The sequence below is a fragment of the Oncorhynchus mykiss genome, chromosome 20 (assembly GCF_013265735.2).
Source record: "Oncorhynchus mykiss isolate Arlee chromosome 20, USDA_OmykA_1.1, whole genome shotgun sequence".
Taxonomy (NCBI): Eukaryota; Metazoa; Chordata; class Actinopteri; order Salmoniformes; family Salmonidae; genus Oncorhynchus; species Oncorhynchus mykiss.
In genome coordinates this window covers 25,435,871-25,507,959 of record NC_048584.1, presented here as the reverse complement: position 1 = coordinate 25,507,959, position 72,089 = coordinate 25,435,871, and the positions used below count along the sequence as shown (strand labels likewise).

Sequence of the window (72,089 nt, the reverse complement as noted above, 5' to 3'; positions counted from 1 at the left end):
GGATCTCAACTGGGTTGGGCAGCATCTCTCTAAACCGAGTGCTGTCACCGTTTCAAGATACCCTCAGATTTAAATGCATTTGGATGGAATTTCATGGATAACATTCTGGTTGTCGGGATTCATCTGAATACCAAATATTTTATGTGTCTAGTTTAATTCTTATAATCCCTGTACTGCATAAACTGGCTTTGAATCAAAGAGATAGAGAGAGACTATTTCTAATATGGTCCCCATGTGAATACAGTGTGTTGATGTTGAGCAAAACAATGTGGATTAATTTTTAATTTGAACTAATGTACTAATGACCTCATATGTTCCCACTGGAAGACCAGTAAAAAAAATGTAATCCTCTAAGTGATTGGGATAGTGAGTCTGTTTGCTCCCTCAGACATATAGTATGTAGTGGTTCAGAACAGACCCTTGTGATGTGGTGCACAGGGCTGGAGTAAATATAGGCCCCTATAACGTTCCACTCACGTTCTAGGCTGAGGCCTACTGGGAGTGCTCAGAGGGACGGCAAGGGAGCACTTTTCCAAAGGACGTTTAGAACAGAACTATTATCGGGAGGACTTTCATAAGGGGGCTGAAACCTGTTCGTGTTTTTCTGGGTTTGTATTTTTAGTGTGTGAGATCAGGGCGTCAGCGCAGGAGGCTGAACCATACGGATGGCCTTTTTAAACTTAGCTGCATGTTAAGTGATGCTGTTGAGGAAAGCAACCAGCACTCACAGTCTCACTGCACAATTAGACGTTTATCCACGTTTTCCCATCGTCAAATATCAAAGTTACTCCAAACGTTCAATTTAAAGTGGTTTTGACACCCTGGGTTGACTCCTGGCTCAGTATTGTTCTGTTTCTCCAAACATCAACTGTATAAGGTAAAGGTTTTGGATAGGGTTAAACATCAAGTTTGGGCACTCATTCCGAATAGTTAAGGCAAGGGTTAAGGTTTGGGATAGGGTTTAAACAAAACAAAAAAAACAAGTGTCCACCACTGGGCTCAAACATGCAACCTTCAGATCCAGAGTCATGGGATTATACTCATCTGCCACCCCAGTCTAGAGAGCGCTAGCAAAACCCAAGCTTACTTGATGGGAATAGCACTTACTATTGCCCTTAGTGGCCAGTTTTGAAGGCATTTCCCGACATCCTCAGGACGTGGATAGACATCCATTTTTAAAGACCCTCTTGAGCAATCTGCCTGGAAGGGAGGCCACCAATGGGTCAGCGGTGGGGGTGGAGCAATGAAATGACATTCCTTCCATTCTAAATCTAAACCTCCCTGGGACAATAGTAACCCTGGCTTGGTTGCACCAAATTGAATGCATCACTCACCAGTATGATAAGGCCGGGCAGCGTTCAGTCCCAGTATAACCAGGGCTGTGTTCAGTATGTTTTTACGTTATGGAATGTTCAATTGAATGGAAACGGTGCTGTAATGAACATGGACCGTGTGGACCATAAGGCCCCGCCTCCCTAGAACCACTGGAGTTAAACTACAGTAGATAGTGAGAAACAGAAGCCTGCAGCCCGTTGGACATCCTTCATTAATAGAGGACTGAAAGTGTAGTAAGTGTAGCCAAGAGCAGGTCAGGAAAGAGTATAAGAGACGCACAGTAGCAAACTACCTTGATCCTAGAAACGTATAGTATAATCTCTATAGTGCACACTCTGGACCCGGTATGTCTATGAGGTTAGCTTGTCTATTGCAAATGTCTAATGCAAATGCCTAGTATCTCTGATGCAAATTGTGAGATTCACAGGTAGGGCAGCATGATTTATCTGGTAATTCCAGTCACAACAGACCTGTGAAACACTGCCTCTTTAATAACGAACACCCAAACGTTCTTATTTGCTATACAGTTCAAGTCTCCAAATGAATGTTGTGCCAAACAATGATATAGGAACATACCTTTGTGGAAATACACTGCCAAAATCTCTGGCTTTAAAAGCCCTGTTAATTCAGCATTACTGGGGAGTGTGACTCAGTGGGAATAGCTTTTAACTTTCTGTTTGAGAGCAGCAGACCAGGGTTCAAATACTATTTGAAATCATAAAGAAAAAAAAAAATTCTGGGATTGATTTAGTTTGCCTGTTGCAAAATAACCAATAGACAGTGCCAAAAGTGCAAACCTTACCCACCGGACACTCCAGGTGGGCTAAAGCAAATGCTCAAAGTATTTGAATGATTTCAAATAGTGTTTGAATCCAGGTCTGGAGGGCATCAGTCTGTCCAGTCATCCTGTTAAATCAGGCTGGTGGAAAAGCAAAGCGGTAATGCAGTGTTATTGTAGTGAAAGCACAGGACCCCAGGGGAGACAATCACAGTAGAGTAATAGTGACAGGCTCATGCCATGGAAAACAAAACAATGAGGAGTCCTATCGCTAAGACAACAGTCCAGCATGAGGCACTGTCTATATTAGGCAGAGGAGGGGAGCCGTATTGGGCTGACTGTTGGGTGAGAATATTTAGGCTAGGCTACAATAGCTCAACTACGTGAGTGTATCTACTACGGAAGGACCTAAATCATTCACAACCACCGCCTTTCATTGTGTAAATACATTCAGAAAGGAAAGGAAATAGGAAGTGATCCTCAGTCATTTGCTGTCAGGATCATATTCATGTGATCATGCAGAGACAGTAGCACTTACAGTACATAGTTCCTGCTGTTGGGTACATATTCCTCCTTGTGACACCCATTCCGCAAACAATCCAAAAAACTCTGCTGAGTAACTGCAGCTGTGAGATGACACTGATGACAACCAGGGAAGGCGATACATCACAAGTTACTCTTACAAAATACCCTAAAGATAAATGTATCGCAATAAAATAGAAGATACTATTGCAAAGTATTGTAATGAATTAAAATACATATATTTTGTATTTAAAACACAAAAATAACTGTGCAAGTAGGTGGCCAAACAGCAACAACATTCTCAGTAAAGGTTACAGAAACGTCTTCCTTGCTATAACTGTGATATGTTGTTGTTTATCTACATTAGTTGAATGCACTGTCACTCTGGATTAGAGCATCTGCTAAATTACCAAGATATACATTTATTTGTGAAAATGAACAACTGCAAAGCATTGTCATCGGTCTTGTCTCGGAGCGGTGTTTTGGAGCGGGGTGTGTAATTGTTCATTTTTAAAAGACCGTGCCAGAAAGTCTACACCCCCTTAATCTTTTTTTTTCACATTTTGCTGCCTTATCATTTTAAATTACAAATCTCCACATTTTCAAAGTGAAAGAAAGTCACACAAATATTTTCAAATTAAAGGTGCAATATGGAGAAATCACTTCACAATTTCCTGGTTGCTGAAGTCTAAGTTTTGCCTAAGTTCAGTTGATTTGACAAAACAGCATCATGTTATGGGTGATTGTCATCGGCAGGACTGGGGAGTTTGTTATGATCAAAATAAATATGAAAGGAGCAAAGACCAGCTAAAACGTTAGAGGAAAACACACCCCAGTCTTCTGAAAACCTAACCCTAGGATAGAGTATAATTTTTCAGTGGGACAGTTACACACATTTTTATGCAAAGCACACTATATTGGCTATTCAGGAGGTATTGAGTGTTCCTGCGTGGTCTAGTCTCAGTCCTGACTTAAATCTGTTTAAAAAATCTGAGACAATGCTTGAATATTGCTGTCCATCCCAACCAAATGTAATGAGTTTATGCAATTTTGACCAAAAATATGGATGCCTTCAGAAAGTGTTATTTTCCACATTGTTTTGTGTTACAGCCTGAATTTAAAATTAATTAAATTGAGATTTGTTTTTTCACTGGCCTACACAAAATACCCCATGTCAAAGTAGAATTATGATTATTATTTTTTTCTTACAAATTAATTAAAAATTAAAATCTGAAATGTCTTGAGTCAATAGATATTCAACTCCTTTGTTATGGCAAGAGGAAAAATGTGCTTAACATGTCATATAATCAGTTGCATGGACTCACTCTGTGTACAATAATAGTGTTAAACATATTTTCTTTATGACTACCTCATCTCTGTAACCCACACAGTCGAGCAGTGAATTTCAAACACAGATTTAACCACAAAGAACAGGGAGGTTTTTCTAATGCTTTGCGTTTTTGTTTGTTTTTGCTTCCAAATGTAACCTTTATTTAACTAGGCAAGTCAGTTAAAACCTGTTTGGGATAGGCGTGCCGCTAGCGGGACATCTCAACAACATCCGGTGAAATTGCAGAGCGCCAAATGCGATTATCTGAGGACAGCGCCCCGCATACCAACACATAAAAAACATATTTCAACCAGGCAGGTGCTGGTCAGAAAGTCAGAAATAGCGATATAAAAAATGCCTTACCTTTGATGATCTTCTTCTGTTGGCACTCCAAAAGGTCCCAGTTACATCACAAATGGTCCTTTTGTTCGATAATGTCCTTCTTTATGTCCATAAAAACTCAGTTTAGCTGGCATGCTTCAGTCAATAATCCATCCAGTTTCCCTCCATCAAAATGCATACAAAATGAATCCCAAACGTTACTAATAAACTTTTCCAAACATAATCAAACCTTAGGTATCCTAATACACAAATAAATGATAAAAGTTGAGATGGAGAATAGTTTAGAATAGTTTGTTCATTACCACAGATAAATAAGAAAGAACACGCTTTCCTCCACGCGCTTGGAAACACTACAGCCAAAATGGGAGCCACCTAGAAAAACTACAATTTCTGGGTCATTTTTCCAAAAACCAGCCTGAAACTCTTTCCACATCTAGTGGAAGCACTAGGAACTACAATTTGGGAGGACTTGGACTTATAATTATAGTACTAGCCATTGAAAACAGTGGTAAGCTGAATTTGTTTTGGCGGAGGGATGGTTTGTCCTCTGGGTTTCGCCTGCCATATCAGTTCTGTTATACTCACAGACATGCGTTTAACTGTTTTAGAAATTTTAGAGTGTTTTCTATCTAAATCTACCAATTACATGCATATCCTAGCTTCTGGGCCTGAGAAACAGGCAGTTTACTTTGGGCACGCTTTTCATCCGGATGTGAAAATACTGCCCCCTATCCCAATGAAGTTTAAGAACAAATTCTAATTTAAAATGACGACCTACCCCGGCCAAACACGGAACACACTGGGCCAATTGTGCGCCGCCCTATGGGACTAATCACAGCCAGATGTGATACAGCCTGGATTCGAACCAGGTACTGTAGTGATGCCTCTTGCACTGAGATGCAGTGCCTTAGACCGCTGTGCCTCTCTGGAGCCCTAAAGAAGGAAAGAAGAGCAAATACTGGTGGTAAAGTTTTTTTTAAAAGCAGATATTCAATATCCCATTCAGCGTGATGATTTTATTAATTACACTTTGGATGGTGTATCAATACTCCCAGTCACAACAAAGATACAGGCATCCTTCCTAACTCGGGCTCATGACCAATTGTGCAATTTTTGTGCAGTTTTTCACTTTTCTGACTGAATAGAGCTTTTTTATGACTGAATAGAGCTTATGGACATCAGGACAGCAATTACTCAAATCGAACCGGACAAGGATTTTTTTCTTTAATGAGTCGGACGCGAAGGATATACTGCACTTCCCGAACCAGGCCCAAATCCCTGTCATTGGTAAAAAGAGGAGAGGCCACTACAGAGGACAACGAGCCGGATGCCTGGAGAGACTGCGTTGGGGAGTGTATAATCCGCCTTCACCTCCGTTCTACTGGCGAACATGCAAGGACATGGATGATAGACAGTTACAGTGACTTCGGAAAGTATTCACACCCCTTGACTTTTTCCACATTTTGTTACGTTACAGCCTTATTATAAAATGTATTAAATTAAAAAAAATACAACTCATCAATCTACACACAATACCCCATAAACAGGTTTCTAGAAATGTTTGCAAATGTTTATAGAAACAAAAAAAGAAAAACCAAATTTACATAAATATTCAGACCCTTTGCAATGAGACTCGAAATAGAACTCAAGTGCATCCTGTTTACATTGATCATCCTTGATGTTTCTACAACTTGATTGGAGTCCACCTCTGGTCAATTAAATTGATTGGACATTATTTGGAAAGGCACCTGTCTATATAAGGTCCCACAGTTGACAGCGCATGACAGAGCAAAAACCACGGCATGAGGTCGAAGGAATTGTCTGTAGAGCTCCGAGACAGGATTGTCAAAGCACAGAACTGGGGAAGGGTTCCAAAACATGCAAGAACACAGTGGCCTCTATCATTCTTAAACGGAATAAGTTTTGAACCACAAAGACTCTTCCTACAGATGGCCAGCCCAGCCAAACAGAGCAATCGGGGGAGAACGGCCTTGGTCTGGGAGGTGACTTGAACTCGATGGTCACTCTGACAGAGCTCCAGAGTTCTTCTCTGGAGATGGGAGAACCTCCCAGAAGGACAACCGTCTCTGCAGCACTCCACCAATAAGGCCTTTGTAGTAGTGGCCAGACGGAAGCCACTCATCAGTAAAATACACATGACAGCCTTCTTGGAGATTGCCAAAAGGCACTTAAAGACTCTCAGATTATGAGAAACAAGATTCTCTGGTCTGATGAAACCAAGATGGAACTATTTGGCCTGAATGCAAAGGGTCACGTCTGAAGGAAACCTGGCACCATCTCTACGGTGAAGCATGGTGGTGGCAACATCATGATGTGGGGATATTTGTCAGTGGCAGGGACTGGGAGACTAGTCAGGATTGAGGGAAAGATGAATGGAGCAAAGTACAGAGACATCAGGACCTCAGACTGGGGTGAAGGTTCACCTTCCAACAGGATAACAACCCTAAGCACACAGCCAAGACAACGCAGGAGTGGCTTATGGACAAGTCTCTGAATGTCCTTGAATAGCCCAGCCAGAGCTCAGACTTGAACCCAACCGAACATCTCTGGAGAGATCTGAAAATGGCTGTGCAGCAACACTCTCCATCCAACCTGACAGCTTGAAAGGATCTGCAGAGAAGAATGGGGGAAACTACCCAAATACTGGTGTGCCAAGCTTGTAGCGGCATAGCCAAGAAAACCTCAGGCTGTAATCGCTGCCAAAGGTGCTTCAGCAAAGGAATGTAAAGGGTCTGAATGGTTATGTAAATTTGATACTTCAGTGTTTTATTTGTAATACATTTTCAGAATTTTCTTTTTTTTTGTCATTAAGGGGTATTGTGTGTAGATTGGTGATGGGAAAAAAATATTTTAATCAATTTTATAATAAGGATGTAACAACAAGTCACGGGGTCTGAATACTTTCCGAATGTACTGTAGCTGGGTTTTACATGCATCGGCAAGACAGAACAGCAGCCTCCGGTAAGATCAAGGAGCGTGTGGTGTGTCTCTTTGTCAACAACAGCTGGTGCGCGATCTCTAATATTAAGCAATTCTCAAGGTTTTGCTCTCCTGAGTTAGAGTACTTCATGATAAGCTGTAGACCACACTATCTACCAAGATAGTTTTCATCTACTTTCTTTGTAGCTGTCTATTTACCACCACAAACCGATGCTGGCACTATGACCGCACTCAACGATCTGTATAAGGCCTTAAGCAAATAAGAAAATGCTCCTCCAGAGGCATCGCTCCTTGTGGCCGGGGACTTTAATACAGGAAAACCTTTACTCCACACACAGAGACTCATACAAAGCTGTACCTCGGCCTCCATTTGGAAAACCTGACCTCTATCCTCCTGATTCGTGCCTCAGAGCAAATACTCAAACAGGAAGTACCAGTGACGTGCTCAATAGGGAAGTGGTCCGATGAAGCGGATGCTAAGCAACAGGACTGTTTCGCTAGCACAGATTAGAATACGTTCCGGGATTTATCCGATAGCATTGAGGAGTATATCACATCAGTCACCAGCTTAATTAACAAGTGCATTGACAAGCCATCCCCACAATGGCCGTACGTACATATCCCATCTAGAAGCCATGGATTACAGGCAACATCCGCACTGAGCTAAAGGCTAGAGCTGCCGTTTTAACCTCTTTGATCTCTAGGGGCGCTATTTCATTTTTTGATAAAAAACGTTCCCGTTTTAAGCGCGATATTTTGTCACGAAAAGATGCTCGACTAGTTTTTGAAAGAAAACACTCTGAAGTTTCAGAATCTGCAAAGATATTGTCTGTAAGTGCCCCAGAACTCATTCTACAGGCGAAACCAAGATGATGCGTCAACCAGGAAATGAGCAGAATTTCTGAAGCTCTGTTTTCCATTGTCTCCTTATATGGCTGTGATTGCGCAAGGAACGAGCCTACACTTTCTGTCGTTCCCCCAAGGCGTTAGCAGCATTGTGACGTATTTGTAGGCATATCATTGGAAGATTGACCATAAGAGACTACATTTTCCAAGTGTCCGCCTGGTGTCCTGCGTGGAATTCGGTGCGCAATTGCCAGCTGCTTGTACTTTTCCATTTGATTGAGGGGAGAAACCATGCTTCCATGAACGATATATCATTGAAGAGATATGTGAAAAACACCTTGAGGATTGATTCTAAACAACGTTTGCCATGTTTTCAGTCGATATTATGGAGTTAATTTGGAAAAAAGTTCGCGTTTTGAGGACTGAATTTTCGTTTTTTTTTGGTAGCCAAATGTGATGTATAAAACGGAGCAATTTCTAATACACAAAGAATCTTTTTGGAAAAACTGAGCATCTGCTATCTAACTGAGAGTATCCTCATTGAAAACATCAGAAGTTCTTCAAAGGTAAATGATTTTATTTGAAGGCTTTTATGTTTTTGTTGAAATGTTGCGTGCTGGATGCTAACGCTAATGCTAACGCTAAATGCTACGCTAGCTAGCTACTTTTACACAAATTATTGTTTTCCTATGGTTGAGAAGCATATTTTGAAAATCTGAGATGACAGTGTTGTTTACAAAAGGCTAAGCTTGAGAGATGGCATATTTATTTCATTTCATTTGCGATTTTCATGAATAGTTAACGTTGCGTTATGGTAATGAGCTTGAGGCTGTAGTCACGATACCGGATCCGGGTTTGGGAGATCAGAGAGGTTAAGGGGTGGGACACTAATCCAGACGATTGTAAGAAATCCTGCTATGCCCTCCGATGAACCATCAAACAGGCAAAGTATCAATACAGGACAAAGACAGAATCCTACAAAACCAGCTCTGACGCTCATCAGATGTGGCAGGGCTATCAAATTATCATGGACAAATGGAAACCAAGTCGCGAGCTGCAAAGTGACGTGAGCCTACCAGACGAGCTAAATGCCTATTATGCCCGTTTTCTAGGCAAACAATACTGAACCAAGCATGAGAACACCAGCTGTTCTGGAAGACTGTGTGATCACATTCCCCATAGCCAATGTGAGTAAGACCTTTAAACAGGTTAACATTCACAAGGTCGCAAGGCCAGACGGATTGCCAGGACACATACTGACCAGCTGGCAAGTGTCTTCACTGGTCTTCACTGGTGAAAAAGTGCATTTTTCAACCTCTCCCTGACCCAGTATGTCATACCTAGCAGACCACCATAGTCCATGTGCCCAAGAATGCCAGGTTAACCTGCCTAAATGTTTTACCACACCGTAGCACTCACATCTGTAGCCATGAAATGCTTTGAAAGTGTCATGTCTACCTCCGCTTCTCCCCTACGGAGTTCGACGTCGCCGGTATGCTAACCATCATTACGCACACCTGGCATCAATCATTACACGCACTTGCATGAGGCATACCTGGACTCCAATACCACTCTTCTTACCTCCCCTATATCTGGCACTCTCTTAGGTTCCTTCCCCAGTCAGTATTAATCCTGTGTTAGGCTAAGATGCTACAGTTATGTTGTCTTGTTCCATGTTTGTTGTTTTATTAAACGTTTCACCTGCACCTGCTTCTTGACTCACAGCTTTTTCACTACAGAAAGGCTGGTAGTAGCTCACATTAACACCATCATCCTAGAAACTCTGGATCCACTCCAATTCCTAAACCTCCCCAACAGATCCACAGATTACGCAATCTGTATTGCACTCCACACTGCCCTTTCCCACCTGGACACTAAGCTAAGGATACTGGGACTGAACACGTCCATCTGCAACTGGATCCTGGACTTCCTGATGGGCTGCCCCAAGGTGGTGAGGGTAGGCAACAACACATCCACCACACTGACCCTCAACACTGGGGCCTCTCAGGGCCACGACTGCGTGTCCACGCATGACTCCAATACCATCATTAAGTTAGCCGACGACGCGTTGTGGTAGGCCTGATCACTAATGACGATGAGACAGCCTATAGGGAGGAGGTCGGAGACCTGGCAGTGTGATGCCAAGACAACAATCTCTCCCTCAACGTGAGGAAGACAAAGGAGCTGATTATGGACTACAGGAAAATGAGTGCCAAGCACGCCCCCATTCACATTGATGGGGCTCTAATGGAGCGGGTCGAGAGCTTCAAGTTCCTTTGTGTCCACATCACTTAGAAACTATCATGGTCCAATCGCACCAGCACAGTCGTGAAGAGGGCATGACAACACTAATTCCCCCTAAGAAAGCTGAAAAGATTTGGCATGGTTCCTCAGATCCTCAAAATGTTCTACAGCTGCACCATTGAGAGTATGGTATGGCAAGCAGTGGTATTGGCATCTAACCGCAAGGTGCTACAGAAGGAAGTGCGCTACAGAGGGTAGTGCGTACGGCCCAGTACATCACTGGAGCCAAGCTTCCTGCCATCCAGGACCTCTATTCCAGGCGGTGTCAGAGGAAGACCCTAAAAATTGGCAAAGACTCCAGCCACCCACGTTATTGACTGTTCTATCACACGGCAAGCGATACCGGAGTGCCAAGTCTGGGACCAAAGGATCCTTAACAGCTTCTACCCTCAAGTAATAAGACTGCTGAACAGTTAATCAAATATTTGCATTGACCCCTTATTGTATTCTATATTTTTTCTTATTTCTTGCACTGACTCTCCTGCATAGGCTTGATGTGCACTCACTGCAGTCTAACCACACACACACACACACACACACACACACACACACACACACGCACACACACACATATACATTCACATTCTTCACATGCGCTGCTGCTACTCTCTGTTTATTATCTATGCATATTCACTTTACCCCTGCTCACATGGACATTACCTTGACAACCCCGTACCCCTGCACATTGACTCGATACAGCTACCCTTTGTATATAGCCTCGTTATTGTTATTTTATTGTGTTAATATTTTTCCTCCTTACTTACTTTTTTTTACTCTGCATTGTTGGTTAAGGGTTTGTAAGTAAGAATTTCAAGGTAAGGTTGTATTCGGCACGTGACATATATAATTTGATTTGAAACCACTCAGGGATTTCACCATGATGGTGACTATAAAATAGTTTGAGTTTAAGGGCTGTGGATGAGGCTGGATCAACAACATTGTAGATACTACGCAATAGCACCTAATTGACAGAGTGAAAAGAAGGAAGCCTGTACAGAATACAAATATTCCTAAACCTGCATCCTATTTGCAACAAGGCTAAAATAAGACTGTAAATAATGTGGCAAAGCAATTAACTTTTGTCCTCGATACAAGGTGTTGTGTTTGGGGCAAATCCAGTAAAACACATTGCTGAGTACCACTCTCCATAATTTCAAGCATAGTAGTGGCTGCATCATGTTATGGGTATGCTTGTAATCATTAAGGGCTAGGGAGTTTTTCAGGATAAAAAATTAAAAGAATGGAGCTAAGCACAGGCAAACATTTTGAGGAAAACTTGGTTTAGTCTGCTTTCCAACAGTCACAGGGAGACAAATTCACTTTTTCAGCAGGACAATAACCTAAAACACAAAGCCAAATCTACACTGGAAATGCTTAACAAGAATGTGAATGTTCCTTAGTGGACAATTTACTACTTGAAAATCTATGGCGAGACCTGAAAATGGTTGTCTAGCATTTATCAAAAACCAATTTGACAGAGTTTGAAGAATATAGTGTATGTAGACACCCCTTCAAATGAGTGGATTTGGCTATTTCAGGTGTATAAAATCGAGCACACAGCCATGTAATCTCCATAAACAAACATTGGCAGTAGAACAGCCTTTCTGAAGAGCTCAGTGACTTTCAACGTGGCACCGTCATACAGTAGGATGCCTCCTTTCCAACAAGTCCGTTTGTCAAATTTCTGCCCTACTAGAGATGCCCCAGTCAACTGTATGCTTTATTATTTTGAAGTGGAAACGTCTGGGAGCAACAATGGCTCAGCTGCGAAGTGGTAGGCCACACAAGCTCACAGAACGGGACTGCCGAGTGCTGAAGCACGTAGAGCATAAAAATGTTCGTCATCAGTCTGAACAGTTCCAAAAGCAACATCAACACAAGCACTACTCATCGGGAGCTTCGAGAAATGGGTTTCCATGGCCGAGCAGTCGCACACAAGCCGTAGATCACCATGCGCAATGCCAAGCGTCGGCTGGAGTAATGTAAAGCTCGCCGCCATTGGACTCTGGAGCAGTGGAAACACATTCTCTGGAGTGATGAATCACGCTTCACCATCTGGCAGTCCGACGGACGAATCTGGGTTTGGTGGATGCCAGGAGAACGCTACCTGCCCCAATGCCTGGCCTGCACAGAGCCCAGACCTCAACTCCATCGAACACCTTTGGGATGAATTTGAAAGCCGACTGCGACGCAGGCGTAATAGCCCAACATCAGTGCCCGACCTCACTAATGCTCTTATGGCTGAATGGAAGCAAGTCCCTGCGGCAATGTTCAAACATCTAATGGAAACTCTTCCCAGAAGAGTGGAGGTTGTTATAGCATCAAAGGTGGGACCAACTCCATATTAATGCCCATGATTTTCAAATGAGATGTTCGGTGAGCAGGTGACAACATACTTTTGTTTATGTAGTGTATTTTCGTATTTCATTATCATTTGCTCAGAATTCTAAAAACATTTTTTCACTTTGTGATTATGGGGTATGGGTGAGATTTTTGGGGGAATTAATCCATTTTGAATCAGGCTGTAACACAACAAAATATGGAATAAGTCAAGGGGTATGAATATTTTCTGAAAGAACTGTATCTTGCCCAAAGATGTTATGCAGTTGGTAATATCTTATTCCAAATTATTCACAGCTTTCTTGTGTGAAAAATGTGTGAAAAATGTTAATAAATGTAAAGGGGGTATAGACCTTCTGTAGGCACTCTATGCATATACATTTAGCAGACACTCATCACATCATAGTGCCATCAGACTTTTGATACCATAATTTGTATATAATACAGTACATCTCATCACCTGTCTGTCACTGACGACAACTGGAGACAAGCCCTGGGAGTGGAGGGCTACGGTCATTGTCAGTCCAAACCCAAAATCCTGATTACCCAGATTAGTGTAAAAGATTCTGGTAACATGACACACATATTGTTATTGTGTGCTACATTAGCTTACTGTGTGGACTCCTACTGTGCTATGAATTATTAACCAGGAGACTGTAACCTATAGGCCCTAGGGTAGTTACCTCAGAGTGGGGTTAGGTTGTTTGTTGATGTGTTCAAAATGGCACCGTATTCCCTGTGCAGTGCGTTACTTATTGGGCTCTGGTAAAAAGCAGTGCACTATGAAGTGAATGGGGTGCCATTTGGGACACCGCTCTGATGCTGCTGGAAGTGAAGACGGACTGAACTCATCTGCTTCAAACACTACACATACAGAAAAAAATACATTTAAAATATACTTTTAGATAATTTTTTTAGGATACATGTGAAAAACTTCAAATTGGAGAAATAACCCCCCTCCGTTTGTTTTGTACACTGTTGCTACTCATTGTTTACTATCTGTGCATAGTTACTTCACCCCCACCTACATGTACAAATTACCTCGACTAACCTGTACCCCCGCACACTGACACGGTACTGTCACGCCCTGACCTTAGTTATCTTTGTTTTCTTTATTATTTTGGTTAGGTCAGGGTGTGACGAGGGTGGTATGTGTGTTTGGTCTTGTCTAGGGTTTTTTGTATATCTATGGGGTTTTGGTATTGTCTGGGTAAATGTAGGTCTATGGTGGCCTTAATTGGTTCCCAATCAGAGACAGCTGTTTAGCGTTGTCTCTGATTGGGGATCCTATTTAGGTTACATTTTGGTTTTGTGGGTTATTGTCTATGTGTAGTTGCCTCTCAGCACTTGTGTTATATAGCTTCACGTTCATTTTGTTAGTTTGTTTAGTGTTCTTCGTTTTAATAAAGAAGAATGTATTCATATCACGTTGCACCTTGGTCTCCTCATTACAACGAACGTGACAGGTACCCCCTGTATATAGCCTCATTATTGTTATTTTATTGTGTTACTTTGTATTGTATTTTTTATTTTTTTTTACTTTAGTTTATTTGGTAAATGTTTTCTTAACTCTTCTTGAACTGCACTGTTGGTTAAAGGCTTGTAAGTATGCATTTCACGGTAAGGTCTTGCATGTGATAAGGTAAGGTCTACACTTGCATGTGACAAAGTTTGATTTGATGTTCTTAATAACAAAATACTTTTGAGAACTGAAATTTGTATTTTCAAAACACAAAATACTTTTCGATACTTTTTCTTTTTTTTGTGATTCACAATTATATGGCCCCCTATCACCCTGCAGTGAAATTAGAAGTCTGATAGCACTTTGGTGTGATAAAACCAACTGCTAGTTGAACTAAATATACTTTGCCTTAAAGTTTTCATACCCCTTGACTTTTTCCACATTTTGTCATGTTCATCAACATAAAATACTCCATAATGACAAAGTGAAAACATGTTTGTAGAAACACATTTACACAAGTATTCACACCCCTGAGTAAATACATGTTAGCATCACCTTTGGAAATGATTACCGCTGTGAGTCTTTCTGGGTCCCTCAGGGGCTTTGTACACCTGGATTGTACTGTATTTGCACATTATTCTTTTTAAATTATTTAAGCCCTGTCAAGCTGGTTGTTGATCATTGCTAGACAACCAGTTTCAAGTCTTGCCATATATTTTCAAGCCAATTTAAGTCAAAACCGTAACTAGGTCACTCAAAAACATTCAATGTTGTCTTGGTAAGCAACTCCAGTGTATATTTGACATTGTGTTTTATGTTATTGTCCTGCTTAAAGGTGAATTTGTCTCCCAGTGTCTGTTGGAAAGAAGACTGAACCTGGTCTTTGTGGCTGAATGTGTTTGAAATTCACTGCTCGACTGAGGAACCTTGCAGATTGGATTGGATGTGTAGGGTACAGATATGAGGTAGTCATTAAAAAAATCATGTCAAACACTGTTATTACACACAGATTGAGTCAATGCATTTTATGTTATGACTTGATAAGCGCAATTCTACACTGAATTTATTTAGGCTTACCATAACAAAGGGGTTGAATACTTATTGACTCAAGACATTTCAGCTTTTAATTTTGTATTAATTTGTAAAGATGTCTACAAACAGAATTCCACTTTGACATTATAGGGTACTGTGTGTAGGCTAGTGACACACAATTTCAATTTAATAAATGTTTAATTCAGGCTGTAACACAACAAAATGTAGAAAAAGTCAAGGGGAGTGAATACTTTCTGAAGGCCCTGTATGTACAGTACATGCATCTCTAGCCATATAGAAATCGGAGGTTGTTAGTCGATTTTAAGTGTGATGCAGTTGAATAGTGACAATGACATGTATTGTAGTTGACATCCATTCAAGCATTACACTCCAATTTTTACCCCAATGTGTGAAATATATACAGAACCAGTCAAAAGTTTGGACACACCATTCAATGGTTTTTCTTTATTTTTTACTATTTTCTACATTGTAGAATAATAGTGAAGACATCAAAACTATGAAATAACACATATGGAATAGTGTAGTAACCAAAAAAGTGTTAAACAAATAAAAATGTATTTTATATTTGAGATTCTTCAAAGTAGCCACCTTTTGCCTTGATAACAGCTTTGCACACTCTTGGCATTCTCTCAACCAGCTTCATGAGGTAGTCACCTGGAATGCTTTTCAATTAACAGGTGTGCCTTGTTAAAGTAGATTTGTGGAATTTATGTCTTCCTTAATGCGTTTGAGCCAATCAGTTGTGTTGTGACAAGGTAGGGGTGGAATACAGAAGATAGCCCTATTTGGTAAAAGACCAAGTCCATATTATGGCAAAAACAGCTCATATAAGCAAAGAGAAAAGACAGTCCATCATTACTTTAAGACATGAAGGTCAGTCAATCCGGAAAATTTCAAGAACTTTGTGTTATGATGAAACTGGTTGCCACAGGAAAGGAAGCCCCAGAGTTACCTCTGCTGTAGAGGATACGTTCATTAGAGTTACCAGCCTCAGAAATTGCAGCCTAAATGCTACAGAGTTCAAGTAACAGACACATCTCAACATCAGTTGTTCAGAGGAGACTGCGTGAATCAGGCCTTCATGGTCAAATTGCTGCATAGACACCACTAAAGGACAACAATTATAAGAAGAGACTTGCTTGAGCCAAGAAACACAGGCAATGGTCCGGCGGAAATTTTTTCCAAATTTGCGATTTTTGGTTCCAACAGCCGTGTCTTTGTGAGATGCAGAGTGGATGTACGGATGATCTCCGCATGAGTAGTTCCCACCGTGAAGCATGGAGGAGGAGGTGTGATGGTGTGGGTGTGCCTTGCTGGTGACACTGTCAGTGATTTATTTAGAATTCAAGGCAAACTTAACCAGCATGGCTACCACAGCATTTTGTAGCGATACGCCATCCCATCTGGTTTGCGCTTAGTGGGACTATCTTTTGTTCTAGAAAATGCAAAATAGTACAAATAAAGAAAAGCCCTTAAATGAGTAGGTGTGTCCAAACTTTTGACTGGTACTGTATATAAACAATAGCCTAAAAGTAGGCTAATTTTGATTGGCGTCAATGAGGAGATTCTGTATCTTCCCCCAAAGGGGAATGCGTGAATGGCATTTCCATCATCTTGGTTGAATATCGTTTATATTGTAACGAGTGCGCTGAGATTCGGGAAGCAAGTTCAGGGAGTGAGTGTTTTAATAAATGAATCAATGAATGAACGAATGAATACAAACTGTAAACACGAACCACAAACAACGCACCGACTTGAAAACAGAGTCAATAACACCTGAGGAAAGAACCAATGGAAGTGACAGATATAGGGAAGATAATCAAAGAGGTGATGGAGTCCAGGTGAGTATCATGAGGCGCTGCTACGCGTGACGATGGTGACAGGTGTGCGGGATAATCAGCAGCCTGGTGACCTAGAGGCCGGAGAGGGAGTATACGTGACAGATATTTTTATCACATCTATAATGATAAAAGTTGCCATGTAACTCCTGAAATGCAAAGAAGCAGTAAATAATCAGAAGGATAGTTAATAATAGAAATGCAATTTTTCGGTGATGAAAACACAGCAGCCTACCACTTCTGATGTGATATTGCACCCCAAAATGAGGAGATCTTACCAGAAATGCCAAAGTGAAAGCAAATTTACGCTGCTATTTTCCATCCATCAACCATTTTCAGGCTGCTATAATGCAGACACTTATCCATATGACTCACAGATGTCCACTCTAAAGTAATGTTTCCCCCATAACATTCCTTCATGGCTAATCAGAAGGTTTTCAGCTCTGCTGGTGTTTGAGTTCCTCCTATTCTGATTTGACTAAAAGGTATTCTGGGAGGGTGGTGGTGGAGAAGTCCAGTTGTGTGTTCTAATGTGAGTTATTATACACAGCTGTAGTGCGAGGGAGGCCCATACTCCCTCCCCTGCCAAGATTTACAACCACTGTCCAAATGCACCCACCAGATGTGTCTGCCACTCCTAGGCCTAACCAACAGGAGCCAATGTCCAAAATCACACCATGGAGATATTATCTCTCCCCCACACATGGTCCATTTCATCTGCACATGGATCTGGGCCTAGATCCAACAGAGCCATAGATGATTTAGCTGAGGGGCTTAACGCCCAGACAGACTGCACATATTACAGACACGTTTACCGTCCAGATGTTCAACATTCACATTTCATCTGGTCATAACCAGGCAGGAAGCCTGATTTTAAAAACCATAAAGTTGATATTCACATTTAGAGGCCTTGAAATGCAACCTTCAAGGCATTTAGCAATAATTGTATATTTTCATTAGCAAAGGATCTCCTCATTTTGGGGTGCAATATCATATCAGAAGTGGCAGGCTGCTGTGTTTTCTTCACAGTAAAATTGTATTCCTAATATTAACTATCCGTATGAGTATTTACTGCTTCTTTGCAGTTCATGGGGCAGCAGGTAGCCTGCTGGTTGGAGCCTTGGACTCGTAACCCAAAGGTTGCAATATCAAATCCCTGGTCTGACAAGGTAAAAATCTGTTGTTCTGCCCCTGAACAAGGCAGTTAGCCCACTGTTCATAGGCCGCCATTGAAAATAAGAATTTGTTCTTAACTGACTTGCCTGGTTAAATTTTAAAAAATGTATTTACAGTTCAGGAGTTACAACCTGCCCCCTGGCTTTTAGCTGTGATAAAATAAGCTTGAGGCTCAAAATGGTGAGAGAAACAGGTGAGCATGTGTTGAACCTTCTGAAAAGTATTGCTTTGTTTTCATGGCAAATTATTTCAGAATGTCTCCAACTGTTACAGCTACTGCAATGGCTGTAGATGGCTGTTGTTCAAATGGAATCGGCTATATTGTGACTATGTCCAAAGAGAATGCTGGATTTGGTGGGTAACTCTAAACTCCAACTGTCCTCCAAGTCACAGCAAATCCCATAATCAAAATGAGTAATTATTTTGCTTACAAGAGACACAATGCATGCAGTTTTGTGGGGACTCTCTCTGTACCCATTGATGTTGAAAGTATAACGTCCGCAGTGTGTCCATCAAGCACATTTTTTGATGGATTCAATCTATAAGGAATAGCTCTGAACCGTATGCAGAAGGAAAAGGTTCTGTGTAACTGCATACTCCTATGCAGTGGCCTAGCCTACCTTGAAGTATTTAACCCCCCACCCCCCAAATGCTTCTCACTGCTTCTCATAGCAACCCATAGCAACTACCTCTGTGGCAACCGGAATGTAGGACAACTCACCTCCCAACTGAAGCAACCAGCTTTTCGGACGGTCCAAGATGCCATTGGTTTGTTTGAGCCCACAGCAGGAGTGGCCTGCGAACTTGTCCATCAATAATGTATCTTGGATTACCTTTCTAAATTCTTCAGCTCATTCTTAGGTGAGGACCGGTCGAGGTGAGCCTGTGTGCCGTTAGCGCTGGGTGTCGGGGAAACCTTTGCCTATTCACGTGTAAGTGGATTTTATTTCAATTCAGCCTACTGTTATTTATAAAAGATGCTCACATACCTGTGACTAAATGGCTATTTTCGCAGACAATTGGCCATGTGATATTTCTTTCAATTAACGTTTTTCCCAGTGGACATTTAATTTTCTCATATTATTTGCAATTACTTCATATATCAATGATATGTTAATGATGCCAAAAATGTGTGACATTCATGCAAATGTGGAATATTGAAATATTCTAAAATATTTTAAATATCTTAAAATGTCTGGCATCAGAAAGTAGCCTAACTTTAGAATTTTCCAAATCGCATCTCAGAAACTGAAATGGGAATAGCAGCGGCCCAATATGGCGACTGGAGTATGGGTGAGTGGGCGTGTGGAAGGGAGTGGGTGAGTGGAAAGGAAAGTAGTGGATATGTGGAAGGGAGTGGGTGAGTGGAAAGGAAAGTAGTGGGCGTGTGGAAGGGAGTGGGTGAGTGGAAAGGAAAGTAGTGGATATGTGGAAGGGAGTGGGTGAGTGGAAAGGAAAGTAGTGGGCGTGTGGAAGGGAGTGGGTGAGTGGAAAGGAAAGTAGTGGATATGTGGAAGGGAGTGGGTGAGTGGAAAGGAAAGTAGTGGATATGTGGAAGGGAGTGGGTGAGTGGAAAGGAAAGTAGTGGGCGTGTGGAAGGGAGTGGGTGAGTGGAAAGGAAAGTAGTGGGCGTGTGGAAGGGAGTGGGTGAGTGGAAAGGAAAGTAGTGGGCGTGTGGAAGGGAGTGGGTGAGTGGAAAGCGCTCTGCTATATTTTAGAAGGTTTTGATTGAGCAGTGTTTTATTTATTTCAATTCTTACCACTCAACTACCGTACACTGAGCTACGATTTGTGTTTTGAAGCCAGAGGATTTATTTATTTTATTTAACCTTTATTTAATCTGGAAGGGCTCATTGAGATTCGAAATCTGTTTTTCAAGAGCGTCCTGACCAAGATAGGCAGCACCAAGTCATTAAACAATTACAGACAGACAACATGAAAAACTACAGGTAGTCTAGTAAAAAAACAGAATTCACAAGAGTATAACAAAATCATAAAACATCAAATGAAAAACATTGACAGGTCAGGGAATCAGCCTCAAAATCCTTCATCAATGATTTAAAAACACCAATCAGGACAAGTTCTTCCAGTTTAAAAGTATTTTGTAAGGCGTTCCAAGCCAATGGCACAGAGTAAATAAAAAGCATTTTACCAAATTAAGTTCGGACCTTTGGAACAGTTAGCATGATTAAGTCCTGCGAACAAAGAAAGTACCAACCACATTTCTGAACAATAAAAATGCCTAAATAATATGGTTGTAAATCCAAAAGGGCTTTGTAAATAAAGGTAAACCAGTGACTGAGCCTACGATTGACTAGAGAAGGCCAGCCAACCCTTGTATATATATAATGTACAATGGTGCGTAAGGGTTTTGCAGTTTAAAATAATTTCACTGTTGGTTTTACACAAAGAATGGTACATTGTCGGTTATTAAACTGGCAAGTGTTTATTTTTTATTAAAAGTACTGACGATGGGTGTACTGTTTCCTTATGTGTTGTACAGTATGTGTGTGCTTACTGTGAATGTCATCCAGACTAATACAGACTAATACAGGTAGCTACTTCCCATGCTATTGCCGGTCAGTAGTGCCTGTTAGGAGCGAAGGGCACTGTGTCCCAGTGTTGTTGCCATTCTTGCCCTCCCCATTGAGTAGTAGACTGTATGTATCTATCAAGATGACATCTAGATGGTTATCAACCTTAGTTATTTCTTGTGTAGGCCTACTTGAAATAAAATCATGGGAAGGAGAAAAATTGGCAACTTCAGCAACACAATGATGATACCAAAGATATTTACAAGTAATCCAAGATTGTTCATCTGTGTCGTTATCAATGGGAGCAAATTAAGCATAGTGGACAGAACAAGCAAGGAGGTGGTTAGAGCCAAGCATGAGCTAGCAAGATCATATTGGCGCTTGATAGGATGTTTTTGCATATTTCCATTGGGGAACACCTTCTCTGTAAAGTGAGTGAGCACAATAACTCAGTTCACCCTTGCACTCCTTGTAAACAACGCAAAGGTTCACGTCTACAAAACTTAATGCACTATTTTCGTAACAGATCATAGTTTTGACAACAGAAAACTGTATTGGGCTCAGGCTTTTATTTGATGAGAAAATCAGCAGAATGTCAGCCCAGTTCCATCTCGCTCTCACTGATGGCCACTGGGCTTCCTCTCCTCACCATATTGGTGGGGAGTGGAAATTCCAACCGGATGCTTCAGAATTATACATCCAGTGAAACATCTGGCCCCTTGTTCTAGCTGTCGTGATAACCAGTAGGAAGCATGTCGGCAGGCACGTCAATACAACACCGGTGAACTGGTCGCCGGCTTATCGGCTCCTTTCGCTTTCCATACACCCACTCCTTTCGACATACCCACTTGCCTATACTCCCGTTGCCATATTGGGCTGCTTCTACCTATACTTGTGGAAACTGCCGAGCAAGTATAGCATCATCACTTCAGATTTTTGTATCTTATTGCCTTCAAAGATTCTCAATTAAATCAGTCGTCATGACATGTTTAGTGAAACATTTGTTGACTGCAAACGGCGATAGAATGACTCAACTGTTTGACAGAATCATCAATTTATTGACAAAATGGCTAAATCACGACTCCTTTTCAATCCTAGAAGACATTAGAATGTGTTGGTCTTGTGAAAATATAAGAAAATATAAGAGACCAATCTTTCTCAGTCTTATAAAGACTTAATGATAACAGATGACATGTGATATGCAAATACACTAATACACAGATCCAATATTGCATGTTTTCAGGAGAAAAGAAGAGCCCTGAGAAGAAGAGCGACAAATGGAGCTAATGGGATCCACCTTGACGGCGGAGTACACCCGACCCAAAACCAGCCAATACTTCCCAGCCATCTCCAACATGGTGTCCTCCTACCGGAGCAACCAGCCTGTGCTGGCCATGAACCCCAGTGCCAACCAGCCCTGGAGGACTAACGCCTACTACCGCACAGGCAGCGCTGCCGCCATCCCCTCCCTCTCCTCCATCCAGAGGGAGAACCTAGGCTTCGACCTGGTCCGAGCCAAGACTATGTTCTACCCGTCAAACCGGTCAGCCATGATCACCCGCTACACCCCAGACGACTGGTACAAGTCCAACCAGAGCAACTACCGTGAGTCGGAGTCGTCCAGGAACAGTGCGGAGCGGCTGAGAAGGGATACCATTAGGTTGATGCAAGATAAAGAGCAGCTGACAAGGAGGACCCAGGAGACCACCAGTAAGAACATCGGGGAACGCCTCAACGACATCAGTTTCTGGAGGTCAGAGTTGAACCATGAGATAGACAACATGGTGAGCGAGATCATGGCCCTCACTGAGGTGAAGAGAAGGCTGGAGAGAGCCCTGCAGGAGACGGAGGGGCCTCTGCAGGTAATGGTGTGTGTGCGTGCGTGCATGCGCGCTTGCACGTGTGCGTGCTAAGCTCTATGTACTGTAAGAGTGTCCTGTAACTCCAACAGTACACAATGCATTCACACAGAAATGCAGATTGTGCAGTATAAAGCATAACAAACTCCATCTCCAGTGCACCTATTTAATCATCCATGCATGTCACTTACTCAACACAGGATCTTACTGTGTCTGATGGTAGTGGATAAAGTGACAGTAGAGTTATTGGTCCTTCACACCACTTCAGAGCAGATGGGGTCATCATTCACAATACTCTAAATTAGGTCACACGTGTCCTGTGAAGGTTGCTGGGCAACCAGGCAAAACCTTCCACAGAACAGCACCGGTGGTCATTTGTCCTAACCCAAAGTTCTTTGGGGTGTATAGTAGCGTCAACTTGATCTGGCTGGAGATCTGGTGACATGAAGGACCCACACATGGTAGTGGAGATCAGGTAGCAATAGATTGTTTTCAGAGAGGACCTCTAATAAGTAATTGGAACCTATGAAAAGAATGTATACTCACTGTATAGAGAGTCATACCAATCAAATCATAATTTGTGTATATACAGTACCAGTCAAAAGTCTGGACACACCTACTCGAATCAAGTGGAGAAGATGCAGTATTCAATATTCACCCAAGGAATGTTCTTTGTTTCAAGATTATATTTCCCGTTGAAACTCTAACACGTTCAAAGCTGAATACTAGAGCAATATTTCTAACATAGAACGTTGAGAATGGTCAGAGGCGATCTATAGAACACTAATGTAAATTGTATTTGTTATTTTGTGATGTCATTAAAAATGTTATAAAGGAAATACTGTAATTTGGAAAGTATACCCACTACATGTGCAAAGTTTCCATGCTATGCATTGTGCATGTCATTTGAAAAATGATTAGTGTTTTTGTTAACAGAGGGATGTGATCAAATCAAATCAAACTTTTTGTCACATGCGCCGAATACAACAAGTATAGACCTTTCCGTGAAATGCTAACTTACAAGCCCTTAACCAACAGTGCAGTTCAAGAAGAGTTAAGAAAATATTTACCAAATAAACTTAAGTAAAAAATAATAAAGAGTAACACAATAAAATAACAATAACGAGGCTATATACAGGGGGTACCGGTACCGAGTCAGTGTGCGGAGGTACAGGTTAGATGAGGTAAATTGTACATGTAGATAGAGGTGAAGTGACGATGCATAGATGATAAACAACGAGTAGCTGTCAATGTAAATAGTCCGGTGGCCATTTAATTAATTGTTCAGCAGTCTTATAGATTGGGAGTAGAAGCTATTAAGGAGCCTTTTGGTCCTAGACATGGCACTCCGGTACCGCTTGCCGTGATTTGAGAAACTATAAGAGATAATTGTTTTACATTACTTTGTACAAGTGACAAGTCACGCCCCCGAGTGAGGTCAGAGAGTGTGTCAGTCTGATGGAACCAAACTGTGTAAATCACTGGTGCAACTGATTAGCTGTCCTAAGTAAAGTATCTTCGAAAGCGAATTTAAGTAGGACCATCCTACTACTCTGCTCAAACCATCGTATTACGCTACTCTCATCACCCCACTGGGAACCATCGACCCGGCTGGCTAGGCTATCCTCAAAGAAGCATCTTCATGAGCGAATAGAAGGAACATAAACTCTGTTGTCCTGTTCAGGTTTACACGACAAGTCACTGGATACCAGACAACTACAGAAGAGAACAACAATAGAAGACTTGTTGGAAACCTTTTTGGACAAACAATAGCCTTACAAGCATCCCGGGAAAAGGCCCAACCCCCTTTCCAAGGAGGCCTGGTTCAGAGAGAGAAACATGGAGAACCCAGACATTTCATATATAAACAATCATGAATACTTGCTCAAAGAGGACGGCGGTTTGTGTGCAAAGTATATGATTACTGTTAGAGTATTACGTTAGAATCTTATTAAGTTAGAGTCTTCTTAAGTTATAGTAACAAGCCGCCATGTTGTGTCATTCCGCTAGGGACCTGTTTTTAACATGTTAAGTGTGTATGTTTATCCTGTGTTACCATTTAATTAGCTAGTAAATAAATAATTAAACCTATATGTGTAATACTGAATCATTGCAGGTGCAAGGAGGTTACAACTGTTCAGAATGATGATATGATACAAGGTTATGATTTAGAAGTTGACTGTTTATAGATGTGATAGGGAAAGACCTTTTAGAGTTGACTTCGGGAGATGGTAACTCTTAAAAGAACCACTCTCAAGGTGCCCAAATCCTAATGAGTTCATTGTTACATTATTAATTTAAATTGGGTAACAATTAAACATAGTTAGTTGATTAGATAAACAACAGTCCTCAAATTAACGTTAAAGTCAAGTCACAACATTATTTACATAAGTATTCAGACCCTTTGCTATGAGGCTCGGAATTTAGCTCAGGTGCATCCTATTTTCATTGATCATCCTTGAGATGTTTCTACAACTTGGAGTCCACCTGTGGTAAATTCAATTGATTGGATATGATTTGGTAGGTTTACAGCCTTATTCTAAAATTAATGGAATAGTTTTTTTCAATACCCCATAATGACGAAGCAAAACTGTTTTTTAGATTTTTTTTGCTAATTTATTAAAAATGAAAATATTACATTTACATAAGTATTCAGACCCGTTACCCAGTATTTTGGTGAAGCACCTTTGGCAGCGATTACAGCCTCAAGTCTTCTTGGGTATGACGCTACAAGCTTGGCACACCTGTACTTGGGGAGTTTCTCCCATTCTTCTTTGTAGATCCTCTCAAGCTTTGTCAGGTTGGATGGGGAGCGTCGCTGCACAGCAATTATCAGATCTCTCCAGAGTTGTTTGATTGGGTTCAAGTCCAGGCTCTGGCTGGGCCACTCAAGAACATTCAGAGACTTGTCCCGAAACAACTCCTGTGTTGTCTTGGCTGTGTGCTTAGGGTTATTGTTTTGTTGGGAGGTGAACCGTTGTCCCTATCTGAGGCCCTGAGCACTTTGGAGCAAGTTTTCATCAAGGATCTCTCTGTACTTTGCTCCGTTTTTCTTTCCCTCAAGCCTGACTAGTCTCCCAGTCCCTGCCGCTAAAAACATACCCACAGCATGATGCTGCAACCACAATTTTTCACCGTAGGAATGGTGCCAGGTTTCCTCCAGACGTGACGCTTGGCATTCAAAGATGCCTTTTGGCAAATTCCAAGCAGGCTGTCGTGCCTTTTACTGAAGTGTAGCTTCCGTCTGGCCACTCTACCATTAAGGCCTGTTTGGTAGAGTGCTGCAGAGATGGTTGTCCTTCTGGAAGGTTCTCCCATCTCCAGAGAAGAACTTTGGAGCTCTGTCAGAGTGACAATCGAGTTCTTGGTCACCTCCCAGACCAAGGCCTTTCGCAACAATTGCTCAGTTTGGCAGGGAGAGTCTTGGTGGTTCCAAACGATGGAGGCCACTGTGTTCTTGGGGACCTTCAATGCTGCAGAAATTCTTTGGTACCCTTATCTGTGCCCCGACACAATCCTGTCTCGGCGCTTTAAGGACAATCATTCGACCTATTGGCTTTGTTTTTGCTCTGACATGCACTGTGAACTGTGGGACCTTATATAGACAGGCGTATGCCTTTCCAAATCATGTCCAATCACTTGAATTTACCACAGATGGACTCCAATCAAGTTGTAGAAACATCAAGGATAACCAATGGAAACAGGGTGCATCTGAGCTCAATTTTGAGACTCATAACAAAGGGTCTGAATACTTATGTAAATAAGTTTTTTCGGGTTTTTAATTTTCATAAATTCGCTACAAAATCAAATCAGTTTTTCACTTTTTCATTATGGGGTATTGTGTGTATATCGAAGAGAAAAAATATTTATTTAATCCATTTTAGAAAAAGGCTATAACGTAACAAAATGTGGAAAAAGACTATGGGTCTGTAAATCAGGAATGCAGACAGGCTAGATCATTATATTTATATGAGTGACACAATACCCCTTGTTGTTATGTTGGACACATAATGACCAAAAAAAGGATGTTATTTTTCTCAATGACAGGTAAAAAAATAAAAAATAAAGTTTAAGGAAATACATTACTACACAACAAAACCCCTAACTAAATCAAGCCTGAGGGTCTTGTAAGTATAAAAGCAAGGCTTGCTTTCATGTCATAAAAAAACATTGAAAAGATAGTGGAACGGGATAATGTCTTACTGTGTTGTGTGAAGAATCAAATACTTGGTTAAGTCCTTGGTTATTACTGCATTGTCGGGACTAGAAGCACAAGCATTTCGCTACACTCGCATTAACATCTGCTAACCATGTGTATGTGACAAATAACATTTGATTTTGATTTGATTTACTTACCTTGTATGCGGTACAAATCCCATTATTGTGGGAGCACCTCCTGTAAGAGTATAAATTAGGCCGTTTGAGAAGGTTTGAATTCGAAGACACCTGCCTACACATTGTTTGAAGTACAACAGAACAACATACCTACTTTAGTAGGTCAGAGCTGTGTGCTGGAAAATCTGGGTAGAGAATGGGTGGAGTGGGCATTGTGGTGCGCATGTGAATTTCCATCATTTTTCAGCTTCAGACCAATGCCTAATTTTCAGCAAAACATTGTTTTTTGTTTTTAATATTAGATAACGTAGAGTTATTTGGCCATTAGATTGGAAGACCATCCTTCTACCACACCAGACTCTGTCTGTGCTTTACACTACTGCACTAATATATTTCCCATATAGTGCCTACTTTGGGCCAGAGCCCATAGGGCTCTAATCAAAAGTAGTGCACGATGGGCCCTGGTCAAAAGTAGTTCACCATGTAAGGGAATAGGGTGCCATTCGGGACACTGAATTAATATTGTGTGACCATCAACAGGTGTCCCAAGAATGCCTGTATCACAGAGAGAAGCGAATGTCCATTGATCTGGTTCACGACAACGTGGAGAAAGATCTCATAAGGGTACAAACAAAGACATGTCAATACAATCATGACTTATGACTATTTATCCTAATGATCAGAACCTTATTAACTGAACTGATACCTGTTTTGCTCATTATGTAACCAGGAAGTGGAGACCATTAAGTCATGCCAGGAGAGGATGAGGAGACATCTAGACAAAGCCATCGCTCAACTAGCGTGAGTCTACACTCCTAGAGTATGGACAGGACTACTGTATAATAGGCCTTCACTGTTTGAAAATGACATAGCAAATCCTCCAGTGTAAAAAAAAAGAGAGAAATTAACACAGAGAGTGTTAAATCAACACTGACTGTGTTAAGGCTATGGACCCATATAGACACCAGAACCGTATTAAAATACATACTGTTTGGTGTACAGCCTTATTCAAATATTTCCCAGAGTGCCTTGCCTTTCGTGTAAATTGTATTACCACTCATGACTATATTTGTTAGTGACAGTGACATGGTTGTTGCACTCATCCATTTTCAGTCCTATGGACTTCACCAAGTGAGATCCTAAGTGAGTAAGTTATTTTTGTTAGTATTTAACACAATACCATATGTATTTCATAAGGCCTTATATTAAGGAGCTAGTTCTACCCTAATACAGGGGACTAAAACTCATACGCATCACTTTGAACCAAAACCATGCCCATCATTATCATATTTCCCAGCATGCTCTACAGCAGGTTGATTTTGAGAATTGTTTACTTCAATATCTATGTTTGTGCATAATTGATTGGTTACTCTTATACTTCACAAAGATAAATCACATATTAGAATCTGAACTCTGGCTAGTTTCCAGTAGGAACCACCCAAAACATTGTAAGACAGCATTATGTGACCTGCGGGTAGGGTTGCAAAAAAAACCTGGCAGCTTCATTAAATAGTACCCGCAAAACACCAGTCTCAACATCAACAGTGAAGAGGCAACTCTGGGATGCTGGCCTTCTAGGCAGAGTTCCTCTGTCCAGTGTCTGTGTTCTTTTGCCCATCTTAATCTCTTCTTTTTATGGAACAGTCTGAGATATGGCTTTTTCTTTGCAACTCTGCCTAGAAGGCCAGCATCCCGGAGTCGCCTCTTCACTGTTGACATTGAGACTGGTGTTTTGCGGGTACTATTTAATGAAGCTGCCAGTTGAGGACTTGTGAGGCGTCTGTTTCTCAAACTAGACACTCTAATGTACTTGTCCTCTTGCTCAGTTGTGCATCGGGGCCTCCCACTCCTCCTTCTATTCTGGTTAGAGACAGTTTGCACTGTTCTGTGAAGGGAGTAGTACGCAGCGTTGTACAAGATCTTCAGTTTCTTGGACATTTCTTGCATTGAATAGCCTTAATTTCTCAGAACAAGAATATACTGACACGTATCAGAAGAAAGGTCTTTGTTTCTGGTCATTTTGAGCCTGTAATCGAACCCACAAATACTTCCGGCGCCGACAGAGATGGCCGCCTCGCTTCGCGTTCCTAGGAAACTATGCAGTTTTTTGTTTTTTTACGTGTTATTTCTTACATTAGTACCCCAGGTCATCTTAGGTTTCATTACATACAGTCGAGAAGAACTACTGAATATAAGATCAGCATCAACTCACCATCAGTACGACCAAGAATATGTTTTTCGTGACGCGGATCCTGTGTTCTGCCTTACAAACAGGACAACGGAGTGGATCCTATGCAGCGACCCAAAAAAACGACTCCGAAAGAGAGGGAAACGAGGCGGTCTTCTGGTCAGACTCCGGAGACGGGCACAGCGCGCACCACTCCCTAGCATTCTTCTTGCCAATGTCCAGTCTCTTGACAACAAGGTTGATGAAATCCGAGCAAGGGTAGCATTCCAGAGGGACATCAGAGACTGTAACGTTCTTTGCTTCACGGAAACGTGGCTTACTGGAGAGACGCTATCCGAAGCGGTGCAGCCAACAGGTTTCTCCACGCATCGCGCAGACAGGAAAAAACATCTTTCTGGTAAAAAGAGGGGCGGGGGCGTATGCCTTATGACTAACGTGACATGGTGCGATGAAAGAAACATACAGGAACTCAAATCCTTCTGTTCACCTGATTTAGAATTCCTCACAATCAAATGTAGACCGCATTATCTACCAAGAGAATTCTCTTCGATTATAATCACAGCCGTATATATCCCCCCCCAAGCAGACACATCGATGGCTCTGAACGAACTTTATTTAACTCTCTGCAAACTGGAAACAATTTATCCGGAGGCTGCATTCATTGTAGCTGGGGATTTTAACAAGGCTAATCTGAAAACAAGACTCCCCAAATTTTATCAGCATATCGATTGCGCAACCAGGGGAGGAAAGACCTTGGACCATTGTTACTCTAACTTCCGCGACGCATATAAGGCCCTGCCCCGCCCCCCTTTCGGAAAAGCTGACCACGACTCCATTTTGTTGATCCCTGCCTACAGACAGAAACTAAAACAAGAGGCTCCCACGCTGAGGTCTGTCCAACGCTGGTCCGACCAAGCTGACTCCACACTCCAAGACTGCTTCCATCACGTGGACTGGGAGATGTTTCGTATTGCGTCAGATAACAACATTGACGAATACGCTGATTCGGTGTGCGAGTTCATTAGAACGTGCGTTGAAGATGTCGTTCCCATAGCAACGATTAAAACATTCCCTAACCAGAAACCGTGGATTGATGGCAGCATTCGTGTGAAACTGAAAGCGCGAACCACTGCTTTTAATCAGGGCAAGGTGTCTGGTAACATGACCGAATACAAACAGTGCAGCTATTCCCTCCGCAAGGCTATCAAACAAGCTAAGCGCCAGTACAGAGACAAAGTAGAATCTCAATTCAACGGCTCAGACACAAGAGGCATGTGGCAGGGTCTACAGTCAATCACGGACTACAGGAAGAAACCCAGCCCAGTCACGGACCAGGATGTCTTGCTCCCAGGCAGACTAAATAACTTTTTTGCCCGCTTTGAGGACAATACAGTGCCACTGACACGGCCTGCAACGAAAACATGCGGTCTCTCCTTCACTGCAGCCGAGGTGAGTAAGACATTTAAACGTGGTAACCCTCGCAAGGCTGCAGGCCCAGATGGCATCCCCAGCCGCGCCCTCAGAGCATGCGCAGACCAGCTGGCCGGTGTGTTTACGGACATATTCAATCAATCCCTATACCAGTCTGCTGTTCCCACATGCTTCAAGAGGGCCACCATTGTTCCTGTTCCCAAGAAAGCTAAGGTAACTGAGCTAAATGACTACCGCCCCGTAGCACTCACATCCGTCATCATGAAGTGCTTTGAGAGACTAGTCAAGGACCATATCACCTCCACCCTACCTGACACCCTAGACCCACTCCAATTTGCTTACCGCCCAAATAGGTCCACAGACGATGCAATCTCAACCACACTGCACACTGCCCTAACCCATCTGGACAAGAGGAATACCTATGTGAGAATGCTGTTCATCGACTACAGCTCGGCATTCAACACCATAGTACCCTCCAAGCTCGTCATCAAGCTCGAGACCCTGGGTCTCGACCCCGCCCTGTGCAACTGGGTACTGGACTTCCTGACGGGCCGCCCCCAGGTGGTGAGGGTAGGCAACAACATCTCCTCCCCGCTGATCCTCAACACTGGGGCCCCACAAGGTTGCGTTCTGAGCCCTCTCCTGTACTCCCTGTTCACCCACGACTGCGTGGCCACGCACGCCTCCAACTCAATCATCAAGTTTGCGGACGACACAACAGTGGTAGGCTTGATTACCAACAACGATGAGACGGCCTACAGGGAGGAGGTGAGGGCCCTCGGAGTGTGGTGTCAGGAAAACAACCTCACACTCAACGTCAACAAAACTAAGGAGATGATTGTGGACTTCAGGAAACAGCAGAGGGAACACCCCCCTATCCACATCGATGGAACAGTAGTGGAGAGGGTAGCAAGTTTTAAGTTCCTCGGCATACACATCACAGACAAACTGAATTGGTCCACTCACACAGACAGCATCGTGAAGAAGGCGCAGCAGCGCCTCTTCAACCTCAGGAGGCTGAAGAAATTCGGCTTGTCACCAAAAGCACTCACAAACTTCTACAGATGCACAATCGAGAGCATCCTGGCGGGCTGTATCACCGCCTGGTATGGCAACTGCACCGCCCTCAACCGTAAGGCTCTCCAGAGGGTAGTGAGGTCTGCACAACGCATCACCGGGGGCAAACTACCTGCCCTCCAGGACACCTACACCACCCGATGTCACAGGAAGGCCATAAAGATCATCAAGGACATCAACCACCCGAGCCACTGCCTGTTCACCCCGCTATCATCCAGAAGGCGAGGTCAGTACAGGTGCATCAAAGCTGGGACCGAGAGACTGAAAAACAGCTTCTATCTCAAGGCCATCAGACTGTTAAACAGCCACCACTAACACTGAGTGGCTGCTGCCAACACACTGACACTGACTCAACTCCAGCCACTTTAATAATGGGAATTGATGGGAAATGATGTAAATATATCACTAGCCACTTTAAACAATGCTACCTTATATAAATGTTACTTACCCTACATTATTCATCTCATATGCATACGTATATACTGTACTCTATATCATCGACGGTATCCTTATGTAATACATGTATCACTAGCCACTTTATACTATACTATGCCACTTTGTTTACATACTCATCTCATTTGTACATACTGTACCCGATACCATCTACTGTACCTTGCCTATGCTGCTCTGTACCATCACTCATTCATATATCCTTATGTACATATTCTTTATCCCCTTACACTGTGTACAAGACAGTAGTTTTGGAATTGTTAGTTAGATTACTTGTTATTACTGCATTGTCGGAACTAGAAGCACAAGCATTTCGCTACACTCGTATTAACATCTGCTAACCATGTGTATGTGACAAATAAAATTTGATTTGATTTGATTTGATTTGATGCTTCAGACACTCAACTAGTCTAAGGAAGGCCAGTTGTATTGCTTCTTTAATAAAACAACAGTTTTCTAACACAACGTGCCATTGGAACACAGGAGTGATGGTTGCTGATAATGGGCCTCTGTACACCTATGTAGATATTCCATTAAAAATCTGCCATTTCCAGCTACAATAGTCATTTACAACATTAACAATGTATTTCTGATCAATTTGATGTTATTTTAATGGACACTTTTTTTGTTTGTTTTTAACTCTTGTCCTTCCTCAACCTCTCCCATATATTATTTTTCTATTAGCCATATCTTTCAAACTGTACTTTTTCAAAAAAGTTCTGAACATATATACGTTTTACGGACACAGTATGTTTTATATTAGTTATCTTGTTGTTATTAGTCCCAACTTCAGCTCCATTCAACCCCTCCCATCTATCTCTTAACACCATCCTAATTGGATTTCTATTTGCCATATATTTTTCAACTAAGCTGAGATGTTTAACAAAAGTTCTGAACCTTTCTATTCTCATTGTTTCTACAGATTGTATATTGAAAATAAAATGTTTTGCTAAAAGTATTATTGATTGATTGACTATGACTTTTCAGATTACCCAGTAGTGCTATCTGCAGGTTTAGCTCCAGGTAAATATTGCAATTCTTCAGCCATTCCTGGACTTGTGACCAAAAACATAAGACAAATTAATGAATCAATCAATCAATGTACATCCACAAACATACATTGCAGAAAGTATCCAGTCCACATTTTGTTACGTTATAGCCTTTTTCTAAAATTGATGAAATGTCAGGTCTGAATGCACTGTAGATATTGAAACAAACAATTTTAAAAAGCAACCTGTAATAGAGCATGCTTGGAAATATGATGATGATGGGCATATTTTTGGTTCAAAGTGTGTGTATTAGTTTCAGGCCCCTCTATTAGGGTAGAACTAGCCCCTTAAAATAAGGCCTTATGAAATATGTATGCTAGGCGGCGTTTATACCTGCAGCTCAATTAGTTTTTCCACTAATTGGTATTTTGTCCAATCACATTAGATCTATTCACATCAGCTATTTTTCAGTGCTGATATGATTGGTCAAAAAAACAATTAGTGAAAAAAGATCAGAATTAGGCTGCCTGTCTAAAACAGGCCATATTGTGTTAAATAATATATTTAAACAATATATTTATTTAATGATAACGTATTTGCTTAGGATCTCACTTGGTGAAGTACGTTCGACTGAAAATTGATAAAGCAACATTGATGTCACTAACAAACCACAGTCATGGGTGGTAACTGTACAATTTACTCGAAAGCCAAGGCACTCTGGGATATTTTTGAATAATGCTTTACACTAAGCATTGTGTTAACGTAACACTGTTCCAGCATCTATATGGGTGCACAGAGTGTTGATTTAACACTCTGTGTTAGTTTTGTTTGTTTTTTAACACTGGAGAATTTGCATTGTAGGGGCCATTTTAACCAATAGTCCTACTCAGGAAAAAGCAAGCTAAAAAAAGGTCTCTCTCCAGGTATAGAAATATATTTACAATGATGAGTCTTATAATAACACATTACAACGGCTCATACATGCTCATAACATAAAAAAACATTACACCTGTCGGTGCAACGTCAAGTGTTAAAGTGTTACTGTGCCTCTGGGTGTGTTACTTCCATCAGGTCAAACCGAGCAGCTCAGCATGAGCTGGAGAGAGACCTCAGTGACAAGGTGACAGCCCAGAGAATAGATAATAGGTGTCACCATCTCAGGAATGCGTCAGACGGGATCAGCTACTACAGAGGGATCGAGAGACTGGACCCATCGTAAGTCATACCCACCCACTACTTTAGATGTGGATGTTATACAGCTTTGTGATTGAAATGGGAGATACTGTATATGCTGTGAAAGGGACTGCCCCCTCAGCCATGAACATTGTAAAAAAAAATCATGATCTTCAAGCGCGAAAACTTTCAAAAATGAAAACAATTAAAAATCTTAACAAAAGGCGTCTGGTAGAAGTAAATTAATCCACAAAAAAACAAATACAATTGTAGATACAGTTGAAGTCGGAAGTTTACATACACTTAGTTTGGAGTCATTAAAACCCGTTTTAGGACTGGTGCACTTCACAAAATAGATGGCATCATTTGGAAGGACAATTATGTGGATATTGTGAAGCCACATCTCAAGACATCAGTAAGGACGTTAACGTTTAGTCTGAAATGGGTCTTCCGAATGGACAATGACCCCAAGCATACTTCCAAAGTTGGGGCAAAATGGCTTCAGGACAACAAAGTCAAGGTATTGGAGTGGCCATGACAAAGCCCTGACCTCAATCCTACAGAGAATTTGTGGGCAGAAGTGAAAAAGTGTGTGCGAGCAAGGAGGCCTACAAACCTGACACCAGCTCTGTCAGGAGGAATGGGCCAAAATTCACCCAACTTATTGTGGGAAGCTTGTGGAAGACTACCCGAAATGTTTGACCCAAGTTAAACAATTTAAAGGCAATGCTACCAAATACTAATTGAGTATATGTAAACTTCTGACTCACTGGGAATGTGATGAAAGTAATACAAGCTGAAATAAAACATTCTCTCTACAATTATTTTGACATTTCACATTTTTTAAATAAAGTGGTGATCCTAACTGACCTAAGACAGGGCATTTATACTAGGATCAAATGTCAGGAATTGTGAAAAACTGAGTTTAAATGTATTTGGCTAGGGTGTATGTAAACTTCCGACTTCAAGGATGAATCAGACTTGTGGAGGTCTACATTTTTTCTTCTGAGGTCTTGGCTGATTTCTTTTGATTTTCCTATGATGTCAAGCAGAGAGGCACTGAGTTTGAAGGTGGGCCTTGAAATACATCCACAGGTACACCTCCAATTGACTCAAATTATGTCAATTAGCCTATCAGAAGCTTCTATAGCCATGACATTATTTTCTGGAATTTTCCAAACTGTTTAAAGGCACAGTCAACTTAGTGTATGTAAACTTCTGACCCACTGGAATTGTGATACAGTGAATTAAAAGTGAAATAATCTATCTATTAACAATTGTTGGAAAAATGACTTGTGTCATGCACGAAGTAGATGTCCTAACCGACTTGCCAAAACTATAGTTTGTAAACAAGAAATTTGTGGAGTGTTCGAAAAACGAGTTATAATGACTCCAACCTAAGTGTATGTAAACTTCTGACTTCAACTGTATAATCTGTTGATTTATTGTATAGCAGATGTAACAGATATACATGCCACCCTATCTTTATCAAAGCTGTGAGGAAGTGATGTAATAAATAAACAGACGCCCTCGCTGTAACGTTAACAAAACTGTGGGAAAGCACAGCCGGAGGAGACAAAAGACACGGTTTACCGGTGTCCTAGCTAGCTAACTACCGGTGTCGTCCCCTCCTGTGTACTCCGATGGAGAAACAAAGCTTCCTGAAGGATTGAGGTTTTCCAGCCAATCGTGTCAAAAAATAGGCTCATTACGAGGCTTTGATCAACACAGTGTACTCTTGTGGCACCTGCTCGTCAAAATAATTTAGAGCAGCCAAATTATTATAGATGACGTCCCACACTCCGGTAGCGCATGCGGAGCATAGCCTTTTTGTCTTCGACCAAACCAATACCAAACCAATCAGGTGGTTGTTTGATGAAACTAAGCTTTGATCATGTGTGTCTGATAAAATAATACAGGCATCGGCACACTACTTCGAAGTACACTGCTTAGTGATTTCGACACATGCCTCAGAGCTCCTGTATCAAACATAACATCACTACCGGAGGCCCAGCTAACTAGCAAGTACCCAGTGTCCTTCGCCCCCGCCTGCCGAACACCTGCCCTTGCTGTAACATTAACAGACCTGCCTTGAAGGCAGTGCTCGGCAGAAGGATAGTGTCTATTGGTGTCCTAGATTGCTAGCTACTTACATTTGCCTCCCGTCTCCCTCCTGTGTAACGTTACCAGAGTCCTAGCTTAAAAATGGACGGGAGAAGTATAAAGGGTATAAACGGGTTCCTACAGATGCAGGAATGCCCACATGCAGGAATGCCCACATGCAGGAACGCCCACATGCAGGAACGCCCACATGCAGGAATGCCCCGAGTTGCAGGCGGCAATCACACCCTTCTCTGCACATGTGCAGATACTGTGTGTGACAATGTGAGAGCGAAGTCTTTCATCTCGCCTATCTCAATATCTGCGGTGCTGCTCGTAGCAACCCAACCTCATTTTGCTACCTTTATTCTACCTTTAAATGACTGCATTTCCACAAATGGGATGATATTATCTTTAATCCCATTCAAACTACTACGGGACTGGATATGTAAGTAAAGCAGAAGGGGTCATCACCTTCGGATTGTATTGACACAGGTGCTTCACATTTTCTCTGACTATAAAGCACCAATCCCAAATTCAACTCTAGCTACATCCACCCCAGTGTATCTCCTGCATGCCTTCCAAAGGCATCCCAATTCATTGACCATTGTGTCCATTGTCATTTCTCACCCACTTGACCAGGCTCTCCCTGCCCGACTCGTGGTCAAAGTTCACGGATGACAACATCCTTCACTCCCAGAGCGAGCGGGCGGCTTCCCACAAGCTGCGTGATGTTATTGAGATCCTGCTGAACGTCACGTCCAATGAGATGTGGAAACATTTCAACACTGTCAACGTGGCCTTCACCAACCGCATGTCAGAGACCGCCGACGCCAAGAACAGCCTGCAGACACACCTGGCTAAGGTGACTGACCATTACCTGACCAATGACCATCAAGCTCGTCTTTCATGTTAATTCCTTTTTTGTTTAGTTCCATTCAACTCATTGAAATGCAGTTTGCGTGTATCTTGTTAAACATCATTGTACTTCAACATCAGGTCCAGGGGACAGTAAGGAAGGGGTTATTAACTCCCTGCATACCATAGTTGATGATTGCTGAAATTTTACTGCTGTCTTTGATTGATTTTCCTACTGAAAAAGCAGCATAGACCAGCATAAATTTCAAGCTGTGTTTTTCGGTGGCTATACACAGAGATGCAGGTGTCATTTGGTTAGCTAGCAAGAACTTGACATACTGCTATACAGTTAGCCAAAGTGAATTTGCAATGCAAATATGCTATCTACTCCGATTACAGAGTACTATTGTTTGAGTGTGCCAGAGCACAGAACAAATTACAAATTTACAAACATGCAACACCTGCTGAATATGACCGGTGTCAGTAAATGTAGGGGGGAAAAGTAATAGTTAGTCAAGAACGCTCTTGATATCATGTAAACAGCCTAATCCGATCTGTATCAAAGAGTAAAATGGCAGAGTGAGGTGTTCTCTCATTTGTGTTTGGAAGTAGCTAGCTAACCAGCTAGCCAACTTTAGCCAGTTAGCTTGGGTGCTTGGTTGGGACAAGTATGCATTGGCAGGCAAGCTGCAGAAGGATGAGGAGGCTACAGTTCCCCATCATTTATCAGTGCAATTTTGATAGGGAACTAACTGAAAAAGTTTGAGAGTGTTTATCTAATGTTCCTTCGTTAGATTCCTGCTCATCTTGCTCTGGCTAGCAATAGTTGTTGATCTTGTTGTTATTGATGTGCATAACTGAGGGAGGGAGAGCCTACCTTTTCAGGGTTGTTTGATCAATAGGATTGTAAAGTTTCCAAATGTAAGAGGACTCCTGTGGTGTTTACATATTTGCAGAAATCCATTCAGGTCTGTATTGTGGCTTTTGGCGAATGTGTTCACCAAAAGAATGTTGTCAGAATTCTTTTTTTTTAAGTGTCACATTCTTCCTGGGGGTGTATATGAACAAATTTTAATAAGATTTCATGTTGCTAAAGTGCTGTTGCTTCCACTTTAAATGCAACAATTTTCACACACACACACACGTTATTTTCAAAGAGATTATTAACTGAAACTGAAGGGATTAAATCAGAACTTAATTGAAAATAATAATATCATTATCATTATTATTATGTTATTATAATCATTATTTTATAAATCCTTAGCCCTTCTCTGAAGGTGTAGAAGGCGTATTGTGCTCCACTGTGTTTGGGTTAGTAATCATTTGTATAGTGGCTCTATTCTCCCTCAGCCTGCATTTATTCACTATTCTGAATGTCTAAAGAATCCATATGTTGTTCTGAAATATGAACACAGAAATACTGGACATTTTGAACTCTTATTGTGGTGGGGATTTGACAAAATTACCATCATGGTCTTGAATTGGACTCTCATTTTTCTTGTCTCGGTCTCGATACAGTCTCGGACCTCTTGTCCCCCTCCCGGTCTCGGTTATGACTCGGTCTCGCCCCCCTCCGGCCTTGGTCTTGACACGGATTCTTTTGGCTCCGATCTTGGCCGTGAATCGGTTTCGCTTTAGGTGGTCTCGAACACAACACTGCAGCATGGTCTACCTTGTCTGACCAGCATGGTCTAGCTGGTTCTGCTGGCCGACCAGCATGGTCTAGCTGATCAAGCTCCAGCCTTTGGTGTGTTTTCGCTGGTAACCAGCCTTCGTTGTGATTTAGCTGGTGACCGCCTTCATTGTGTTTTTCACTGATGACCATCATTCGCTGTGTTTTGGACACTGGTGACCAGCATAAACTAAAGCAAAACCAGCGTAAAGTGACATTATGCTGGCTTGCAAAGTAATGTTTTTAGAGGTCATGAACAGTAAAAATCATGTTTTTCAAGAAACTAGATGATATTTGAAGGAAACCAGATCAAAGTATGATGACGAAAGTATAAAAAATGACTGTTGCTTCAACATTGATGAAGTTTAAACATAAAGTTACTCGTTACCCCATGTGAAACACTTGGATTCATTATTAAGGGAACAAGGAGCAATCGCCTTAACTCTCATTTTAATACAACGATAGTAACATGATATTCTCTTACCTAATTCAAATAAGTACTGCCTCGTAAATAATATCGGAACAGGCGTTTTTGCAGAGGGTTGTGGTTTATATAGCTAGATAAAGTGCCTTCAGAAAGTATTCATACCCCTTGACTTATTCCACATTTTGTTGTGTTACAGCCTAAATTCAAAATGGAATCAATGTTTTACCTATCTACACAAAATACCCCATGATCACAAATTGAAAACATGATTTTAGAAATTTTTGCTATTTTATTGAAAATCAAATTCAGAAATATCAAATTTACATACAGTACCATTCAAAAGTTTGGACACACCTACTCATTCAAGGGTTTTTCTTTACTTTTACTATTTCTGCATTGTAGAATAATAGTGAAGACATCAAAACTATGAAATAACACATATGGAATCATGTAGTAACCAAAAAAGTGTTAAACAAATCAAAATATATTTTAGATTCTTCAAAGTAGCCACCCATTGCCTTGATGATAGCTTTGCACACTCTTGGCATTCTCACAACCAGCTTCAACTGGGATGTTTTTACAACAGTCTTGAAGGAGTTCCCACATATGCTGAAAACTTGTTGGATGCTTTTCCTTCACTCTGTGGTGCAACTCATCCCAAACCAGTTCAAATGGGTTGAGGTTGGGTGATTGTGGAGGCCAGGTCATCTGATGCAGCACTCCATCACTCTCCTTCTTGGTCAAATAGCCCTTAGACAGCCGGGAGGTGTGTTGGGTCATTATCCTGTTGAAAAACAAATTATATTGTTGCAGAATGCTGTGGTAGCCATGCTGGTAAAGTGTTCCATGAATTTTAAATAAATCACTTAGTGTCACCAGCAAAGCACCCCCACACCATCACAAATTCTCCTCCATGCTTCACGGTGGGAACCACACATACGGAGAGCATCCATTCACCTACTCTGCATCACACAAAGACATCTGTCAAATTTTGACAGATTTCCACCGGTCTAATGTCCATTGCTAGTGTTTCTTGGACAAAGCAATCTCTTCTTCTTATTGGTGTCCTTTAGTAGGTGTTTCTTTGCAGCATTTCAACCATGAAGGCCTGATTCACGCAGTCTCCTCAGAAAAGATGATATTGAAATGTGTCTGTTACTCTAACTCTGAAGCATTTATTTGGTCTGCAATTTCTGAGGCTGGAATCTCTAATGAACTTATCCTCTGCAGCAGAGGTAACTCTGGGTCTTCCTTTCCTATGGCGGTCCTCATGAGAGCCAGTTTCACCACAGCACTTGGTGGTTTTTGCGACTGCACTTGAGGAATCTTTAAAAAAAACAATCAGATTGACTGACCTTCATGTCTTAATAATGATGGACTGTTGTTTCTCTTTGCTTATTTGAGCTGTTCTTGCCACAATATGGACTTGGTGTTTTATCAAATAGGGCTATCTTCTGTATACCACCCTACCTTGTTACAGCATAACTGATTGCTTAAATATATTAAAAAAGAAACAACATTTCTCAAATGAACCTTTAGCAAGGCACACCTGTTAATAGAAAAGCATTCCAAGTGACTACCTATTGAAGCTGGTTTAGAGAATCACAAGAGTGTGCAAACTTGTCATCAACGCAGAGTGTGGCTACTTTCAAGGATCTCAAATATAAAATATAAATATTTTAATTTGTTTAACACTTTTTTGGTTACTACATGATTCCATATGTGTTACAGTATTTCATAGTTTTATGGCTTTTCAACCTCTGCCATATTGTTGACTCCTAGCTATCTATCTAATCAAACTCAGTTTTATTTCATGGAATCGTCTCCAATGTCAAACATGTAGGGTGTGGTGTACCACCGGGCAGCTCTCTAGGTCCTCAACTATTATATTTTTACCAATGACCTACCACTTGCATTAAACACAGCTTGTGTGTCCTTGTATGCTGATGATTCAACCATATACATGTCAGCAACCACAGCTAATGAAGACATTAAAACCCTTTACAAGGAGTTACAGTCAGTTTGGAATGGGTGTCCAGTAATAAACTAAAACTAAGTCATTATATGTGGTGCAAATCATTCCCTAAACTCTAACCCTAACCTCAGCTGAACCTGATAATGTTGAACAAGTTATGGAGTCGTGGTAAAAACATATACTGTAGATCCAATGGTTGTTAAGATGGGGAATAGGTCTGTCCATAATAAAGAGATGCTCTGCTATGTTGAGTCATACTGTCCTCTAGTTTTGTCTTATCTTGACTATTGTCCAGTCATGTAGTCAAGTGCTGCAAAGAAAGACCTAGTTAAACTGCAGCTGGCCCAGAACAGAGCGGCACGTCTTACATTGTAATCAAATGTGCATACTATGCATGCCAGTCTCTCTTGGCTAAAAGTTGAGGAGAGACTGACTGCATCACTTCTTTTTATAAGACATGTGAATGCGTTTCAAATTCCAAATTGTTTGCATAGCCAACTTACACACAGCTCTGACACACACACTTACCCCACCAGACATGCCACTAGGGGTCTTTTTACAGTCCCCAAATCCAGAACAAATTCAAGAAAGCGTACAGTATTATATGGAGCCATTATCACGTAAAACTCCCATACATCTCATATTGCTCAAATGAACAGCAAACCTGGTTTAAAAAAAAACAACATAAAGCAACACCTCACGGCACAAAGCCTCTCCCCTAATTTACCTATATATTTTGTGTGTATGTATTGATATGTAGGCTATGTGAGACTTTTAACATGTATGTAGTTCTGTCCTTGAGCTATTCTTGTCTCTTAATGTTTCATGTTTTGTGTGGACCCCAGAAAAAGTAGCTGCTGCTTTCGCAACAGCTAATAAAATACAAAAAACCTGATGTAAAACTGTGCAAATGTGAAGGAGCATTGTAACTCTGCCTGAATTGTCACCTTTTATGGTGACAATAACACCCTTATTAGCTGTCTACTTTGTAAGTATTGGAATTAGGCCAAAATAAAGAGATGTTAGGCCAAAATAAAGAGATGCCACTGCCATATTACCATCAAAGGGAATTATAAATGGTAAACTTGATCAAATGTCTTTAGCAGTGTTAACAGAATGTTTTTTTCAATGACATTTGCTGTATCTGATCGTTTCTGAAACACAAAAATAATAACAAATTGCTATGGACCTGTAAACAGATCATTTGAATTCAATAATGTTTTGCATTTACTTTCTCCCAAACATAAATATGCTTGCACTGCCCGTGAACTGATGTCACTTGTTAAATGCACATCAATCAGTGTAGATCAGGTATTCCCCTCAGGTGTACGCGCAATGCCGTCGGGGTACGCCAAATAAAATGTGATTCACATTTTAAAAAATTCAGCTTATTTTGTATTTAAAAAAATAAATAAAAAAATCTTCACATTTTCAAACAGTCCATTTATGTTTTCCAAAGGGGCTATACATCTGGGGCAGTTTTTTTTTCTCGCCTCGTTTCACTGTCAAAAATACAATTAAACCATCTAGTGTTGAAGTGAAATAACAACACAACGTCAAATACAGGTAGCCTAGTCAAATAATTAACATCCAATCACATGAACCATTACCATCTCGCAGGAATTCCACTAATGGTCAGTATGTAGCGAAACATAGCTGCTGCTCATTCCGTTTGCGCGAAAATTGATAATTGGAAGAAAAAAAATAAGGCCTGCGTCCATAGAGACACATACCAGCAGTACTACACCTGCACCTGGACCATACAAGAGGCACAAATATGATGAGAACTACATTGATTTGGGGTTCACTTATATTGGGAGTAGTGCCTTTCCTCAGCCACAAAAGCACTCTCACAACTCAATGAAACCTTCACTCTTGCACAGACATTTTGAAACAAAACATGCCAATTTGAAAAATAAGAGAATTAAGATGACTTTCGAGTAGTAAGTCATGTATAAAAGCAACAGATACCATTAATAAGAAGGGGCTAGTAGCGTCTTATATGGTGAGCTACTGAGTGGCTAGGACAGGCAAGCCCCATACTATTGTGGAGGACTTAATTCTTCAATTATTTTTAAAGTACTGGATAGCTTTGTGACATCAAATGGATTTTGGTGGTCAAGGTGTGTTGGTATCTGTACTGATGGTGCAAAAGCCATGACAGGGAGACATAGTGGAGTGGTAACGCGTGTGCAAGCAGTTGCTCCTGACGCCACTTGGGTACACTGCAGCGTACATCGAGAGGCTCTTGTTGCCAAGGGAATGCCTGACAGCTTGAAAGACGTTTTGGACACTACAGTGAAAATGGTTAACTTTGTTAAAGCAAGGCCACTGAACTCTGTTGTATTTTCTGCACTATGCAATGATATGGGCAGTGACCATGTAATGCTTTTACAACATACAGAAGTGCGTTGGTTGTTAAGGGGCAAAGTATTAAAATGTTTTTTTGAATAGAGAGACAAGTTTAAAGTTTTCTTTACTGACCATCATTTTCACTTGTCCGACCGCTTGCATGATGATGAGTTTCTCACACGACTGGCCTATCTGGGTGATGTTTTTTCTCACCTGAATGATCTGAATCTAGGATTACAGGGACTCTCCACAACTGTATTCAATGTGCGGGACAAAACTGAGGCTATGATTAAGAAATTGTAGCTCTTCTCTGTCTGCATTAACAAGGACAACACACAGGTCTTTCCATCATTGTATTTTTTGTGTGCAAATAAACTCAATCTTGCGGGCAATGTCAAATTTGATATAGTGAAGCACCTGAGTGAGTTGGGTGCGCAATTATGCAGGTGCTTTCCCAAAATGGATGACTCAAACAAATGGATTCATTATCCATTTCATGTCCTGCCTCCAGTTCACTTACCGATATCTGATGAAGAGAGCCTCATCGAAATTTTTCTGTGAAAATTGAATTTAATCAGAAGCCACTGCCATATTTTTGGATTGGGCTGCGCTCAGAGTATCCTGCCTTGGAAAATCGCGCTGTTAACACATTGATGCCCTTTGCAACTACGTACCTATGTGAGAGTGGATTCTTGGCCCTCGCTAGCAGGAAAACTAAATACAGGCACAGACTGTGTGGAAAATTATTTAAGACTGAGACTCTCTCCAATATAACCCAATATTGCAGAGTTATGTGCATTCTTTCAATTACACCCTTCTAATGAACCAGTGGTGAGTTATTCACAATTTTAGATGAAGACAATGTTTTATATGTAAGATGGTTAAATAAAGAGCAAAATGATTGATTATTATTATATTATTATTTGTGCCCTGGTCCTATAAGAGCTCTTTGTCACTTCCCACAAGCAGGGTTGTGATAAAAATTCACACACATTCTTATGTTTAATAAATATATTGTATAGTGTGTGTGTGTGTGGCAGGCTTACAATGATACGCAGGGTACGCAGGGTACGCAGCTGGAGTTTGAATGTTTGAAGGGGTACGGGACTATAAAAAGTTTGGGATTTTGTACAAAAAGTTTCATCCGACTGGTACAGTAGCTTAGCATGTCGACAATGGAATACTCAGGGGAATGAGGGTATGATGTCGAATCCTGTTGAAGGCACACTATTTTGAAAATTGTTTTATGTGAAACCACACTGTTGTTAAAATCATTTGTTTCATTTAGTATAGTATACGCTTCTGTGTTAAGCATGCTAAATAATGCCATCAATTCAGTTTTTGAAAAATAGTCAACTTCAAGGCAAAAAAAGTTAAGCATGATGCATGCAAACCTGGTATTCCAACTGATTATAGGTTACGAAAGTCAATAACTTACTGCTGCGCCATGGAATTTTGATGAAAACAGTGGAGAAAAAAAATGTCTATCTGAAAGTCACAGGCTGCTATTTATTGTTGAACGGCAAATGTCACTCATGTGCATTGTGAACAGATAATGACGCTCTGAGTAATAAACTGTTTTTCGGAACAATTTGGTGAAAGCCTCGAAGTCTTCAGACAGCCTCGGTTTTCCATCACTAGCGAAAACGCAACGAAGGCTGGTCACCAGCCTATGCTGGTCTATGCAATTTTTTTCTCCAGGGTTGTAAACAAACTATTCAAGGGTCTATTGCATTTTCACCTGACATCTTTCATGATAATGGAAAACAAAGGTTTAATCCTATCACATTGCTTTTACTGTTCAATGAGGAGAAAAATACAACTCCTTTCAGCCCCTTTTACTTGGGTCTCACAAGATCAGCGTTTGATGGGCAGAGACATGTGAGTTTGGTGGAGTGATCACCCTCTTCACTGGTCTAGGCCTTATTTTTACTGTAATTTTGTTATGGAACCCAGGCATGCAAACTAATTCACCAAACTTTGTTACTGCTAGGCAAAATAGTCTTGTCAAAAGAAGGACACCAAAAATAGATTTATCTTGCATTGCCTGTGTTCAACACTTTCCACTGATACATACCCTTGGTAGTGGAGTAGTAGACACTGGAGCCCATTGTTGTCGAACGGTTAATTGGATGTTGCAGGGCTCTATCCACCTCAGCTGTTCTCTGGGTTTATCCATTGACAGCAGCTATGATGTGAGGCACACAGTCTTTAATAACGCCACTCAGCCAGTCAGTCAGCCAGGGATGGTTCTGAGGATTGGTTGAGTGATTCAGGGGAATGAGATAACATGATAATATGATGGTGGGATGAGAAGGAGGAAAGTACTGTACAGTACATTGTTAATCTGATTTGATCTACAGTTACAGTTGGTGTTAGTTTTGCTTTTTAGACACCTGCATCTGTACTATACATTTCACATCACCTAACAGTGTGGTGTAAATAAACAAGTTCTTTGAGTTTCCTAGAACTCTTTACCTCAAACCCTTACACAGCACGCAAAACTGGTTGCAATGACGTCCATAGCATTATAGACAGTTCCGTTTGTAAACTGGTTGTAACAGCGCCATTTCAACCGCTAGAACTGCTCCATTCCTGACCACTTAAATTCCTCTGTTTCCTTACTCCCTGGATCGTCTCACCATCCCTCTCGCCTGTTTCTACTGGCAGACCCTCCAGGAAATCTTCCAGACAGAGATGCTGATAGAGAGCCTGAAGAAGGCTCTGAGGGACAAGGAATGCCCCCTGAAGGTGGCCCAGACCAGGCTGGACGAGAGGACACGCAGGCCCAACGTGGAGCTCTGCAGGGACAACCCACACCACAGGTAGGGCTCGAACATGTTGTGGGTATTTTATAGCCTGTAAAATGAGGACGTTTTACACGTACATTCCCTTCCTTCTCTGCCATTGACCTCTTCTCCTCTGTTTGTCTTGTCCCTATCCCACTCCCTATTTCCAGACTGGTGGGAGAAGTGAGGGAGATAGAGGACACCATCCACAAGCTGCGTGAGAGACTGATGGAGGCAGAGAACACCCTGCAGAAGCTGGTGAAGACCAAGGCTGCCCTGGAGCATGACCTCTCCATCAAGGCTAACTCCTTGTTCCTGGATCAGGAGAAGTGCATGGGCATAAGGAAGAGCTTCCCCAGCACCCCACGCCTGGTGGGATACACCTAAAGCCATCACATACAGTGCATTCGGAAAGTATTCAGACCCCTTGACTTTTACAGCCTTATTCTAAAATGGATTAAATGTTTTTTCAAAAACATTTAATCCATTTTAGAATAAGGCTGTATACATTTTAGAATAACGTAACAATGTGGAAAAAGGGAAGGGGTCTGAATACCTCCCGAATGCACTGTACATGTATACCACAGGAGGTTGGTGGTACCTTAATTGTGGAGGACGGGCTCTTGGTAATGAATGGAGCGGAATTGGTGGAATGGTATCAAATAAATCCAACACATTGTTTCCATGTTTTTGATGCCATTCCATTTGCTCTGTTCCAGACATTACTATGAGCCGTCCTCCCCTCAGCAGCCTCCACTTATGTATACCATAAGAGTGGTGGGCTACACTTGAGCAATGACAAAGTACTGTACACACTAACTAAGGCCCAGAATGTTTCCTGGTCAAGAGCATTGCACAAGGGAAAACTCCTGGATCCTATAGCAATGAGCATCATATAGGGATAGGGAAACGCATATCCTTTCCATGCTATTGTACCGACCTGACCTATACTATTCTGGCTCCGCTTTTCACATTTTCCTTTCTAGCATGGTTCCAGCCAAGCCAATCTGCGCTATACTGCTCTGGCCTGGTTCTTCCTACGCTGAGGAACCAGATCAGAGCAGTAATAGTCAGATGGGCGTGGCTTGGCAATAGAGAATGATAGAGGACTCTAGTGCACAAAAGCTTGATTTAGCATGAGCACCGCCATTGAGGACGTTCACCATTTGGGAGTCGTCAACTGGGTGTGACTTCCTTTAGGTTAAGGAATGATTAAATAATGTTGTCCAGGTCATCAGGAGAGATCAGCCAATTAATTTTACTTGTGAGTAAACATTCCATGACTGCAGGTGGCAGTAAATCGCTAACTTTGGCTTTATACCTTTTCAAACAACACACTACCGGTGGCAGTATATACCATTTCAGTTTGTTTGCCAACTCATATATGTAGTAGAAGAAAAACATTGATAACTTCCAAAATGTAGATAGCCTCAATGGCGCATGCTCTAACATATGCCATAATGGGACAGATACAATGATGTGATTTCTATCTAAGTCTATGGTGGAACATTATCACGACAATATATTATCAGGTCTGGGACTCAGGTTAGGGGACAGCCCTATTGGTCTGACAGTCCATGGAAACCAAACAGTGGTTCTGGGCGGGCAGCAGATGTGGCAGTAATCTCCAAACAAACATACAGGATTAGCTCCTGTAGCAGAGAGGCTAGAACAAATATATAGGCCTCTGGAGGGTTACTTAGTCAACCTCTGATCTGTCAGAGTCAATAACTAGCCTGGATGATACCTTTGTGAGCCATTGACACTCACTGGTGGTGGTTTTACTACTGTTTGAAAGAAAACTCAGGCCCTGGAAAGACACTAAAAGTTCAAGTGAAACTGACACAGGTGGCCATTTTTTTTATTACTTATTTTTAAACCATTCAGTGAGTGAGATTTATTGTATTGTCAACTTAATTTAGTATTTGATTGCCTTTACTGGTGGTATATAAATAATTTGACACAATGGTGGAGCTGTGTATATAGTACATCCACCCATCTTCTCCTTCTCCCTGTATAGATTATACCTATCCCCCTCTTCTCCCCTTTCCTTCTCATCCTCTTCCTGATGTCTTTATAGTCCAGAATTGGGCTATAAATTGGGAATTGTGATGGATTGCTGTAATAGTTTTCCAGACACATACGATAACACACAGAGAAAGGCATTACCCTGTAGCACTCACTTCTGTCATCATGAAGTCCTTTGAGAGGCTAGTTAAGGATCATATCACCTCTACTTTACCTGACACCCTAGACCCACTTCAATTTGCTTACCGCCCCAATAGATCCACAGACGATGCAATCGCCATCGCACTGCACACTGCCCTATCCCATCTGGACAAGAGGAATACCTATGTAAGATTGCTGTTCATTGACTATAGCTTAGTATTCAACACCATAGTACCCTCCAAGCTCATCACTATGCTCGGAGCCCTTGGTCTGAACCCCGCCCTGTGCAATTGGGTCCTGGACTTCCTGATGGAAGGGTGCATGCTCAGCCCCCTCCTGTACTCCCTGTTCACCCATAACTGCGTGGCCACGCATGCCTCCAACTCAATCATCACGTTTGCAGACAACACAACAGTAGTAGGCCTGATTCTCAACAATGACGAGACAGCCTACAAAGAGGAGGGGAGGTCCCTGGGAGTGTGGTGGCAGAAAAATAACCTCACTCAATGTCGACAAAACAAAGGAGCTGATCGTGAACTTCCGGAAACAGCAGAGGGAGCAGCCCCCTATCCACATCGACGGGGCCGCAGTGGAGCAGGTGGAAAGCTTCAAGTTCCTCAGCATACACATCACTGACAATCTGAAATGGTCCCCCCAAACAGACAGTGTGGTGAAGAAGGAGCAAACAGCATCTTTTCAACCTCAGGAGGCCGAAGAAATTTAGCTTGGCACATCAAATCCTCACAAACATTTACAGATGCACAATTGAGAGCATCCTGTCGGGCTGTATCACCGCCTGATACGGCAACTGCACCGCCCGCAACCGCAGGGCTCTCCAGAGGGTGGTGCGGTCTGCCCAATGGATCACCGGGGGCAAACTACCTGCCCTCCAGGACACCTACACCACACAATGTAACAGGAAGGCCATAAAGATCATCAAGGACAACAACCACCAGAGCCACTGCCTGTTCAACCCGCGACCATCCAGAAGGCGAGGTCGGTACTGGTGCATCAAACCTGGGACCGAGAGACTGAAATCCCGCTTCTATCTCAAGGCCATCAGACTGTTAAACAGCCATCAGACTGTTAAACATTAGTCACTTTAAAAATGTTTACATATTTTTTGCTTTACTCATCTCATATGTACAGTGGTTCTTCCTTTAAATGTTTTGAGCTTATACAGTGACCGTTTGTGGTAGATGGTGGCAGATTGTGGTAAATTGCATCATTCTGGCAACAATGGCTGACACTTAAATAATGTGCCATAGAATTTTGTGGCACCCTGCAAGCTGTGCTGCAGCACGCCTCAACTTTTAAAGGAAGAACCACTGTACATGCTGTATTCTATTCTACTGTATTTAGTCTATGACACTCTGACATTGCTCATCCTAATATTTACGTAAATATTCCTTAATTCCATTCTTTTACATTTAGGTTGTGTGTATTGTGTGTATTGTTGTGAATTGTTAGATAGGACTGCACTATTGGAGCTAGAAACACAAGCATTTCGCTACACCCGCAATAACATCTGCTAAACATGTGTATGTGACAAATAAAATTTGATTTGATGAACAATATTGATTTCCATTTAACTCCATTGAGCGCCTGAACTAACCATTAACACATTTCCTCCTCTGACCCAACCCAACCCTGCTACTTTAACACTCTAACCTCCGACACAACCTTAGGTTCAACTAAGGACTGTCAGTCTTGCTCAAGTCCGATGGAGAAGAGCGACATCTTACGAGTTCCAACCCAACTTTGCTATTTAGAGAGTTTTTTTCATTGGTATCTTTACTTTTTTGTACAGAAAGTTCATACTATTACCTCATATGAACGCCAAGCACTTCTGGATGTCAAATCGGCAGTAACTAACCTCGATTTCGACTTCAAATCCGACTCCGACTCAGCTGTTCCCTTGTTCATACCGGATTGCATTCCTTTGTTTTATGGGCTGCCAAAACGCAGCAGGCGTAGAGGCAGTAGACGAGCCAGCATCCTGGTGAGACTGACAAAGAGAAAATCGACCAGCACTCTCCTCCGTTCTATTGGCAAATGTCCAGTCATTAGAGAATAAGATGGATGAGCTTTGTTCGAGAGTCTCCTTTCAGAGAAACTTGAAAAACTGCAATATTACATGACTTGCAGAGACGTGGTTGGATGTCAGTGTACGTAGAACTCAGTGGTTTCTCAATGCAGTGGCACGATCGAATGAAGGCAGCCTCAGGCAAGTCCAAAGGGGGAGGGGTGTGCCTCTTCATAAACAACAACTGTTGCGCCATTTCCATTGTGAAGTAAATCTTGAGCGTTTGCTCACCTGATATAGAATACCTCATGCTAAACTGAAGACCAATTTATTTACCAAGAGAGTTCTCATATGTAATTATCATGGCTGTCTACATCCCTTCACAAGCCAACACCACTTCTGCACTCAAGAAACTGTATGGGGTTATAAACAAACAAGGAACCGCTCACCCAGAGGCAGTGCTTCTAATGGGAGGAGACTTAAAACTGTTCTACCTCACTGCCACAAAAGTGGGGCGCTAAAACTCTAGACCACTTTTATTCTACACACAGAAACGGATACAAGGCCCTCCCTCGTCATCCCTTCTGCAAATCTATTCTCCTGCTTTCTGTTTACAAACAAAAGCTCAAACGGGAAGTACCAGTTATGCGCTCAATACGGAAGTGGTCTGATGAAACAGACGCAAGGCTACAAGCCTGTTTTGCTAGTGCAGACTGGGATATGTTCCAGGATTCATCCGATAGCATTGAGGAGTTAACCTTTCTGATCTCCCCATCCCGGATCCGGGATCGTGAATACAGACTCAAGCTCATTACCATAACGCAACGTTAACTATTCATGAAAATCGCAAATGAAATGAAATAAATATGCCATCTCTCAAGCTTAGCGTTTTGTAAACAACACTGTCATCTCAGATTTTCAAAATATGCTTCTCAACCATAGGAAAACAATCATTTGTGTAAAAGTAGCTAGCTAGCGTAGCATTTAGCGTTAGCATTAGCGTTAGCATCCAGCACGCAACATTTCAACAAAAACATAAAAGCCTTCAAATAAAATCATTTACCTTTGAAGAACTTCAGATGTTTTAAATGAGGAGACTCTCAGTTAGATAGCAGATGCTCAGTTTTTCCAAAAAGATTCTTTGTGTATTAGAAATAGCTCCGTTTTTTACATCACATTGGGCTACCAAAAAAAAACGATAATTCAGTCCTCAAAACGCGAACTTTTTTCCAAATTAACTCCATAATATCGACTGAAAACATGGCAAACGTTGTTTAGAATCAATCCTCAACGTGTTTTTCACATATCTCTTCGATGATATATCGTTCGTGGAAGCATGGTTTCCCCTCTCAATCAAATGGAAAAATACTTGCACATGGCTTTGTGCACCAGTTTCGACGCAGGACACCAGGCGGACACTTGGAAAATGTAGTCTCTTATGGTCAATCTTCCAATGATATGCCTACAAATACGTCACAATGCTGCCGACATCTTGGGGAAACGGCAGAAGGTCTAAGCTTATTCCTGTCGCATTCACAGCCATATAAGGAGACATTAGAGCAGAGCTTCAGAAATTCTGCTCATTTCCTGTTTGACGTATCATCTTGGTTTCGCCTGTAGAATGAGTTCTGGGGCACTTACAGACAAAATCTTTGCAGATTCTGAAACTTCAGAGTGTTTTCTTTCCAAAACTGTCAAGAATATGCATAGTCGAGTATCTTTTCGTGACAAAATATCGCGCTTAAAACGGGAACGTTTTTTATCAAAAAATGAAATAGCGCCCCTAGAGATGCAACTGGTTTTAACCACATTTGTCATGGGCTTCATCAATAAGTGCATAGACAACGTCATCCCCACAGTGACTATACAAGCGTATCCAAAAAGCTAAAGGCTAGAGCTACCGCTTACAAGGAACAGAACACGGACGCATACAAGACAGTCTGCTATGACCTCCGATGAGAAACATGAAACATGCAAAAGGTCAATATAGGAGGAGGGTGGAATCCTATTTCACCGGTTCCGACACTCGTAGTATGCGGCAGGGCTTGCAGATGATAACAGATTACAAAGGGAAACCCATCTGTGAGATGCCCAGTGATGCATTTTATGCATGCTTTGAGGAATGCAACAATGAGTCTTGCGTGAAAGCCCCTGTTATTCCGGATGACTCTGTGATCACACTCTCCATGGCCAATGTGAATAAAACATTCTAAAAAGGTTAACACTCGCAAGGCCACCCGTCCATACAGAATACCAGGGCACATTCTTAAAGCATGCGCAGACCAGCTGGCAAGTGTCTTCACAGACATTTTCAATCTCTCCTTGTCCCTGTCTTTAATCCCAACATGTGTGAATACGCTCTTTATGGCCGATGTGAGTAAAACTTAAAAAGGTTAATACTCATGAACCGCCGGGCCAATTGGAATACCAGGGTATATTCTTAAAGCATGTGCAGAACAGCTGGCAAGTGTCTTCACAGATATTTTCAATCTCTGCCAGTCTGTAATCCCAACATGTTTCAAATTTACCACCATTGTCCCTGTTCCCAAGAACTTCAAGGTAACCTGTTAAAATAACTATTGCCCTGTAGCACTCACATGGTGAGGGTAGGCAACAAGCAACACCTCCACCAAGTTTACCATCAACATGACTCCAACCCCATCATCAACTTTGCTGACTACAAAATGGTGGTAGGCCTGCTCACCGGCGGTGATGAGACAGCCTACAGGGAGGATGTCAGAGACTTAGCAGTGTGGTGCCAGGACAACAACCTCTCCCTAAATGTCAATAAGACCAAGGAGCTGATCGTGGACTACAGGAGGAGAGAGCACGCCCTCATCCACATCAACAGGGCTGAGGTGGAGCAGGTCAAAAGCATCAAGTTCCTTGGTATCCACATCACTAAAGCACCTCTTCCCCCTCAGGAGGATGAAAAGATTTGACATGGGGTCTCGGAGCCTCAAAAGGTTCTACAGCTGCACCATCGAGAGCATCTTGACTGGCTGCTTAGTATGGCAAATTCCCCTCCTTCGACCACAAAGCGCTACAGAGGTTGGTGCAGACAGCCCAGTACATCACTGGGGCTGAGCTCCCTGTTATTTAGGACCCCTACTGGTACTGGTACTTCCTGTATTTGGCTCCATTCTTGTATTTTATTGCTCTTGTGTTTCTATTTAAATTTGTATTATTATTTTTTAACTCTGCATTTTTGCGAAGGGCTCGTCAGCAAGCATTCACGGTAAAGTCTAAACCAGATCGGCACGTATGACAAATGCAATTTTACTTAATTTGATACTGTTTGAGTCCCTGCCCAACTTCCATAAACTTCTGAAACCCTACCTCTTCAAAGAGTATCTTAAATAATACATTTCAGTCTTACCCCCCAGTATTTTTGTCACAAAAACTGTTGCATTAAATTGCAAATATACCTACTCTATCTCTCTACTATCTCACAGATACAGTGCCGATAGGCTGGTCTACATGATAAGATTATTATTGATAAGAGCATTCAAGCATCATGTCACCAGAATAAGACCCTCAATATTTATTGGAAAGGAGCGTCAGGCTCATCGTGTGCACTTTCAACACCATGTGAAGTTCATCGTAATTTATTTAATCTGCAGCCTAATAATCTGAATGGTTTCCCAAGTCATAGCGGGAGGACCACACACCATATCTATCAGGAATCAAGGTAAGACCCAGATGCTGTCGAAGTAACAATGTTTATTATAGCAACAGGGGCAGGCAACGACAAGTCAAGGCAGGCAGGGTCGTTAATCCAGAGTATAGGGGCAAACGTACAGGACGGCAAGCAGGCTCAGGGTCAGGTCAGGCAGAGGTTGGTAATCCAGAGGTAGGGCAAAGGTACAGGACGGCAGGCAGGTTCAGGGTCAGGGTCAAGACAGGTAGAGTAGTCGGGCAGGTGGGCTCAGAGACAGGACCGGCAAGGGTCAAAACCAGGGGGCGAGAAAAGGAGAGACTGGGGAAAAGCAGGAGCTGAGAAAAAAGCTGGTTGACTCGACAAACAAGACGACCTGGCAACGGACAAACAGAGAACACGGGTATAAATACACAGGGGATAATGGGGAAGATGGGCGACACCTGGAGGGTGGTGGAGAAAATCACAAGGAAAGGTGAAACAGATCAGGGTGTGACAATATCATCTGTCTCCATGTTTGCTTTGATATGATGGTTATTAGATCAGTATTTGCGCATAAAGCTGTTAACACCGCCATTTCTCACATAATTCATTTTTCGAACACTAAAAGATCCCACCATGTCGAATTAACACATTATCTGTCTGTGTTTATAAAATTCTACCGAAACTTCCTATTTCCATCACAGCTGTCATGATTTTTTTAAATAAATGGAATGACTGCAAAAAAACTGATTGGTCCTCTGATTGGACAAATTAACACAGGTTGGGTGAGCTAGCGCAGTGAGAAGGTTTTGAGGGTTGCGAGCGTGAAACTGAATGGGGAAAATATATATATTCATACCTATTTTAATAGGCTACATATAGTCTACCATTTGTACCATATACATATACATATAGCCTACCATTTGTATTTTATTTGTATCTTTGCTTATTCGATCTGGTCACTAACATAGGCCTACAGCATTGCACCACAATCTTGTTTCAAAAACAAAAACCAAAAAGTTGCGCTTCTTGACTGTTGACCAGTCATCAGCATTGGGGCGCCAAAGGCAGGCGCACATATCCAGATTAGTGACCAGAAAACCCTGTTCAAATTTCTCTGGTTTTGCATAGCAAAAACATAATAGCCTACTTACATTAATCTTTGCCACAACAATAGGCTACCTGGTGATGATTGAATTTATCATTTTCATATTTGTGCATGGGGTTCGCAAGCTTTGAACCACTTCTTATTGGTGGTCATGGGTCAAATCATCTGATTTGCTGTACAGCTATAGGATTGGGTGCAGCGTAAATGTCAAATTTTAGGGAGAGATGACTATCATAAATGAATATACATCTGCAGCTCCAAAAATTGTTTGGTGATCAAGAATATGAACCGTTTGCTTTGCATGCTTACCAGCAATGGGGCATCAAGCAACAATTACTAGCATAGGCATGCTGGTCTTTTGGTATGTCAAAATTGCTTGAAATTGATAATTTGCTTATCAAACAAGTCATTGCCTGTAAGGCCAGAGGGGCAGCCATCCTTATCAGAAAAGGCACCCTGTTTGTCTCCTTCAAAGTAATTTCAGATACTAATGACAGTGATGGGGAAAATTGTTTAGCACACAGGTTATTCTGGCTAACCTCTATGGTCCTAATTGGGATGACGCTACATTTTTCTCTGACCTCATTGGAACACTTCCCGACCTTAAACTCTCATCATTTGATACTGGGCGGAGATTTCAATTGTGTATTACATCCAAGTCTAGACATATCCAGACCGAAGCCCAACAATGTCATTTCAAAATCAGGCTCAGTAATCAACTCATTTTTAGAATCCTATAATTTGTCTGTTCCATAGAGGAGGAGCAACCCCACTGCTGAACACTACTCCTTTTTTTCTACAGTCCACCAATCATAGAATTGACCTTTTCCTGCCGGACAATAGAATTCTTCCTTTTGTAACTAATAGCCAATATCACATCCTCTTTATCTCATACCATAGTCCAGCTAGATGTCCAGCTAGATTGTCCAGCTAGATTTTAGTTTTTCCGGACAGTACCGTGTCACAACACGCGTGGCGACTTGACCCACTACTACCATCCTGTAGTCCCTTTAATAAATACATATCAACTTACATTGATGTCTTTTTACAGATCAACTGCACCCCTGACATGTCTCATTATGCTGTGTGGGAGTCTTAAACAGCATATCTAAGGGACAAATGATTTTATACACAGCATATGACAACAACTGCGCACTAAACGCTCATCTGCGCTATCTCAACTCATTCTAGATGTGTGTGTGTGTGTGTGTGTGTGTGTGTGTGTGTACTTGTGTGAGTACCAGCTTGTTTTTGTGTTAGAGGTTAAACTTGCACTTTTATTCAGGGGTGCCATGTTTTATAACTGCACTGTATGTTATCTATTGTTTGCACAGAGCTTCCCATTTGACACACATACACACACACACACACGTCACTGCCCTCCCCCTGCTGTACAAACAGTATTGCGCTTGACTGTGACCTACAGCAGTAAGTACATGGTGGATCCACAGTGGTTTCTAGCATTCCCACACTCCAGTGTTTGTTTGCAGGCCCCCCCCCCCCCCCCACCTATCTCCCTTACTTCACAAGACTTGCGCCTCTCATCGCTCAGTGATTAGACTTACTGACGGGCAGAAGAGAACAGAGCTGAGGCTTTCCCTCCTCGTCTCCCTCTCTGTCTCTCAGTTTCTAAGTGTGTTTCTCTTTATCTGTCTTTCTGTCTTTTTCTCTCCCCCTCTATCTATTTTTATAGTCCCCCTTTTGACCTCATGTCCCTCCTCTCCCACCCCTGCATACAGGGAATGTCCTCTGGAATTGTCCCCACAGTCCAAGCATCTTGGCAGTTTATAACTTTGGTTATAGATGACCCTCAGTTCATAAGCTCAGCACAAAAAGGAACATCCCTTTTTCAGGACCCTGTCTTTCAAAGATAATTTGTAAAAATCCAAATAACTTCACAGATATTCATTATAAGGGTTTTAACACTGTTTTCCATGCTTGTTCAATGAACCAGAAACAATTAATGAACATGCACCTGTTCATTGTTGAGAGACTAATAGCTTACAGACGGTGGGCAATTAAGGTCACAGTTATGAAAACGTAGGACACTAAAGAGGCCTTTCTACTGACTCTGAAAAACACCAAAAGAAAGATGTCCAGGGTCCCTGCTCATCTGTTTGAACGTGCCTTAGGCATGCTGCAAGGAGACATGAGGACTACAGATGTGGCCAGGGCAATAAATTGCAATGTCAGTACTGTGAGACGCCTAAGACAGCGCTACAGGATGGACAACCTTATTGTCCTCACAGTGGCAGACCACGTGTAACAACACCTGCACAGGATCGGTACATACGAACGTCACACCTGCAGGACAGGTACAGGATGGCAACAACAACTGCCCAAGTTACACCAGGATGCACAATCCCTCCATCAGTGCTCAGACTGTCCGCAATAGGCTGAGAGAGGCTGGACTGAGGGCTTGTAGGCTTGTTGTAAGGCAGGTCCTCACCAGACATCACCGGCAACGATGTTGCCTATGGGCACAAACACACTGTCGCTGGACCAGACAGGACTGGAAAGAAGTGCTCTTCACTGACAAGTCACGGTCTTGTCTCACCAGGGATGATGGTTGGATTCGTGTTTATCGTCGAAGGAATGAGCGTTACACCGAGGCCTGTACTCTGGACCGGGATCGGTTTGAAGGTGGAGGGTCCGTCATGGTTTGGGGCGGTGTGTCACAGCATCATCACACTGAGCTTGTTGTCATTGCAGGCAATCTCAACGCTGTGTGTTAGAGGGAAGACATCCTCCTTCCTCATGTGGTACCCTTCCTGCAGGCTGATCCTGACATGACCCTCCAGTATGACAATGCCACCAGCCATACTGCTCGTTCTGTACGTGATTTCCTGCAAGACAGGAATATCAGTGTTCTGCCATGGCCAGCGAAGAGCCCGGCTCTCAATCCCATTGAGCACGTCTGGGACCTGTAGGATCGGCGGGGTGAGGGCTAGGGGCCAGAAATGTAAGTTTCATAAATGTCCGGGAACTTGCAGTTGCCTTGGTGGAAGAGTGGGGTAATATCTCAAAGCAAGAACTGGCAAATCTGATGCAGTCCATGAGGTGGAGATGCACTGCAGTACTTAATGCAGCTGGTGGCCACACCAGATACTGACTGTTACTTTTGATTTTGCCTCCCCCCCCCCTTTGTTCAGGAACACATTATTCAATTTCTGATGGGCACATGTCTGTGGAACTTGTTCAGTTTATGTCTCAGTTGTTGAATCTTATGTTCATACAAATATTTACACGTTAAGTTTGCTGAAAATAAACAGAGAGGACATTTCTTTTTTTGCTGAGTTTAGATTTGATGTACTATGTTTATGTTTAGACTAAAGAGCTGATGATGTTTAGTGAGGAGCCACAGTTCAATACTATATAATTGAGAGGTTTGCGGTCTCAACTCCACATACATTTTTGATAGCCTTAGTTAGTTCCACCAATTTTGAGAAGTTTTAATTTCACCTCATTTTAACATTCTGTCAAAAAGACCACATGTTCAACTTCATAAAAAAACACCTTTCCCATTTCAAGAGGTTAAATAATGAAAGGTTTGTAGTAAGTGCTTATTAAAGACATGGCCCGGTGACTAAGAAAGTAATTTAAAAACCTCCCAATTTCGCCTGGATGTGTCACTGCGTAGTTCATACATTTATAATCTATGAGCAGCGACTGTTTACTTGAAGCTGTGCCGCTCCATTTTCCAATATTAGTCATTTGGCAGACACTCTTATCCAGTGCAACTAGGGTTAAGTGCCTTGCTCAAGGGCACATCAACATGTTTTTTTACCTAGTCAGCTCTGGGATTCAAACCAGCAACCTTTTTGTTTACTGGCCCAACGCGCTTACCCGCTAGGCTACCTGACACCCATTCCCTACAATTCCTTCCACGTGGGCCAGCCCCCTAACATTTACAGTTCTAGCCTATGAGCTTCAGCCTCTCGCATTTGAGTGACAGCCAGTCCCAGTGGCTCAGTGGACACAGCAGAGAGCGAGAGAGAGAGAGAGAGAGAGAGCAATATCTGCACATGTCGGACGTAGTACGCAATTTTGAGCAATGACATCATCCACATACCTGCACATGTGTGACGTAGTACGCAAAAGTATACAAAAGTACCAGAGAATTTCTTAAAGTGTCAAATAAAGTAACAGGGTTGACTAACAGGGTTGATGATTTCTTAAAATCAGCCATAAATCCCCTTGTGACAGGGAAAATGGAAGCTTACTGTGTGTAACAGGGAGTGGCAATTGAATGCAATAAAATATTTTGTTGTATAAAAGTTGGGTAGCAGGGTTGAAGTGTTGTGCTTGACAAGCTCAGTTTTCCACCGCAAAACATCAGAAAACGGTCAAATGAGTAGAACCAGCTCACATGATTTTACTCTATGCTTTTACTATCAAATGTTAAATCTTAAAAAATATAAATAATATTTTCCCCTTATTAAAATGAGAGTTCAGTTCACTTAACAGGATTTTACTTCAAATGAGGGACAGACGTAAATGATTCACTAATGACATGACATAAACAATAATCTTCAGAAATGACTTTGTCAAAGCAACAAATAACTAGGGCTTTACAATGATGGTGTAACTTGGAGACATTTGGGGATTAAGTGAGTTAAAATCTTCGTAGAAGTGACACAGGGTTGACAGAGGCACATGACTACAGTGGGGCAAAAAAGTATTTAGTCAGCCACCAATTGTGCAAGTTCTCCCACATAAAAAGATGAGAGAGGCCTGTAATTTTCATCATCGGTACACTTCAACTATGACAGACAAAATGAAAAAAAAAAAACGTATTTTCCACCATAATTTGCAAATAAATTCATTAAAAATCTGGATTTTTTTTCTCATTTTGTCTGTCATTGTTGAAGTGTACATATGATGAAAATTACAGGCCTCTCTCATCTTTTTATGTAGGGATATCTTTGTCTCATCGCGCACTAGCGACTCCTGTGGTAGGCCGGGCGCAGTGCACGCTAACCAGGTCGCCAGGTGCACGGTGTTTCCTCCGACACGGTGTTTCCTGGATTCCGGGTTGGATGCGCACTGTGTTAATAAGCATTAGCTCATCTAATCTCTCATGGACAGACTAATTATATCTTAGTTCTGGACAGAACCTGGGTTAACCCCTCTCTGATCCTATAGTACCACCAGGGCCCCCATCCACCAAATCCTCCACAGCTGGTACAAAGGCCTGCAGGAATATGACAACAAGCAAACTAATTGTGTCTAACCTGACTTCTTCTATTGAGTTTCCAGTTTCCACATCATGCTAACAGTGAACCCTAACATCCACAGGAACAATTGTCTTCTCAGGGGACAGTCCCTGGCCGAACTCCTCTTCTCGGCCTTCACCACTAATATTAGGCTAGTGTAGATTCTGACTATGAGAAACGGAAGGGCTGTGATGGTGAGAGAAAAACAGTAGTAGAAGGGTGTGAAGGTGAGAGGTCACACCCTAGTACACATGATTTCATCTACGGCTAAGCAGGCATTCAACGTGACTTGTTTCATGGAACCTATGCGTAATAGGAAATGTTGATACAAATTGTGTCTCTATCCTGGGATTGATGTAATACATTTATTTTTGGTCATTTTGTAATAATCCTAGACCTCATGGAGATACAGTCAGTATGTGATGTCAGTTCTCTCTTTGTGATCATGAGAAGAAGAAAACGGCCCAACATCAGTCACTGTAGTCGTGCAATCCCTCCCGACCGTTAGAGTGAAGCAAGAGGAAGCTTGAGGCAGCCAAGATAATGCTTTTCTCTGCATGGTTTCCTATCATAGCTGACATTGGCCATGTCACAGTGATGCTTGAGTAGTGGTGGTCATGCCTTAAGTGTTAGTATCCCTTTTATTCTCAGTATTGCCATAGTTCTAACCTGTCATTCAATCCCTCATATCACTCACCGGCATACTCCACATAACTAAGTTTCATCAAACAAAGTGAAATGATAAGATTCAACTGCAACCTGAAGATCAGGATTCATAAGCAATGCATTGAATCCCATTGGGTTAAAAAGAGATGGCCAACTCATGGAGCCAAGAGTCTGAAGATTCCACAGTGAAATTGTTTGGAATGCCTGGACAATCTATTTAATAGATCTGTTGTTCTCTCCTTCGGTTCATTCTGCAGGCAGATATTATGTTAGACTGAATGAGAGAGAGAGAGAGAGAGAGAGAGAGAGAGAGAGAGAGAGAGAGAGAGAGAGAGAGAGAGAGAGAGAGAGAGAGAGAGAGAGAGAGAGAGAGAGAGAGAGAGAGAGAGAGAGAGAGAGAGAGAGAGAGAGAGAGAGAGAGAGAGAGAGAGAGAGAGAGAGAGAGAGAGAGAGAGAGAGAGAGAGAGAGAAAGAGAGAGAGAGAGAGAGAGAGAGATGGGTGGGTGGGTGGGTGGGTGGGTGGGTGGGTGGGGTAAAGGAGTGAGGAGAGGGGGGTGATGTTAGCCGACTGTGCTGAATCAGAGTGTGGGATGATTCTAGAATTTATTTTCATTCACTGTTGTTTATTTATTTATTCTGTCTCTAAGGAGACAACAGGAAATGGGGTAGTTATAGAAAGATAAGGGAAAGAGGCCGTCAGGCAGCCAAAGCAGAGCAGTTCCTCACACCACCATGAACTGATTCTGATCATAGATGATCACATTATCTTTATAAACAGCACACCTCGCAAATTAGTATATTTTTGCAGTGGCACTCTTTGGTTTTGTTCCGAATGGTACTCTATTCCCTATGTAGTAGACTACTCTAGTCAAAAGTAGTGCACTATGTAGGAAAAAGGGTGCCATTTCAGACACAGACTCCATTGTCAACACCTCGTGCTTTGTTTGTCTGAGAATGTAATGTAAACCTGATGACAAGACTACCATACTAGAGCATGAGGTTAAACTAATAGATACACAAACACACTTCAACGTGTATCCCTCTCTCTATCTCTCCAACCATCCCCCTCCCTGCCTCCTCCCAGCACATTCTGTTTCTCTGACTACACAAGCAACATTCTCCAAACCTCCTCACACACACATGCTCAGAAAATGTGCTGACTCATATCATGCCACTGTTTCCTATGCGTGCCATTTTACCGGAAGAAACACCATGTGCCTTCACTAATCCCCTCTATGTAAACCTGCCTTATCTTTGCATCTCCATTAGGTGTGCTTTCATGCACATGCATACAGTATATGTGCATATGCACGTGTGTTTGTACGTGCATGTGTATACGTTTGAGAGAGACTGCATCTCAATGTCTTTAAATAGCAGGACTTAGCAGTCCATTGTGACACATCTGGGCTGTGTCAGACAGAGGGAGGGAGCGGGGCAGAGCGGGGGCGGGGGGGGCGGTGAGGGTGGGTGGGTGGGAAGCTGTTGAACTAACTCTAAGGGCCAAGAGAATTGAGCACTTCACACTGATGCCAGCCCAGGACACTGGGAGTAACCTAACCCTCGTCTGACCAACACCCAATAGCAGCTTTCCAAGTGGTTATCCTTTGTCCCTGGGTACTCCTGACCTCCAAGGAAGGAATCCCACCTGGAACCTATTGCTTTGCTGTCCGTCAATAGCCAATCCACCGTAAGTATGATGAGTTATTTCCCGGGTAACTACGTATCTTTCTTTTTTTGCTCTCTGCACCTACAAGTAACTGAATGGGCTCTATTTGAACATACATACATAACACAATGGTAGCATCCCCTAGTCGCTTCTTCACGTTGAGACTGGTGTTTTGCGGGTACTATTTAATGAAGCTGCCAGTTGAACACTTGTGAGGCGTCTGTTTCTCAAACTAGACACCCTAATGTATTTGTCCTCTTGCTCACTTGTGCCCCGGGGCCTCCCACTCTTCTTTCTATTCTGGTTAGAGACTGTTTGCACTGTTCTATGAAGGGAGTAGTACACATCGTTGTACGAGATCTTCAGTTTCTTGGCAATTTATCATATGGAACAGCCTTCATTTCTCAGAACAAGTATAGACTGACGTGTTTCAGAAGAAAGTCTTTGTTTCTAGCCATTTTGAGCCTGTAATCGAACCCACAAATGATGAAGCTCCAGATCCTCAACTAGTCTAAAGAAGGCCAGTTTTATTGCTTCATTTATCAGAACAACAGTTTTCAGCTGTGCTAACATAATTGCATCAGAACAACAGTTTTCAGCTGTGCTAACATAATTGCAAAATGGTTTTCTATTGATCAATTAGCCTTTTAAAATGATACACTTGGATTAGCTAACACAACAGGCCATTGGAACACAGGAGTGATGGTTGCTGATAATGGGCCTCTCTACGCCTATGTAGATATTCCATTAAAAATCTGCCGTTTCCAGCTACAATAGTCATTTACAACATTAACAATGTCTACACTGAATTTCTGATCAATTTGATGTTATTTTAATGGACAAAAAAAATGTGCTTTTCTTTCAAAAACAAGGACATTTCTAAGTTTACCCCAAACTTTTGAACGGTAGTGTATCTTTACAAAATAGGTTAACTTGAACCCATTTGCAGTTCTAAGTTATTGCATGGCTTCAATAGCATTCACACTGACATAGGGGCTAGGCCTACTGTAAATTACATTCACACTGACATAGGGGCCTGGCCTACTGTAAATTACATTCACACTGACATAGGGGCCTGGCCTACTGTAAATTACATTCACACTGACATAGGGGCCTGGCCTACTGTAAATTACATTCACACTGACATAGGGGCTAAGCCTACTGTAAATTACATTCACACTGACATAGGGGCCTGGCCTACTGTAAATTACATTCACACTGACATAGGGGCTAAGCCTACTGTAAATTACATTCACACTGACATAGGGGCTAAGCCTACTGTAAATTACATTCACACTGACATAGGGGCCTGGCCTACTGTAAATTACATTCACACTGACATAGGGGCCTGGCCTACTGTAAATTACATTCACACTGACATAGGGGCTAAGCCTACTGTAAATTACATTCACACTGACATAGGGGCTAAGCCTACTGTAAATTACATTCACACTGACATAGGGGCCTGGCCTACTGTAAATTACATTCACACTGACATAGGGGCCTGGCCTACTGTAAATTACATTCACAATGACATAGGGGCCTGGCCTACTGTAAATTACATTATGGCTATGCATGGTTATGCCAAACATTGTCAATAAGCATGATTAAATTCATTATTGATAAGGCCTAATAAGTGAACAAATAATTCTAATCAAATTCTAAACAAAATAACACTTACAGGTACCATCATTTCTCACTGTGGGCATATAATATTAAAACAATATAGACTATTGAGAGTTTTATGCACATCCACACGTTTCACACTAGCCAGACAAAGATCCAATATAAAGAGAAAGGGAGAATGTCCACTCACCGTTATATTGCTCCCAAATAGGCCTGTTTTATGAACATAATCGCAACCATTTTACAGATTAGATAGCATTCCCACATCTCCAAGAAGTTACATTGCAATCACGCCACGGACGTTGTCACCATGAAGGTTAACCATTCTGTTATGTTGTAATAAAATGAAAAAACATAAGCATACAAATAATAATACATGAATCAGTGTAAAATGTATTGATATCATAATATCGCCAGGATAAAAAAGACACGAATTGCTGTTGAACCACCCTTTCTTATAGTAGGCCCAAGGGAGGGCTTGGCTTTTGAACATATAAAACGGAAGACAAGCAATTTTACAGGTTACAGATAACCTTCTCAATACAAAAGTTCAATGGTATTCACCGCGGTTCAATGATATATCTATCATTGCATGATGGGCATGTAGCCTACATCATTTTACGCACGTCCAAAACGGGACTTGCGTGGCTAAAATAAGGTGGATCTGCTTACAATGCATAGATAAAAAGGAAATGCCAGCTCACTGTTTTATTTGATATAAGACTGGTAAATTGCCGAACCTGGCGTTAGGGGTGGGAAATGTTCAGTGCGCAAGGTTTTACATTACGAAATTGCAAACTAATGTGCGTTTGACACAAGCGCCGCCTTATCACCAGCCAAAAATAGAGCCCAATTTCCTCATACTTTTTTTTGCTACAATATGGAATGAGTATTATGTTGTTTGTTTGTCTTGAAGTCGTGATGACATTTGATTACATTTCCTCAAGAATGTGTTCGTAAAATAACACCATATTACCCATATCAAGGATACACTGATAACGACGTGTTTCTCCTTTCCTTCAGGTCTCAGTATTTCTGAAAATGTTAAATTCTCATTTTGATTTAGCTTAGGTATTTTCCCTTAGGCTTTCAAGTGCTTTGATTTTTGACATTAAGAATGAGGTGCTGATTCACTTGGAAAAGGGAAGACAGAGCTCCTACCATATGGTAGTTTGCAGCCATGGATAAGATACAGAAATATAAATAGGCCACAAAATAAGTTTTGTGGCCTATTTCTGAACATATGTCTTCTTTGTAATGCAGAGATAAATCACTGTGTTAGCTAGTTAGTGATGGAGATGCAACATTAGACACAGGTCAGATCCTGACCAGTTGACTGTCTCTTCCAGCTGGGTTGGCTCTGGGCCTCTGCTAAACAGATAGATTAAATGTAACACTCCCCTGCGGTAGGAACGTCCACCCACCAACACACTCACTAACTCTTGTCAGTCTTTTACAAACATTGGCATATATGGGGCTAGGAGGGTGTGCTAGCTTTTCATTTCAAGCAGTAGTGAGCTACTCCTCTAACCTGGTCCCAGATCTGTATGTGCTGTTTGGCAAGGCATTGACTATAGCAGTTGAATATGCTAAATAAACAGATCTGCGGCCAGGCGTGTACTTCTCAGCACCTCTGGGGCAGTATGCTGTCTCTATATCACTGCCAAGAACTGCCATTGTATACCTACTGCTACATAAATACATGGAATAAAGTGTAATAGGTGTCCGAGTCATCTTGATACACATCCACTGTCCTACAAAATGACATTGACTAAATGGAGGAGTTTTGAAATACTCACGTGCTGTTAGGTCAATCAATGAACTGAGTTGAAGCTCTGTGTGTCAGAAGTTTGTTCATTGAAGCACACAGAACGTAATAACATTACATTGTTTGACAATGTTTTACATAAGGGTGGGCAAACATTTCTATTGGGCATCATCCCTTGACAATAAGATACATTAAGATGTGACTGTTTATCTCTCACCGACACTTAACTGATACTTTTTCATTCTGCTGAACTTGCTTTCAGCCAAGACGCCTTCACCATTATCCAGAGAGAGGTTTGAGTGTGTGTGTATATATATATATATATATATATGTCTGCTGACATGGGTTATCTAAGTCCTGTGGGCCTGTAGAGCTGCTCTACTAGCCTACTGAGTGTGTGTTAAGCGTCTGTCTGTCTGTCTGTCTGTGTCTGTCTGTGTCTGTCTCATGCTGTGAGTGTGACATCCACCCAACACACCCTGTATTCAGCATCCAGGGCTAAAACACTATGCTGGAGTATTCTTCCTGATAGGCATAATGACTGACCGTTGAGTGCAGCAGTGTGTGTATCTAATGAGCCTAATCTGGACCACAAAGACCCTTACACTGTATAATTTATAGAATATGTCTTTCACTATGCAGAATTCAGTCTCTTTCACTCAGACTGTAGATTTCAGTCTCTCTCACTGAGTGTGAAGCAGCATTGACTGACAGTTTCTATACAGCAGGTCTCCGTGCTGTAGTGTGCTACAGGTTGTTTACGTTAGAGGGAAAGACATGTCTTAATACTTACAGAGAGAGCTTGGGACGGTTTCTCCAAAGTACTCCTGCTGAATGGAGAATCTCCATTGAAAGTACTTTTCAGTCCAGGACATTGAGTATAATCTGTGTCCAGGAATCAGAGTCCTAAAGTTTTGACTCCTCACTGCCCTTCACACTTAAAAGACGCTGTCTGAATTCCGATCATTGTAATCATTGCAACACCCATGGCTTTATTACCCTGTTATCTGTATCTGTACCTGTAAAAAGGAGTAGAATCCATCCCTTTGGAGGTTGGAACGGCCCTGACACTCCCACACTCCTAGTTGTATGAGTCAGGTCAAACAGAAGATAGAGGATAGCCCCATATCCTGTCTGTGTTCCAAATGGCACCCTAATCCCTACATTGTGCATTACTTTTGACCGAGCCTATGGGCTCCCAGCTGAATGAGTCATATCAAACAGAGGATAGGGGATAGCCCTAGATCCTATCTCTCCTATCCAGCAAGCCTACGTCCCATAGGCGCTGCGGCTGGGGCATACCCACCCGTACACACATGTAGTGTGATGGGGTGAGTCACTCATTGGGCAGACCACACTGGATGCTATGGCTAGTATCCAGCGGGAGGGAGAGGGACTCCCACCCTTGGAACCAACAATGTTTGTGTACCTCATTGCCCAGACAACACTGCAGCAGGATGAATGAATGACTGACTGGAGGGAGACACCTCCCTATTAATTCAGTTTGGAGCACGTCCAACATACCTTATTCTATACAGCATACTGTACATGGTACATCCACCCTGACCCCTCTCAGTTTCAACATGAGAGAAATTATAATGTCTAAGGAATTATATCCAGATAGATGAATAAATGCATGTGTTGTTCATGGTATTCAGGATAAACAAACAATGTGTCATGAAATCACTTATTTTAAAGTACACAAAGTGAGTAACTTACAAGTGGCTTTCCTGCTGCGTAAATACGCACCGCGTCTTCTAAGGATATCAGGAATCCTAGCCGTCGGACACTCCCTGACGTAGCGACGCACGGATGGGCGTTGTTCTTCCATAATGAGATACTTTATAACTGCAGCGCTGCCACTGACGTCAATCTAGCCAGAAGGACTTGTGACCGGTGGACTACAGTTTTTAGACTCTTTGGGAAACTTGCTTTTTGCGATTTTCGGCTGAAAACCATTTTTGTGATATTATAGTCACTCCGCAGTCGCATTAAGTAAGTTGACTTTTCTTCCAATTGTGGTTATTTATTCGCTAGATTAATGCGCATGGAATATGTGGCACGCACGAAGCACCAACACCAAGCGGGCTTTCAGGGGAGCGGCTTGGTTTATTTTTCTAGTACCTATAACACCTATAACGTGGTTGACAGATGTTTGTCTTTATTTTACTTATCGACTATCAGTGGATCGACGTACAATAACCTTTTCCGTTATATTATGTGACTTTGTTTTAATTTTTTTGCTACATAGTTGGAGTAGAATTGTTTGTTTATAATTCATGCGCACTTAATGATAATATGGATGCAACCTAGGTCCAAATGGATCTGCGGTGTTGTGTGAAAGGTGGTCTGTTCTTAGCTAGACTGCCTTTTTTTTATACATTTTTAGTAAGGACAGGCTACACTAAAAATTGTGTAGTTAGTATGCACATATCTTCAGCTTATTACAAGTTGAATATAAGGAGGCCATTAACATTGTCTTTTTTAGAACTCTGCTGATAAAGTTTTTTGGAGTAGGCGCTGTTCTGAGTTCAGAACGGGTACTGCAAATCCTGCAGTGACACACCCATGTCCCAGTCCCACAGAACTGGAGAGCGACTGAGACATTCACAAACTAACGGTGTCCCTTTTACCATTTAGCTTCTTCTGGCAAGATGCTGCTCCTTCTACTGGGAATTGTCATCCTGCACGCCGCAGCCCTAGTCCTCCTGTTTGTGTCAACAATTGTCAGCGTAAGTAAACCATCGCTATCAATGAATGATCTGATAAAGCAATGTATTACTGATATCTCATTTCTGGTAATCATTCCAAACAGAGAGAAATGTTTTATACATATAAAAATCAGTAGTTTGTTTTAAAGCATTGACATCTCTGCTATCTGTAAAGGTGTTTTCTATCAGGCTGCAGTGTTCTCTTGTTAATAGCAATACTGTGTTGTTTATCCTCTAGGCCTGGACAACAGGGTCCACTAGCAGCTCAGACCTCTGGAATAACTGCTCTACAATCAATGGATACCACTGTGACCCAGCCGACACTGGAGGTAGGATGCAGTACAGACTGACTTTGTACATCTGATGCTGTGGCTTGTTATGTTTTTTTCATTCTGCATGATGCTGATGATGCCTCCTCTTGTCCAATAGTAAACTTATTTTGAAAGGATATACTGTAGACATGTATTTCTTGACCCTGTAAATTGAGTAGTCTGTTTGTGCATTCAATTCTTCTGAGGTGTGTCTTGAGAATAAGTTTTAAGTACTGTTGGTTGACTGAAAGATCAGTAGACAGTAAGACATGGGAAGACCTGAACTGTGATTAACTATAACTGGCTTAAGCCCACCCATTCACTCTCTAGTTTACCGTGCCCCTGAAGGGCGTGTCAGGCGCCACTGTGACTCTACTGCCATCAAGGGGTGAGGATGTGAACCTAGAGTTTGCACTGTTCATAGGCCTCCTCTGTATAAATAGTCATGGTGTGATGTCCATATTCAGGCTGCATGTTTGGGAGGCTATAGTGGTGGGATGAAGGTTTAGGGTGGGACTTTGTAGGAAAAATCAAGTGTTAGATCTGGGGAGGTGTGTGTGGCAGACAGGGAGGCCTTGGACCACCCCATGTAGGACATAGTGTGCTGACAACCCTGGTCACGCCCATGTATCAGATTGTGTGTACAGCGAGATCATTAACAAAACGAGAGATCTAGCAGCCGTGATTGTCTGAGACATATTTAGACCAAAGCCAACAGTGGTTGGAGGGTAAGACTGCAAAAAGATTGCAACTAGACCATATTAAACGAAGTTATGAATGTGCATTACATGACAAAGTATGTGGACACCTGTTTGTCTAAGATCTCATTCCAAAATCATGGGAATTAATATGCTGTATGGACCTTGCTTTGTGCATTGTCATGAAATGGCAAAGGGCCTTCCCCAAACTGTTGCCACAAAGTTGGAAGCTCAGAATTGACTAGAATGTCATTGTATGCTGCAGCTTTACGATTTCCCTTCATTGGAACGAAGGGGCCTAGCCCGAACCATGAAAAACAGCCCCAGACCATTATTCCTCCTCCACCAAACTTTGCAGTTGGCACAATGCATTCGGGTAGGTAGTGTTCTCCTGGCATCCACCAAACCCAGATTTGTCTGTCGGACTGCCAGATGGTGAAGCGTGATTCATCACTCCAGAGAACATGTTTCCACTGCTCCAGAGTCCAATGATGGCGAGCTGATGCTTGGCATGGTGATCTTAGGCTTGTGTGCGCGGCTGTTCAGCCATGGAAACTCATTTCATAAAGCTCCCGACGAACAATTCTTGTGCTGACGTTGCTTCCAGAGGCAGTTTGGAACTCGATAGTAAGTGTTGCAACTGAGGACAGAAGATTTTTACACACTACGTGTAATAACAGCACTTACATTTGACTGGGTCCGCTCTAGTAGGGCAGAAATATTCCTGTGCCACTTTGAAAGTCACTGAGCTCTTCAGTAAGGACATGACTGACAATGTTTTCCTATGGAGATTGCACGGTTGTGTGCTCGATTTTTATACACCCGTCAGCAACAGGTGTGGCTGAAATAGCCAAATCCACTAATTTGAAGAGGTGTCCTCATACACACAAGTATTTGCAATAGAATATCTTACAATTTCCAGAAATTCTAGAGGCACTGTAATACTATAGAACTTGTGTTCAATTGCCTTAGAGACCCAGTACAACAGTGCTAACTGCAGTAGCCTCGAGCCCATCAGGCCGTAGCTAGCTGCCTGGTGATGTCATGTGTCTAGAATGTGCGGGTGGGTCTTGGGCCCCGGTGTGTGTTGTCAATGAGACAGGCAGTAGAGCCAACAGCAGGCTGAAGCCAACATGCTCACTTTTTCTCTCTCTCTCTCTCCTCCTCTGCCAGGTGGATTCATGGAACAGCTTGTTTGTTTGATTTGCCTTCATTACACCACTGATTGACGCACTGTGTTTGTATAAGGAGGCACGTGTGTTTGTGTTCTGTGAGGAGGGAGGGATCGAGGGGAAGATAGTGGAGTCTGTACTCAAGTGCACGGGGCCCGGCCCAGTCAATCAGTAGTGCTCAAAGGCCCCTGGAGTGCTTTACTGAGAAATCCGTACAGCTGGCATGCCTGAGCTGGGAGAGATAAACATGAGGACAGAGCATACTGAGTAACATGAGGCTCAGTATACTGAGAGGGCGGGCTGGTGGTGGCGGCACGAGCGAAGGTCACACCCACTGGGTGGCCTTTTATTTTTAATTTTGCTATTAGGAGTTAAGTTATGTAGTTATGCGTAGTTTATATTCCACATGGGGATTGGTTTGTTTTGTCCATCTTGTTTGTACTTGACCTGCCTTTGCCCCTGAAATGGGAATCCAGTCTTAGTTTGTATGACAAATTAGAGTTGAGCAAAGTCCACACTAGGGATGCGCCTTACTGTATGTTAGTTATTACATGTCATGGACACACAACAGCTGGTATGATCTCTACTGTAGCTACAAGCTGGCACATTAATATTTTATATGAAGCTTCGATAGTCAGGACTCAACAAAACCAGAACAACTCTTAATTTTCCTGTTTTTGACTTTTCTGTAAAATCTTTGTCTGTATTTTTTGTCTATTTTTCTATACATTCTAGAGTAGAGACTCCAGTATAACATATTGTTGTACAGGTATACCCATGGCGCATATAATGGCAATACCTGTAGACACAAGCACA

The 72,089-nt window shown here is 42.0% G+C and overlaps 2 protein-coding genes across 3 annotated transcripts in view; both read left to right on the top strand.

Annotated features, from left to right (window-relative positions):
• Nucleotides 1-18,330: 18,330 nt before the first annotated feature.
• Nucleotides 18,331-48,781, top strand: tekt3 (tektin 3). The gene is made up of 8 exons (XM_021576250.2): nucleotides 18,331-19,219; nucleotides 22,065-22,683; nucleotides 27,556-27,639; nucleotides 27,746-27,816; nucleotides 34,222-34,365; nucleotides 37,066-37,288; nucleotides 46,378-46,532; nucleotides 46,667-48,781. The coding sequence occupies exons 2-8, from the start codon at nucleotides 22,099-22,101 to the stop codon at nucleotides 46,881-46,883; spliced, it is 1,479 nt and encodes a 492-aa protein (XP_021431925.2). The 5' UTR covers nucleotides 18,331-19,219; nucleotides 22,065-22,098; the 3' UTR covers nucleotides 46,884-48,781.
• A 14,053-nt stretch (nucleotides 48,782-62,834) lies between these two features.
• pmp22b (peripheral myelin protein 22b) overlaps nucleotides 62,835-72,089 on the top strand; it is a 14,684-nt gene continuing 5,429 nt past the window's right edge. The window contains exons 1-3 of one of the 2 annotated variants that reach the window (XM_021576249.2): nucleotides 62,835-63,008; nucleotides 69,022-69,113; nucleotides 69,331-69,421. In XM_021576249.2, coding sequence (XP_021431924.1) covers nucleotides 69,036-69,113; nucleotides 69,331-69,421 — 169 coding nt within the window. In that variant the 5' untranslated portion in view covers nucleotides 62,835-63,008; nucleotides 69,022-69,035. Of the gene's footprint in view, nucleotides 63,009-68,218; nucleotides 68,377-69,021; nucleotides 69,114-69,330; nucleotides 69,422-72,089 lie in introns of those variants that run through there. The other variant, XM_021576248.2, reaches the window with a different exon arrangement.

Bases quoted from the DNA above. Each gene is read 5' to 3' on its own strand.
- tekt3 (XM_021576250.2), top strand. From the start codon at position 22,099: ATGGAGCTAATGGGATCCACCTTGACGGCGGAGTACACCCGACCCAAA. The intron at 27,640-27,745 runs GTACAAACAAAG...TTATGTAACCAG, and splicing joins TGGAGAAAGATCTCATAAGG to GAAGTGGAGACCATTAAGTC. The intron at 27,817-34,221 runs GTGAGTCTACAC...TACTTCCATCAG, and splicing joins AAAGCCATCGCTCAACTAGC to GTCAAACCGAGCAGCTCAGC.